The 72,089-nt window shown below is 42.4% G+C and overlaps 1 protein-coding gene across 2 annotated transcripts; it reads right to left on the minus strand.

Annotated features, from left to right (window-relative positions):
* Window positions 1-256: 256 nt before the first annotated feature.
* Window positions 257-35,865, minus strand: RAB11FIP1 (RAB11 family interacting protein 1). Of its 2 annotated transcripts, XM_037831369.1 has the most exons (6): window positions 35,442-35,865; window positions 22,245-22,687; window positions 19,919-20,705; window positions 17,110-18,924; window positions 15,916-16,024; window positions 257-3,692 (listed from the first exon to the last, which is right to left on the minus strand). In XM_037831369.1, exons 1-6 carry the CDS (start codon window positions 35,810-35,812, stop codon window positions 3,474-3,476), a joined length of 3,744 nt encoding a protein of 1,247 aa, XP_037687297.1. In that variant the 5' UTR covers window positions 35,813-35,865; the 3' UTR covers window positions 257-3,473. The 2 variants fall into 2 exon arrangements, with proteins under 2 accessions (XP_037687297.1, XP_037687298.1); XM_037831370.1 differs by lacking the exon at window positions 17,110-18,924.
* Between the last annotated feature and the right edge of the window lie 36,224 nt (window positions 35,866-72,089).

Raw genomic sequence — 72,089 nt, forward strand, 5'->3', positions numbered from 1 at the left:
ATGATGTTCAGCTGGCAAATGTCACAGTCCCTCCAGGCCAAGAAGACAGGTGGAGGGAGGGGGGTCAGAGATGTCCTGTGTCCTCTGGATGAGAAAGGGGACTGGGACCCTGGGCACCAGGAAAGATGGTGACAGGAATCAACGTGAGAGACTCTCCCGGGGTGAGGAAACGCTGATTCTCCCCCAAGAGAGGCCCATTTTCCAGGAAGACAGACAGAATTTATACTGCACCCAAACTCGACTACAGACACAAATCTTTGAAAGGTAGTCTTTTATTTAGTGTTCTAGGAAATTTTAAGTTATTCCTTAAAAACAAAACCAAAGAAATTCAAAGTTCCCAAAGTAACAGAGCAGGAAATAGTAATTTTATAATCCAGAAACGCTGGGTGACCCCTCAATGGGGGATGGGGGGTGGGGAAAAGGTGTCAATTTAGCAGCTTGCTCAGCAGATACCAGGAAACCAGTGTTGGGGTTGGTGTGGATACCAGGAGGTGAAGTTTGCCACCTAAGGCAATTAAGGTAATTAATCTTTCTGCCTCACGGGATCGTTAGTTAATAGTTCTGAAAAAGAAAAAAAGGTTGATTGGAAGAGGGGGCCAAGGGAGAGAAGATCCCACAGAATTTAACATTAAGCTGCCTCTGGCCTTTGATGCAGCATGTGGCTGTTGTGGACTTTCCTCTCTCTATGCCCTTTTGAGCTTCACCGTCAGCAAAGCTGGAAATCACACACCTTTACCCTATTCACGCACACACCTCCACCAGGTGTCAAAAGCTGTTTAGCCTGGCAAAGGGTGGACTTTCCTTCTCCCTCATTCTGCATCCCTGATGAGGCTGACATACTGGAATAAAAGAGGAGGGAAAAACACCTGTCAAAGTCCAAGAAATGAGATGCTATAAAACAATCGAGGCAAAGGACTGACTTTGTTTCCAGAAGCTGACCTTGAGTGGAACTTCTCTATAATGTGTTTGGCATTTAACCTGATGTTTCCCCTACAGTACCGACTGCTCTTTCTGGAATTCTCCAGGCAAGGCCAAGGGAAAAAGCTGCCCCTGCTTCTACAGAGCATGAGCTTCCCAGGGCCCATCAGTTAGGCTGGTATTTGAAGCAGCTGGAGGCAGGTCCTAGCTCTCCTTGTGCAGATGGATTTGGGTCCTTAGACAAAAGCCAGCCAGAGATGCTCCAGTGTTCCCAACCCCCAACTTCTGCTCATGTCTCAGAGCAGACTACAGCTTTTCCTGGATAAATTCTTTCCCAAAGTCAAGTCCTGAAGGATAGTTATTAACTGAGTGACCTCCAGGTTTTCTACTTAAGGAGGTGCAGGAAGGCTATAAACTGAAGTTTTCCCCAGTAGTAGTAGGAGCCAAAGACACTGGAAGTAAATTGTCCTTCATTCTCCAGAGTTCCCAAGTGGCATTTCAGAGGACAAGGATCCTCTCCTCCACCCAGAGATGTCCCTCTCAGACACCGATCAGGTTACACACCTGAGGCCCTAGCAGAGAGGGCTCCAAACCAATCACCTCTCACAAACAACGCAGGTCCCCACACCAGCTCTTCAAGGCCCAGAACCCTTCCGAGTACACCTGCCCCCTAGCACACTTGGGTTATCACAGTAAGAATGCATTTATATCAAGTATAAAATATAATAGGGAACAAATATATACATGTACATTTTCAGAGTTCAAGTGAATATACAGTTTTCTTTATAAGTGTGCAAATATATTTCATAGCACTACAAAAATACCAGTCATCTGAGAAGTTTACAATGGTCCCAGTATTGTAGGAGAGAATTAAATAAAATAGCTGTAGATAATTAAAGGCTAATTAGATAAATCAAGTTACAATACTATCCTTCAGATTAAAGTGCTCTGACATAATCAACGTTGTAGCAAAAGTGATGCTGAAAAGAGATTTCACTGCCAATCGTCTTGCCTCTTAACCTCAACATAACCATAACCATAACTAGAAAAGACTTCCCAATTTAATAACCATCTCAGCCCCTGCCCAACCCATTGGTCTGTGACATTCTTCTCCCAGGAGAGATGACAAGATCTGATGAGATTCTATCATAAACAGGAGAAAATATGAGCAAGACTAAAACACGCTCATTCCAAGATTAGGTCACTAACAACGAAGTTACCTAAGACCCTGGACCAAAGCTGAACTTAAGAAGGGGGCAAGTGTCCTAGTTTTAAAAATATGGGTACTGATTTTGTTTTAAAACAAATACAGCAATTTGGAAAGAAGTATCATCTTCTTGTCACAATTTTACAACAAGGGATTAAGATGCCTGTGAGTCTGTTCATGAAGAAAAATGAAAAAGTAGCAACGGTTTACCTGCCAAGGCATTTGTTTTTACCAGCTTTTCAATTTTATTAGCCAGAGTAAGCCCCTCACTAGAACTTCTGGGTTTCCTTTGGGGCAAGGGCTGGAATATTCAGAGGACAGTCAGAGGGCCCTAGATCAGCCCTTCAGGGTCCGGCCCTGGGATTCCCCATGGCGTATACAACCAAGGGGCTTCTTCGTGTGGGAGGAGCTGGTGGGCCCTGCCCCCCTTCAGGAAACACTGCCAAGGAACCCAGGGAAACAAGCAAAGGCACAGGGGACGTGGCCAAAGAATCCTGCCAGAATGATTCCACACTTGGTGGAACCGTTTTGCCCAAGTGCCCAGATGACCCAACCCCTTATCAAGGCACTTGAACAGGCCATTCTGGTCAGCAGGAATCCTGTTACCATGAAAAGAGGGACTTTGGCCAACTTCTCCAGTGAGTGAAAAGCAATTATCTATTCACCAATTCGACTTTTCATTATCTCCACTAGAAGGGCCCTTTTGGACCTATACAGAGCATATTTTAAGGCTGGGGAGTAGTGAAAAAAGCTGATTTTTAGAAAACGCAGCTGGTTCAAAATCTAAAAGGCACACTCAGAGGCTTTCCCTAAGCTCTCCTGCTACAATAAAAAAAACAAAAATAAAAACAAAAACCAAGAGCCAAGTAGATTTACATGATATCAAAACTGAGTATCTGCAGCCAAGAAGCCACACATGAACTTCACAAAGGCCAAGAAAGGATGTGTCACTCAGCACCAAGTGCACAGTTCTTCTTGTTTCATGTACTGTAAAATCTCAACATCACAGAAAGAAAACCCTGGAGTTAAAATACGTTAAAACCTCCTGTGCCACCTGACTCTCTGGCCCAGGATCAGATCTTATGACCATGTCTCTGGTGGGCATAAAACATTTACAACATAGTTAAAGGCACAGTGGCATTTAAAAACAAAACCCTGGGAACGGACAGTACAAGATTCATTGTATTAACCTGGCAGCAACTGGTAGAACCGACCCTTGCCAGATGAACAGGAGAGGGAGATGGTGATTTGGAGGCTATTTGCTGGTTATCAGGTACACCAGGTCCTCGACCTCATGAGCAGGAGGAAACAAACTCACAAAACAGCGTCAGTGTTCAGCTCTGGCGAGTCACATCTTCCCTGCCTTTTTGCCGACCTGAGCCGAAATGCGGAGGATGTTGGGGGTTTCTTCCATGACCCTGACGAGCAGATTGTCAATGTAGTCTTCCAGCTCTCGAACCTGGAACTCCTTCTTGCTTATCGTTTCCTTCTGCTTGAGGACAAGCTGGATAAGCTCGTCATGGGTCAGCTGTGCATAAGCAAAAGCAGGGTCTGAGGGGCTGTATTTCTGTGGAGAGCAGAGAAGGGAAAAAAAGTTACAAAGTTGGCATAGGAATCAAGTCTCGAAAAGAAACACAAAAATGGAAGATGCTACTAGTGATGTGGGTCTCCTGGGAATCTGTTTTCAATTTAGGTTGAAACACAGGTTGTTGAACTATGAAGTTTAAAGCCTAGACCAGAGGGCAGAAAACTTCTCTGTAAAGGAGCATAGAGTAAATATTTCAGGCCTTGTGGGCCAAATGGATATAGCCTTTGTTGCATATTCTTCTTTGCCTTTTGTTTTGTTGTGCTGTGTTCTGGCTTTACAACCCATTAAAAATGTAAAAAACATATTTAGCTCACAGGCCGCAGACCACTGGATAAGTACTCTGGGTTTGGGGTATGTGGTGGTCTGGAGTTATGTACCCCAGAAAAACATGTTTTTGATCTTAATCCATTCCTGTGGGTGTGAACCCATTGAAGAGGCTAATTCAGTTAAGGTGGGCCCAACTGAGTAAGAATGGCTCTTAATCCTATTACTGGAAGCCTTATAGAGAAGGACACAGAGGAAAATGCCACAGGCAGCAGCCGGAAGCTGGAAATCAATGAAACCAGAAGAGAAAGAAGATGCTGCCATGTGCATTGCCATGTTACAGAAAAGTCAAAGAACTCCAGAAATTTCTGGCCAGACAGAAGATACCAACCACAAGAGGAAACAAGACTTTTAGCTTCTGAAACCCTGAGCCTATAAATTCCAGTTGTTAAGCCAGCCCATTGAATGGTATTTGTTTCAGCAGCCAGAACACTAAAACAGGGGATTAAAAAAATGTAACCAATGGAGACTCAACCCTCCAATTGAGTGTTCACGCCTTTGTGAACATGGCGCTTGCACAACCAAGTATCAATGCACAGCTGAGAGATGAGGCCCAAGCCTGGGGGGGGGGGGGCATGAAGAAACACTAGTGATAGAAGACACAAGAGGTGGCTGCTGTCCTTCCCACACAACAGGTGGCTGTCGATTCCAGGCTGTGTGCTATACCTAAGACACAACAAGAAGGATCAGCGATGAGACCAAGGCAGTGGCCACTCAGAGACCCACTTTAAGTCACTTTGTACTCATGAAAAATTAGTGGAGTCAAAGCCGGATGCCACCACATTGCAGCCTCCACTCTCAGGCTCCCTTGGCACAGCCTCTGGGCACTCGGCAACCTGTACTGGAGCTGAACGTTTCCACTCCCGATGCAAGAGCAGGTGCCCTGAAGAGTTACTGTCCTTGGTAATCTCGGACACCTGGAGTTTAACTGCAACCTGAAAAGGCTCAAACCATGAGGAAACACAGATAAGGATTAAATAATAAGTATCAGGTTGTACCAAGCCTCCAGTAAGGGGGAGATAAAACCAAACTTTTTCTGAAATCAGAGGCTCAGGAGATGGCAAGTTTAAAGAAACAAAGTCCTGGAATAACCCCAAACATTCTTGCCTGCAGAGTGTGAGGCTGCTCCAAGGATATAACGGTTTCACTGTCTAACATGACAACCTCCTGTTGTCCTGAGAAGAAGCTCAGTCGAGAGCAGAATCAACACTCACTCTTCCCTGTTGGGTCTAGTGAAGCAAACTGCCCAACACAGGCCAGAATTCAGAGGACAAATCCCTCTCCTTGTATCCTGACCAGGAAGAAAAGTATGATGATTGTAACAGTTTGCTCAGCAACACATGCAGACTGTTTCATCTACGGGGTGAGTTTTACTCTAACACAGGTGGTACATAAATAGGAGATGTTTTACTACTTTTCAAAAACTCCTTCTCCCTTAAATCTTTTTTTTTTTTTTAAATTAACTTTTTGAAAGCATACATTCACAGGGTACTTCTGGACCTCAATCACTCTATTGATGACTTCCACATTATTAATATGGAAGGGAGTAATTTAGAGACCAGAGAAGTAAAATGAACTTTAAGAGCTTCGACAAGCAAGAGAAATGATATCTGAGCAAGACCTTAAAGCATCAATTAAAATGAAGTTTTCCCCAAAACAGATTTTTTTTAATATTATAAAAGGAATATTTGCTCACCATGGAATATCTTAAATACAGAAGGGTGAAAAAAACAATTATCTGCAATTCTAACCCATAATATTTATTGCCCTGAATGCTTACATTTAAAAAGAAGAGCTAAAATAAAAGACTTAACTGCACACCTGGGGGAACTAGAAAACTAAAGAAGAACAGCAAACTAATCCCAAAGCAAGTAGAAGGAAAGAAATAACAAAGATCAGAACAGAAATAAAGAAACTGAGAATTAAAAAAAATATACAGAATTAACAAAACCAAAAGTTGGTTCTTTGAGAAGAGCAATAAAACTTACAAACTCATAGCTAGACTGACAAAGAAAAAAGAGAGAAGATGCAAATAAATAAAATCAGAAATTAGAAGGGGAGGCATTACTACTGACCCCACAGAAATAAAAAGGCTCATAAGAAAAGACTATGAACAACTGTATGCTAACAAATTAGATGACCTAGATGAAATGGACAAATTCCTAGAAACATACAAACAACCTACACTGACTCTAGAAGAAACAGATCTCGACAGACCAGTCGCAAGTAAAGAGATTAAATCAGCCATCAAAAACCTCCCAACAAAGAAAAGCCCAGGACCAGATGGCTTCACAGATGAATTCTACCAATTATTCCAAGAAAAATTAATACCAATCTGCTCAAACTCTTCCAAAAAAATTGAAGAGGAGGGAACACTACCTAACTCATTCTATGAGGCCAACATTAATATCAAAGTCAAATAAAGATACCCAAGAAAAGAAAATTATAAACCAATTTCTCGAATGAATATAGGATGCAAAAATCCTCAACAAAATACTTGCAGATCAAATCCAACAACACAGTAAAAGAATCACGTGAATTTTATCCAGGCAGGCAAGGATGGTTCAACACAAGTAAATCAATCATTGTAATACAGCATGTCAACAAATCAAAGGGGAAAAACCACATGATCTTCTCTATTGGCACAGAAAAGGCATTTGACAAAATCCAGCATCTTTTCTTGATAAAAGCACTTTGAATGATAGGACTGGAAGAAAACTTCCTCAACATGATAAAGGGCATATATGAAAAACCCACAACTAACATCATACTCAATGGGAAAGACTGAAAGCTTTCCCTGTAAGATCTGGAACAATACAAGGATGCCCACTGTTACCATTGCTATTCAACAATGTGCTAGAAGTTTTAGCTAGAGCAACTAGGCAAGAAAAAGAAATAAAAGGCGTCTAAATTAGAAAGGAAGAAGTAAAACTTGCACTATTTGCAGATGACATGATCGTATATATAGAAAGTCCCAAAAAATCTACAGCAAAGCTACTAGAGCTATTAACAAGTTCAGCAAGGTGGCAGGATAGATCAACATGCAAAACTCAGTAGTGTTTCCATACAATAATGGGCAATCTAAAGAGGAAATCAAGAAAAAAATTACACTTAAAATAGCAATTAAAAGAATCAAATATCTAGGAATAAGTTTAACCAAGGATATAAAGGACTTGTACACAGAAAACTACAAAACATTGCTAAAGGAAATTTTAAAAAGACCAAAATAAATAGAAGGACATACCATGTTCATGGATTGGAAGTTTGAATGTCATTAAGATGTCAATTCTACCCAAACTGATTTACAAATCCAATGCAATCTCAATCAAAATTCGAAGAACCTACTTTGCAGAAAAAGAAAAGCCAAATATCAAATTTCTTTGGAAGGGTAAGGGGTCTCGAATAGCCAAAAACATTTTGGAAAAGAATAACAAAGTTGGAGGACTTCCTGACTTTAAAGCATATTACAAAACTACAGTGGTCAAAGCAGCATGGTACTGGCATAAAGAAAGATATATTGATCAATGGACTCGAGTTCAGAAATACACCCTCGTATCTACAGCCAACTGATATCTGATAAGACTGCCAAATCTACTCAACTGGGACAGAACAGTCTCTTCAACAAATGGTACTGGGAGAACTGCATATCTATATTCAAAAGAATGAAAAAGGACCCCTACCTCATACCATACACAAAAATTCAGTTAAAATGGATCAAAGACCTAAATATAAGAGCCAAGACCACAAAACTCTTAGAAAAAAATGTAGGGAAGCATCTTCAAGATCTTAAGGTAGGCAATGGTTTCTTAGACTTTAAACCCACAGCAAAAACAATGAAAGAAAGGATAGACAGATGGGGCCTCCTCAAAATTAAAACTTTTGTGCATCAAAGGACTTTGTCAAGAAACTGAAAAGACAACCTACCCAATGGGAGAAAATATTTGGAAACCACATACATGATAAGGGTTTAATATCCAGAATATATAAAGAAATCCTACAACTCAACAATAAAAAGACAACTCAATTTAAAAATGGGCAAAAAAAATAACCTGAATAGACATTCCTCCAAAGAGGAATTACAAATGACCAAAAAACACATGAAAAGATGCTCAACATTACCTGCTACTAGGGAAATGCAAATCAAAACCACAATGAGATATCATTTCATACCCACCAGAATGGCCACTATTAAAAAACAGAAAATTACAAGTGTTGGAGAGGATGTGGAGAAATAGGAACACTCATGCGTTGCTGGTGGGAATGTAAAATGTTACAGCCACCGTGGAAGACAGTTTGGTGGTTCCTCAGAAGCTAAGCATGGAATTGCCGCATAACCCAGCAATCCTGCTACTAGATATATACCCAGAAGAACTGCAAGCAGGGCTGTGAACAGACATTTGCACACTGATGTTCACAGTAGTAGTATTCACAACTGCCAAAAGAATGAAACAACCCAAGTGTCCATCAACCGATAAATGGATAAACAAAATGTGGTATATACATACAATGGAATGTTATTCAGCATTACAAAGGAATGAAGTCCTGATGCATCTGAAAACTTTGAGGATAGTATGCTGAGTGAAATAAACTACACACCAAAGGACAAATGTTGTATGATCTTTGTGGTTTGGATGTATTATGTCCCCCAAAATGCCATTATCTTTGATGCAGTCTTGTGTGGGCAGGAAACGTATTGGCGTTGATTGGGTTGGAGGCTTTTCATTGGATGTTTCCGTGGAGATGTAATCACTCAACTGTGGGCGAGACCTTTCACTGGATAATTTCCAAGGGGTATGGCCCTGCCCAGTCATCATGGGCCTTGATTAGTTTATTGGAGCACTATATAAGCTCAGACAGAAGGAATGAGCTTGCTATAGCCAAGAGGGACACTTTGAAGAATGCACAGGAGCTGAGAGACAAGCTGCAGATAAGAGACAGTTTGAAGACGACCATTGAAAGCAAACTTTTGCTCCAGAGAAGCTAAAAGAGGAAAAACGCCCCAAGAGCAACTAAGGGTGATATTTTTGAGGAACTGTAGCCTAGAGAGGAATGTCCTGGGAGAAAGCCATTTTTAACCAGAATTCTGGAGCAGATGCCAGCCACGTGCCTTCCCAGCTAACAGAGATTTTCCAGACGCCATTGGCCATCCTCCAGTGAAGGTATCCAATTGTTGATGCCTTACCTTGGACACTTCATGGCCTTAAGACTGTTAACTTGTATAACCAAATAAACCCCCTTTATGAAAGCCAATCCATTTCTGGTGTTTTACACTCCAGCAGCATTAGCAAACTAGAACAATCTCACTGATAAGCAAACTCATCAAGTTAGAATCTAGAAGGGGATACACAATGGGAAGCTGAAGCTTAATTTGTACAGAATTTCTATTTAGGATGTAAAGGTTTGGAATTGGATGGTGGTAATGGTAGCACATTATTGTGAGTGTAATTAACAGCTCTGAATTATGTATATGAATGTTGTTGAAAGGGGGAAGTTTTGGGTCATGAATGTTACTAGAATGAAAGTTAGAAGATAAAACATGGGACTATATTACACAGTGAACCCTGCTGTGGACCAAGGGCTGGGCTTAATAGCGCAAGTATAAGAATGTTCTTTCATGAATTAGAAAAAATGTATGCTAATGCAAGGTGTTAATAGGATGGTACATGGGGGAAACACACCTAATGTAAACTATGGACTATAGTTAATAGCACTATTTTAATATTCTTTCATCAGTTGTAACAAAGGTACCACATTAATACAAAGTGTCAACAATAGGAGGGTGTGCTGGTTTGAAGTGTTATGTACCCCAGAAAAGACCATTTTCTTTTGATCCATTCCTGTGGGTGCAGATCTATTGGAGGTGGGACCTTTTGATTAGGTTGCTTCAATTGAGATGTGACCCACTCCATTCAAGGTGGGTCTTAACCTTTTACTCAAGTCCTTTATGTGAGGAAAAAGGGCAGAAAAAATCCAGAGCGCTCAGAGAGAAAAATCCAGAGAGCTCTCTCACGACCCAGAGAGAGCTAAAGGAGAATAGCCCTGGAGATGCTGAGAGAGGTCCCACAGACTCTCAGAGGAAGCCAATGGAACGAGAAGCTGAAAGCAACGGAACCCAGGACAGACGGACCAGCAGATGGTAGCCATGTACCTTTCCATGTGACAGAGGAATCCCGGATGCCAGCAGCCTGTTTTCAGAGAAAGTATCATCCTGTTGATATCTTAAATGGGACATTTTCATGATCTTGGAACTGTAAATTTTTAAACTAATAAATCCCCATTGTAAAGCCAACCCATTTCTGGTATAATGCATTCCGGCAGCTTTAGCAAACCGAAGCAGAGGGTATATGGGAATATTGTGGGTTTTACATGTCTTTTCTGTAAACTTACAACTTATCTAATTAAAAAATAATAATTTTTAGAAGGCATTATGCTAAGTGAAAGAAACCAGACCCAAAGTATTTCATATTGTATATATGTAATTTATATAAAATGTAAGTATAAATAAATGTATACAGACAGAAATAGATTAGTAGTTACGCAGGGCTGGGGAAGAATAGCAGGACTGACTGAGAGGTGACTGCTAAGGAGTATGTAGTTTTTCTTTTTAGAGTAATGAAAGTGTTCTCAAATTGACTGTGGCGATGAATGCACAACTCTATAAATATACTAAAAGCCACTGATTGTACACTTTTGATGGATAGTATGGCATGTGAATATATCTCAGTAACACTGCTTTTTAAAAATTCTGTTATACTTTAACCATTTCTTTATCACTGGATATTCAAGTTGTTTTCAATTTTTCCTATTTTTTATATATAACATTTTTATTAAAACACATGAATTGAGATATCTTTGGTCATATCTCTGAGTATTTCCTTAGAATAAATGCCTAGAATTGAAAAGGCATGTACACATTTACAGTACTTCATACAAACTGTCAAAGAGCTATTTGGTTTGGAGTCTGTTCTCCAAAGAAAAATTTTAAAAACAGAACACTGAAATCAGAAAACCCTAGTTATCTGATGACTAAAAGAAAGTATAAATCAATCCAGCATGAGAGAAAGACAACAATGGTGGTAGAAAGAAAAGATACAGAAAATGCCTGCTCATATGAGAAATTACAGAGCCCGTTAACACAGAGTTACTTCTAGGATTTTTTCACTGGAATTTTTAAAATATAATTTATAACAGTAATGATATATGTAGAAATGTTTTTCTATATTATATGACAGATGACTTTTGGATCTAGTTGGCTTTACTGTTTTAAAATACAAGTCTTAAAAGTGCGTGGATAAATAAAACACTCCTAGTTATAGATCACCTATAAAGGATGGAGGCCCTAAAACAATAAATAACTAAGAAAAAAGGCCATTGTAGTAATGATGTAACTGCCTTTCATAACTACTTCAGCTATGCTGTTTCTTTACCTAGCCTCCTTCTTACTTTGCAATAGTCCAAAAAGTGGGTTTTTTGTTTGTTTGTTTGTTTTTGGTCTGTTTGTTTTATAATAACCATTGTCTTATGCCTTTTTGTTTTTTGTTTTTCTTTTAAAGGCAAGTTATTCTCTCAAACAGGGCCAGGAATTAAGTCCCTGATTAAGTGAGCCTTGCAGAGCAGATAAAACAGGAGCCAAGGGTCTTGCTAACTTCCTGAAAAGCTAGGTGTTTGTTTCTCTTTGGAGCCAAGCTGCATTCCACACTAAAAGGAAGAGGGGATGGGACGCTGCTAAATCAATCTCATTTCCATTATTGTCTCCTTTATGCTATACTTTGTTCAATTTCCTGGTAAGAACTGTTAGCTCCAGGGAGACTGGTGCTGCCTCTTGTCCCTGCATCGATCATACAGAAGCTAGCCACGCTGAGCTGATCATTTTACAGGCTGGGCCTAGCACACAGTAGGCACGCAGTTCTAGCTGGGGCTGGTAATTTTGAGAATGATGCTTACCATCTGCCCTGGCAGCAAGTGCTACAGAGAGGGCAACAGGGCTAGAAGATGCTAACCTGTTTTCAGGAGTAATTAGTTATTACTCAGCCTTTTAACCTAAGCTCAATCTCTGGTTTTCAGCAAAATTTAGCCCAGCTCCTAGGGGCATAGGTGCAATGAAGCCAGGGCAATCAACTGCCCAGCACTTAAAAGATGCTTTCAGAAACAAAGGAGGTACAAGTGAAAGTTTTTATTTAAAAAAGAAGAAGAAAAGGAACTCTTTGCTGTGTTAGAGTCCATGGGACTCTAAAATGTCAGATGGGATGAAGTTTTTAGATGCCATGAACTAATATTAAAATATAATATATTTCCACAAACTGCAGTCCCGGTAGTCAGTTAGAAGTTCCTCTCCACATATTTGAAATATAACACATCATTGTTCACTCAGGGTCATCAATTCCTTAGCAAGCCATTTCTCTCCCACTCCATGTGATAATGAGTCAGAGAAGATAGGGATTTGCAAGAAGGCAGGCTTCTAAATCCTTCTGACTTTAGAACCCCAAAGGGTAGGATGATGATATCATAAAGCAGATGTCATAAAGGGATGTAATCCGAGGGTTTGTTTTGTTTTGTTTGGAGTGGGGGGACATATTAGCCCATACTTTTTATTATTTTTATATTTTTTATTTTTAGCCTATGCTTTTTTTTTTTTAAATTCACATACCATACAATCATCCATGGTATACAATCAACTGTTCACAGTACAATCATATAGTTATGCATTCATTACCACAATCTATTTGAACATTTTCCTTACATCAGAAAGAATCAGAAAAATAAAAAATAAAAGTAAAAAAAGAACATCCAAATCTTCCCCCCCATCCCACCCTATTTGTCATTTAGTTTTTGTCCCCCTTTTTGTACTCATCCATCCATACACTAGATAAAGGGAGTGTGATCCACAAGGTTTTCACAATCACACTGTCATCCCTTGTAATCTACATTGTTATACAATCCTCTTCAGGAGTCCAGACTACTGGGTTGGAGTTTGATAGTTTCAGGTATTTACTTCTAGCTATTCCAATACATTAAAACCTAAGAGGTGTTATCTGTATAGTGCATAAAAATGTCCACCAGAGTGACCTCTCGACTCCATCTGAAATCCCTCAGCCACTGAAACTATTTCGTCTCATTTGCATCACCCTTTTGGTCAAGAAGATATTCTCAATTCCACGATGCCGGGTCCAGATTCATCCCTGGGACTCATATCCTGCATTGCCAGGAAAATTTACACCCCTGGGAGTCGGGTCCCACATAGGGGGGAGGGCAGTGAGTTCACCTGCTGAGGTGGCTCAGTTAGAGAGAGAGAGGGCCACATCTAAGCAACAAAGAGGAACTCAGGGGGAGACTCTTAGGCACAATTATATGCAAGTTTAGCCTCTCCTTTGCAGTAACGAGCTTCATAAGGGCAAGTCCCATGATAGATGGCTCAGCACACCAAACCACCAGTCCCAATGTTTGTGACAACATCAACACCGGTCAGGTGAGGAAGTCCAACACTTCTGCACCTTCCCCCAGCTCCTTGGGGCAGGGGGCTGTAAATATAGTTTTTATTGTCCGCCCAAATTACTTTGGGATGTGTCACTATTTCACTCTAACCTTTATTAACCTACCGTATCTCACTTCCTATTCAAAGTTCCATGTAATTGTGGTGTTTGAACAAACTGACTGTAGAGTTATACTGTTTAGAAAATATAGATCCTGCACCAAATGGACATCTCTTCCCTTGGTCTCACATGGAAGCTGAAGTTTTAAAACACAGTCAGTTTCGACCCTTACCCTTTGGCCCGGTTTGCCCTAGTCTTAACCAGATCTGCTTCATTCATATCACTAATTGAAGTCTGTAGCCCATGCTTTTTAAAGAGACAAGACCCTCTAATTCAGTAATTCTCTCCCTGGAAATTTAGCTTAAGGAAATAATCTAAAAGACAAAAAAAGTTCTATGTAAGAAATTTACTACAGTGTAAAAAAAAAAAAACAAACAAAACCACCTAAATATTCAATAGGGGAATAGTTAAGTAAATATTGGTACAACTATTTCAAAGTATAATTAAGTAGCAATATGCAAAAGTGAATATGATATACTGTTAAGTGAAAAAGAGAACAAGAGTGTTTTGATGTGTGTGATGAAGTTGGAAAATCATCATTTAAAAACCATCATATTCATCAACATAAAAAGCCTGCACGTGAAAGCATGATAAGGTGCAGGAAATTTACATAGTCTCAAAATTATTTCCCCACAAATTTCTTATGAACTGTAAAGGGGAAAAAACCTCAGCTTTACAGTGGGGAGCCTCGCAGACACCTCCTTAATTAAGTCCTCACAGTTAATACCCCCACTGATGGAACAAACCCCTATCATGCACCACCTAAGATCATGTTATCTGCATAGTTAATTCCCTCCAAGAATGTAATACCTCAACCAAATAATGAGAAAACATCAGACAAACCCAAACTGAGTAAAATTCTACAGAACAACCCGTCTAAATTCTTTAAAAATGTCAGTGTCTAGAAAGACAAAGAAAGGCTGAAGAACTACTCGAGAATAAAGGAGACTAGGTAGACAAGATAACTAAATGCAATGAGTGATTCCGGATGGGACCCCAGAAAAATAAAACAAAAAAATCAAAAACAAACCCTAAAGCTAAAAGGAACATGGTAGTTTGAAGCTGTATGTACCCCAGAAAAACATGTTCTTAAATCTAATCCGTTCCTGAGGGTGTGAATCCATTGTACGTAGGACCTTTTGATGAGGTCACTTCAGTTAAGGTGTGTCCCACCTCATTCAGGATAGGTGTTAATTCTGTAACTGGAGTCCTTTATAAGTGGAATGCAATATAGACAGAGAAAAAGCCATAGGAAGCAAGAAGCTGAAATTCAACAGAACCCAGAGAGAAGGGAGAGGCCAGGAGAGACCGCCATGTGCATTGCCGTGTGACATGGAGTCAAGGACCAAGGATCGCCAGCAGCCAGCCCCAGAGCACCAGTCTTTGGGAAGAAAGCATCACCTTGATGACTCCTTAATTTGGACTTTCTTTTAGCCTCAAAATTGTGAGCGAATAAATTCCCACTGGTTCACCAGATCCATTTCAAGGTATTTGCTTGAACAGCCTAAGAAACTAAAACAAGGACACTATAGGGACAACTGGTGAAACTGAAATATGGATTATAGATGAGAAAACAGTATTGCATTGATGTTACATTTCCTGATTTTTGATAAATTTATTCTTAGGAATTACATATTTACATATTTAGGGGTAAAGGGGTATGATACATGCAACTTATTCTCAAATGGTTCAGAGAAACACTACGCATATAAATGTGTTTTAGAAGGAAGAAGAGAGAGGGAGGGAGAGGGTGGGAAGGAGAGAGAAGGAGAGAGTGTGAGAATGATAAAGCAAATCTGGTAAAATGTTAACAATTGGTGAACTGGGCTGAAGGCTATACAGGAGTTCTTTGTACCAGTCTTGTGACTTTTTTTGTAAGTTTGAAATTATTTCAAAATAAAGTTACAAAAACAGTACACTCACACAATGTTTACAATGACTAGAATTATACATTTTTACCTAAAGATAAGAAAGGAAACAAGGAAAAATTAAAACATCTGATTTGAATGGGCCAGACTGTAAATCCCTTTATCTTTTTAAAATGTGCTGATGTCAGTTATGTTGCTTGAGACACAAACTATTACACAGTAAATAATGATAAGGAAAAAAGTAATTAGCTGGTGGAAAATCTGGGGGTTCCCAAAGGTTATCCAAAAACACCAGAAGTGGGATTAAGCTAGTCCTGGTATAACCTGCTGCCCAAGGAGATGTATATAATGATGAACCAAGAATTTTTTTTTTTTCTTTTTGTAAATTCCTAACATGCTGACTTCTTAGAGAAGACATACCTTCATTATGGCTTCACTGATCAAGTTCTCGCTGATGATGGTGGCAGTTCCCAAACTGGAGTTAGCAACCTTGGTGGCTGTGGTGTTCATCGGCTTCACAGGATGAGGTCTAGAGAGGAGAGGAAAAGAGACCCTTTCTGTAATGGCCAAACTAAGAAACCACCCATCTCGAAGACGGCGGCCAGCAAGCTAGACACAAAGGGGAAGAGAGAGGTGACATGCGCTGAGCACATCTCCCATCCAACACTTTCCAGTGTTCAGTTCCTGTGGAAATGGAAGAAGACAGGACTGGGCAGACATAGGCAGTCGGCAAAGCACACCTGTGGCCAGGTGTCCTGAGGGCCTCACAAAACCCTCTGTCCCATTACGAATATCAGGAGAACACTCAAGATAATCTCTTACTTTAGCAGGCAACTGTAGCCTATACAGTTCCACTATACCATGGAAATCCCTGAAGGGTCTCCTTTTCTTCCAAAGTCAAGAAAGAGTTCAGAAAAGCCTCATTTCAGGCGGTGCCCAAGGGGACTTTCAACACTGCCAGATTCTACCACTCAATCTCAGAATCTGAAACTATTAAGATTCTGATCACAGTAAACATTTCTGCAATTTTACAGCCCCCAATCTGACTGTGCAGAACATTCCTAAGCTACCTCTGAAGACTATTACTGTGTTCTTGCTACAAACACAAAGCTGTCTGGAGGTATTCCCACCACAGGGGACAGCCCTTTTAAAAGAGGCCCTAGTGTGACTGTGATTGTGAAAGCCTTGTGGATCACACTCTCTTTATCCAGTGTATGGATGGATGAGTAGAAAAATGGGGACAAAAACTAAATGAAAAATAGGGTGGGATGGGAGGATGAATTGGTTGTTCTTTTTTACTTTTACTTTTTATTCTTACTCTGATTCTTTCTGGTTCAAAAATAGATTGGGGTGATGAACGCACAACTATATGATGGTACAGTGAACAGTTGATTGTACACCATGGATGATTGTATGGTATGTGAATTTATCTCAATAAAACTGAATTTAATTAAAAAAAAAAAAAAAAAAAAAAAAGAGGCCCTAGCAGCAAAGCAGACCTGTTGCAGCATCAGAACTTGAGTGCTTAGAAAGCCATAAAAATAACCCCTGCAGGTAGAAAGTGAAGGGGAACCATGGCTCACACTTAAGAAGACAAGCCTCCCCATCTCTCACCTGTGCTTGGCTGACCCACTTCCAGCGCTCGGCTGAGCTGACACTGGATGTGTCTCTGAGGGTGCGACCCAGGCCTGAAGAAGCGGCTTCCTCTTGCCAGAATTTCCAACTTTACCAGCAGAGCCCTCTTCTGTTGCTTTTTTTTGAGATTCTGCTCTACTTGTCTGGTGAGTGTCAGAATGTGGACAACTAGGGAAAGAGCATGTGGCAGGAAAGGACTCAGAAAGGAAGGAGCTGGGTTCAGGAGGGTCTAAGGACATGTCAGAAGGCTGCCGTGGCCTCCCACCTCCCTGTAGTTTTTCTCCCTCGCTGCCTCCAGGGCTTGGCAACTGTTCATCCAAGCCCAAGCTCTTGCCAAGATGCGGTTTATGAATTCCTGGAGCTGCAGCCGGCTCTGCAGAAACTGTAGCAGATGCTTCGGGTGCTTTCAATCTGAAGTCATGCAGGCTGCCTGCAGGAGCTGCAGAACCATGTGCCATGCCCCTCGGTGCCTTTTCCTTCTCTGCACAGGGAGGTAACATGCTCAAGGACAAAGCTCCTGCTTCCAGAATTGCCTTTGCCGCCTCTCTGACATCTTCCACCTGCTCTACTCTCTCGTCATCTGACGTGACCTCCGGAATGGAAGGAAGGGTTAAGCTCAGATCAGCCAGGACTGGAGATTTAACATCCGGAGCGGACTGAAGGTCACACAGGGGATCAGACAATAAACCTTCGTGATCGCTGGCTTTGCTCTGATATTGCTCCATAAGGGAGTCGTCATCCTCGGTCTTAAAGAGTGGAGTGTCTCTCCCTGAGCTTATTTCCTTCACGGGGCCTTCTGGGAAAAGGGGCTCCTCGTGAGACGGCCCAGGTTCAGTCGCGGCTTCCCTAGCCGGGGCCTGTGTGTGAGATGACTCTGGAGGCTCACTCGGCTCCTGGGGATTCCTTTTGTCCTCTTCTACCAATCCAGTGGACTCTTCCACCTCTTCTTCTGTAAAGAGCTGCTCAGAAAATGATACTCGCTTCTTGACTTTCTCCCGGCCTTCACCAATGTTCAGAGCCGGCTCTTCATGTTGCTGCGTCATGGACTCAAGAGGGAGCAGCGGGTCTCCTGTTTTAGGAGGGGGCACCGCTTCTTCAACTGCAGATGTCACTCCACCATCCCTAAGTTTGTTCTTCTCAAAAGATCTAGACTGAGCCTCAAAGCCTGCACTCTCCTCCTTACAAGGCTTCCCAGCTGCACTTTCAATTCCACCACTTCTGACAGAAAGGGCCAGTGGTATCTCTTGGGCCTCTTCAGATGAAGGGATGTCATCTTGCTGTTTTGTTTGGGAAAACCTCAAAAGCTCCTCTCCTTGTTGCTCCATTTCAGATTTTTCCAGGAGAGATTTTTCTGAGTCCTTAAGGCCGATATTCTCTATGTCTACCTCACTGACCTTCCCCCTTGGAGAATCTTCCATTCCTTTATACACTGGGATGGATGGCTCTTTGGAAAGTGATCCTGAGGCAGAGGAAACTGTATCTGGAACTTGTGTTAAACTCTCCTTTTGTGACTCTGCCTTAAGAAGCATAGACAGCTCTTCAGAACCGGCCCGGCCCTTGTCTGTGGAGGGCCAGTTTTCAATAGGAGTAGACGTGGAAATGGGAGCCACTATGGGAGAAGACAGAGAGCAGAAGACAGAAGGGCTCTCAGAGGACTGTGTCTCTGAATCATGCCCTGATTCAGAAGGAAGAGGTGTCTGACCAGGACTGGAAGGGACAGCAGGAAAAAAGAGCAGGGAGTCTGGGGAAGAAGGAAGCCTGGCTTTGGGTTGAGCCTCTGGAGACACTTCCAGTCTGCAAAAAGGACAAAAATAAAACCTGCGGGTCAGTTGCAGATGCATCATGAGAGACAAAGAAAAAAAAAACACATGTAAAAATAAAGTTGTTCAAAAGAGGAGAATTTATATATATATATACGGGGTGGTAGCTTAAGGAAAGAAGGGACACCAATACTTGACATACAAGAGGGACACTGTTATCACCAAGCACATCTGCCACACCAAGGTCTGTTGCAATAGAAATGGAGAGATCCAGGTAAGGCAACAACCTGCAGTTCCTTTTGGTGATAAACACGAAGCCCTGGCATTTGATTACTGCGGGGCCAAAAGCATCCAAAGAGTTCAGAGCAGCGGAAGATGTACCTTAAGGCAATAGGTACAGATTCTGAAGAGGAAGAGTCTGTGTGTGTTGTATCAGATCAAAGTAAGCAGAATCTCCAAAAAAAGGCCACTCGCACACCAGACCACCGAAATATTGTTAGTGTGAATGTGAGTCATGCCGAAAAGCAGCAATCCCCCAAGGCTCAGTCAAACTCTTGCGACAAGGTGCGGAGCAAACAAAGAAAAATGTCACAGTCGCACTCCAGAGTGGACCAAGGGTCTCTCGTGCCAGCAAATCTATGCCAAAGTGCAAGGAGGAAAAGATAACATTTGCCTCAAAGGGAAATGTGCAAAAAAGAACTTTCTAAACAAAGTTCCACACATACCACAACCAAAAGCCTAGTGTTCCCAAGTGGCAACACTCATAATCTGCTAAAAACCATGGCAGAAATGTCCGCTGGAGTCAATCCTATTGAGATGGACAAACCATATCTGCTGACACTGGCCCTGAGCTGGGAAACATTATTTCAATCTGTACACACCCGGCAGGCAGAGGGGACTTAGACTCGTCAACCCTGGGCACATATGTGTAGCACCACAGAATATCAGCAAGACTGCTCTAACAAATGCGCTGCTGAACACCACACATGATGAGACGGGAAAGCCTCATTAGAAGAGGCAAGACTCACCGAGGTTTGACGGCTTTGGTCTGGGGAGCCCATGCAGAGGTCACGGGGGGTTTAGGTTCAGACTTGGATTCTGGGTCAGCTTCCGGTTCTGCCATCTGCCCTTCCTCAAAGGGGTTCAGGGATTTACCCCGTCCAGAGGCAATGGCCCTAGCATCTTTCTCAGATGGTTTCATAAGATCTTCAGTAGGCCTTGACCCATCCTCCTTTGACTTGATGCCCGTGAGTATGCCTGCCTTCACCTTCCCCGGGATGGTAGGGAGGCTTTCTCCTTCGCCGCCCTTAGCCACATCCTTCTTTCCCGTCACCAGAGAAAGCAGAGAGGACTTCTTGTTCTCTGGCTTCTTGCTCTCTTTGGTTTCTTTGGCAGCCTCCGAATTTGCCGGCGCTGTGCTCTCCCTTATGTCCCCGCTGCCTGGTGGCCGGTATGATGGCAGAGACATGGTTTTCACGGAGTCTTTTGTGGAAGACGCAGAGAGCTGCCTGTCAGCTTCCCCGGGCTCCTTCCAAGACCGCGGGGCCAGGTTTTCGGTGGAAGAGAACAAATGCTTCTTCCTGAAGCCCTGGGGGGAAGGGGAGGATGAGGGGGTACTGTCTTTGGTCTCACTTTTGGCTTCTGACTGTTCCAGGTAAACATGGTTCCCGTTGATGCAGACGTTTGAGTGGGAAACTATGTCATTCTTGGAACGAAGGCCGCCGAGAAAGGAGAGTCCTTCCTTCTTGGGAGGGCTGACGTTGATCTGGGTCAGCTGCTTGGGATCTGCACTTGCTGTTCTTTTGTGAGACATGACTGTGGGGAGGAAGACAAAGAACAGAAAGGGGATAAGTTAAAGGAGTGATTTGCTTAACCAGCTGGATACATTTTAGGTTGCCACAACTTGGGGGAAGAGGGCCAGTGCTACTGGCAGCTAGTGGGTAGAAGCCAGGGATGCTGCTAAACATCCTACAATGCACGGGACAGCCTCCCACAGTAAAGAATTATCTGGGCCAACCTGTCATTTAGTGCCAAGATTGAGAAACCTGGCTCTAAAACAATGCAAAAGGGCAGCATTCTTGGCAGAGGAGTAGAATGTGCCAATAGTAGGTAGGGATTTAGTCATTGAAATCAGAGTTAAAAATACACAATTAATTCAAAATAAAGGGAACTTGATTCCTTAGCTTCTGTGCCAGTTTGGATGTATTATGTCCCCACAAACGCCATGTTTTTAATGCTATTTTGTGGGGGCAGACATATTAGTGTTAATTAGGTTGGAATCCTTTGATTGAGTGTTTCCATGGAGATGTCACTCAATCAACTGTGGGCAAGACCTTTGATTGGATAATTGCCATGGAGGTGTTACCCCCCCATTCAGGGTGGGTCTGAATTAAATCACTGGAGCCATATAAAAAAGCTGACAAACAGAAGGAATTCAGTGCTGCTGCAGCTAAGAGACACATTTTGAAGACAGCCATTGGAAGCTGACATTGACATTTTGGAGAACACCATTTTGAAACTCAATCTGGGAGCAAGCAGATGCCAGCCACATGCCTTCCCGGCTAACAAAGGTTTTTAGACACCATCGGCCATCCTTCAGTGAAGGTACCCTGTTGTTGATGCCTTACCTTGGACGCTTTATGGCCTTAAGACTGTAACTTTGTAACCAAATAAACCCCACTTATAAAAGCCAATCCATTTCTGGTGTTTTGCAAAATGGCAGCATTAGCAAACCAGAACAGATTTCATTAGGATTCATCTTCCAAGGGTTAAGCACATAAAAGGAACTCAATAAATATCTGATGAATTAATGAAATGTCAGAATTACTATACACTTCCTTAGTTTTACTCTTGAAAAAAAAAAAACTTGGATGCATTCATTCTGTTAGCTTCAAAAATCTGTATTAATGCACAGCAGTTATAAAGCCAGACAATTTTGAAGTTATATTTTACATAGTGTAAGAAACCAGAGGACTTAGTACAGAGGACCTCCTAACCAAGATTACCCCATCACCACCATCACCATCACCACCACCACCACACCACCACAGTTATCATCACTAATGCCACCACCACCATCGCCATCACCACCATCCCCACTGCCACATCATCACTAATGCCACCATCACCACCACTACAACCATCACCGCCACCACCACTGCCATCACCACCACCACCACCACCACCATCACCACCATCACTACCACCACCTCTATCATCATCATCACCACATCATCATTTTAGTAACTGAAAAGTCAAATTAAAATTTTTCTCTTACACTTGGTTTCTTCCCTCTCAAAGCAAACTAGGCTTAATTGAGGAAGAGAAGCCTGGTGGGAAAAGGAAGGAACTCACCATCGGAGGCAGAAGACGACTCGTCCTCATTGTCATCATCTCCCCACCGGGACTGAAAGTCACCAGGACGAAGCAGCACTTTGTCTGACTTTGAAGTAGGCAGGACAAACATGGACTGGGAAAGTGGAGTTTTCTGCAAATTAGACTTGGAAAACAAGGTCTTGATCTTCGATTTCTTTTTCTTGTCTTTTGAGGAAGACTCGTCGTCACTGTCGGCTGAGGGTGTCATGCTGGGGACGATGGCTGACGCAGAATCGGAGACGCTATCCTTGTTCTTCCCCTTGATCTTGTTCTTCAGTTTTCCAAATGGATTCTGTGGCTTGTCTTTCATGGAAAGGTCGAACATGCTGGCAGTTAAGTTGTTTCTCATAAACTGGATGTCAACCTCGATTTCGCCTCGTTCTTTTTCCTTCTTTCCCAGTTTGGACTTCAAGGTATACCACCTACAAGGAGAAAGGCCAAGGGTTACCTTTGAACTAAAGAATCTAAAACAATTTTCACCAATAATCTCTAACCCCATTAACTGGCCGCTTATCTCTGTTACTACCGATCTCTTATACAAACACATTATTATGCTCTCTCTCTTTGGAGGTAGCAGGTAAGAGATGAGGGCAGAATTGTGGTTTTATATTTAAGAACACACCCATTAGACAAAGATCGGGTCTGACTCTGTACTTACTATGTAATCACCTGATATCCTAAGATTCAATAAACAGCTATTCTTTATAATTTAAGAAAAAACAAAATAAGCATTCCATCAAATCATTTCCTATGACTGGTGTTTTCCTTCAGTAGGGTAAATGCAAAGATCATCCCCAAACAGCTAAGAAGAAAGTGCAAATCTATGTGTACATCTCAGAAGAAAAAAAAAAGTTTGTGAGGGACAGTCTCTAGCAAGAAGTAATGGAAAATGTAAGACAGAGTAAAGGAAAAAAAGAGAGAGAAACTGGAAAGGAGGCATTCCTCCCTCACATGATAATCAGAAAAAGGACATTTCAAACATTATTCAAATGTTTCACTTGGTCACTTGCAAACTACTTCAAGATAATGGCAAATGATACTGTATCAACCCAACACCATTGAAATAAAAACTTTAGAAAAAGGAAATCTCTCCTTGGTATTTATTTCTCTTCTGGGGACCTGATATCTTTTGTGAAAGTGAAGCCAGATGTGTAGCATATCCACCATGGGGCAAACAACTCCAAACAGAGGTCTACTGAAAGCAGTCCATGAGGCCACCCTCGCCCACTGAGAACCCATATTCTAATGCTCTGTTCAGTGACCTACTTAAGAGCCGAGGGCAGTGGCCTTTTAAGGAGATGATGGTTTTGCCCAAATCAGCACAACTTCCTTTTTCACCTTCAGCCATGTCTTGCTAAAGGGCCCCTCAGCATCCCCATGATCTGAGCTCATTCTGCACTTAAAGGAGCAGAGGGAAGTGGGAAACAGTGTCCCTGGCACCCTACGTACATAGAAACATCCTCATTTTAAGTCTCATGAGAATGACACGAAGGGTATATTATACCCATTTCACAGACGAAGAATCAAAGCCCAGAAGTTAGGTAATTTGTGCAAGATCCACGCAACTGTTAAATAGCCAGGATGCTGAACCAGCTCTGCTTCTCTCCAAAACTCAAGTCTGTTCTCCTACACCAAGATTCCCACTTTGCATTCTCCCTCCTATCTTATCTTCCATGGACTACTTTTTCCAACATACAGAGAGGAAGGCTAAAATTTAGATTTTTTTCCGAGGCAAATTTATGCTTCTAATGTAAATATCACAAGGTAAAAGGAGAAAGGGGGACATCTGTAGCTTGCCAACAATCAATCAATCATGATCGCATAAAGTCCAGCATACAAACTCATCAAGAACTTATGATGGATTAACAAAACAAATCCTAGATCTCATGAAATTTTGTGCGCTAAAATATCAGACCCTTAGGAGAAACTGTTGTGGATTTTAAAACCACAGTCCACGGCTGGAGGGGGGTAGGGTGGGGAAGCACTGGGTGCCGGAAGAGGCGAGGTCTTTAGACACAACTTCAGCCCTGCCAGCCTAGTGTCTTTCCAGTACATGTTCCGGGGCCTGGCTGGGCATAGTTTGCATATTTGTCAGTTGGATGTTGAGAGAATTATTTGTATTTTCCTCCTCTGACAGTCATGTGCTAAATGGTAGCCTTGGTGATGAAGGGTGGTTAACTTGTGTAAATACCAACTGTAGGCACCTGAAATGGGGAAGTTGCTGAAAGCTGAGTGCAGAGGTTCAGACGACCACAGAAGCTGACCAGGCAGGGTTTTACCTCTCCGTCCAGGGAGAGAAGGGCCAGTCAGGGCACTCTGCTGAAAGCAGGCAAGGCTGCTACATGCCTTCCAAGAAGGCCGCTGGACACTTCCCGCGACCAGGCCCACCTGCCAAGAGTATCGGTGCCAAAGCCCGTTTATTCTGAGGGAAGCTACGGCCTGCACCAGAAACCTCCCGAGGAGCCTATTACACTAGATGCTCAAATCCCCAGGCACCAAAGTGGGATTTGTTCTGAAAACTTCCACCACCACCAGGAGGCATAACTAGAAACTCCACCAACCGCGCAACCTTAAAACCAGATACCCCCCCAATATGTCCCAGAATAGTTAGGGCAGAAAATAAAAAAGTATTTGCAAAGTCCCCTTGAGGGACTGGGAAAAATGTGGAACTATTAAACTTCCCCACCTGGGGAATTCCTGATATTCTCTTAAACAATCAGGTCTTCCAATTTGGTAGGCCAAGAACTCCATGTGGAGCCTTGCCCTTTTGAAATTTTTCTCTCCAATGGTGAAACTAAGCCTGCTTATAACCATGCCTAAGAGTCACCCCCAGAAAACCTCTTTTGTTGCTCAGATGTGGCCTGTATCTCTAAGCCAACTCTGCAGACTAACTCGGTGCCCTCCCCAGAATGTGAGAACGTGACTCCCAGGGCTGTAAATCTTCTTGGCAACGTGGGACATGACTCCCGGGATGAGCATGGACCCAGCATCGAGGGATTGAGAAAGCCTTCTGAACCAAAAGGGGGAAAAGAAATGAAACAAAATAAAGTGCCAGTGACTAGGAGATTTCAAATGGAGTTGAGAGGTCATTCTAGAGATTATTCTTATGCATTATGCAGACATTTCTTTTTAATTTCTAGTGTGTTAGAATAGCTAGAAGGAAATACCTGATCTGTTGAACTGTAATCCAGTAGACCGGATTCTTGAAGATGATTATGTAACTATATAGCTTTTATTGTGTGACTCTGTGATTGTGAAAACCTTGTGATTGACACTCCCTTTGTCCTGTGCATGGGCAGATGAGTAATAAAATAAAGTCAAAAGATATAAATAATAGAGGGGTTGTGAGGGGTGTGGGATGTTTTGGGTGCTCCTTTTTAATTTTTATTTATTTTTTTATTTTTTGGGGAGTGATGGAAATGTTCTGAAATTGTGGCAATGAATACACAACTATATGATGACACTGTAAGCCATTGATTATATATTTTGGGGGGATTATATAGTGTGTGACTATATCTCAATAAAATTGCATTAAAAAAAAAAAAACAAACAGATACCAGGTAGCCACAGATAGCCGCAGGGCCACTTTGGGATGCGAAAAGCAGCCAGGCTCGCAGGTAGGTGCACATTCCATACAAACATTCAAAATTTAAAAAAGAAAAAACCTGTGCTGGTTTATTAAAGCCGGAAAGGAGGACCAGAATTGCTTCTTGGATTACCCACGTTATCCTCATCACCAAATTCAAAAACCATTCAAGCAAAGGATAGCTGACACTGGCACACTTTGGACAGAACAGTGAAAGTCGAGGGTCCCTGAAAGTCTCACCCCAAGAAATCGCAAACCGGAACCCTTCTGTGGCTTTTCACCTGCAATTTCAAGGGTGTCTGCCCGTTTGGGTTTCAGTTCACTTAATTCCTGCCCCTCCCGGAAGTAGTTCATGAATAATAAAAGTCCCTGCAGAGCATCACAGTGTGGGATGGCACCTGGGCGGGGGCTAGAATTACCTTTCTGGAGGCCCAGAGAGCTTGAGCTAGCTCAGAAACCAGGGTCGTCCCTTTCCCTAGTCCAAAAGGCAGGATATACAAAGAAAGCACGATCCTAACATAGCAAGTTGGCTGGTTTTTTTTAAGCCCATATTCTGACCTATCAAAAATTTAAATGACTATATGGTATGTGAATATATCTCAATAAAATCGAATTATTAAATTTTTTTTTAAATTTAAATGATCTCTTAAATATGCAAATAATTATTTTTACTTATCATTAAAATTCAGTCCTTATGGTATATGAATATATTTCAACAAAATTGCAATAAAAAAAAAAGAAAATTCAGTTCTCCAAAAAAGTAAACAGATATTTCTTTGAATATCTAGAAAGGGACAGGAGACATACAGAAGCTATATTTTTAAGTAATAATTGAGGCACAGGGTAAAAATTCAAACCACGCAACATGATATAGAATGAAAAGTTATGTCTTCCTTCTAACTCCTGATCCTGGGCCCCTCCGTCCTCCTCCCCCGGAGAGAACCCACTTGCACCAGTTTCTTACACACCCTTCCAGAAATGGTCAAGGCAAACCCAAGCGAAAATGCGTATTATCCAAACAAGCTACCTTACTGCTCTTTTTTTTTTTTTTCTTTCTTTTGGTCAAAACCAAGGCAACGACTAAAAATATCCAAAAAGTCATTTAACTCTTCTACACTTTCAAAAAGTTGTCTTATTAAGGGAAATATAAGGACATGCAGACATCCAGGATTATACTTGTAAAGGACTGAATGGTATGTCTCAAAAATAATCTTCTAGAGCTGAAACAAACAGGGCTTTCCCTTAAAACATTCCAGAGGGCAGATACATACCGAGAAATGATGGCCTCAAAGATACAAATCAAACTCTCTCTCTTTTTTTTTTTTTTTGAGCCTCTATTGCAAGCTATGGACTGGAAATACAAAGATAGAGAGGCCACCTCCCCCCCAAAAAAAAGCTCACCCCCAAAGGAAATAAGAGAGCACATTCACCAAACATCACAAAGTGCTTTTTACATTGGGACAACAGTTGCCTTTTCTTTCTTTTTTTGAAGCATGAGAAAATAAAGGTCTACGGAAAAGAAACTCCTGCTACAGTATGCAATTTCTTCACAAATAAGGTTCATTCAAACCCCAAGGGGTGATAAGAACCACCTAATTAGGGGCTCTCCAGCAAAATGAGAAAAACCACATCCTTGAATCCAGCAAGGGAGGCTCCAGGCAAGGCATGGCAGGAAAGACCACCAGCTCTACGTGTTACGCAAATGCTTCAGGTGTTTTAGGGTTGATGTCAAGGGACAGTCTGAAATCCAGTGTCCCCAGTGGATAACCTACTTCCCGTTCAAAATCTCAACCCTGCTTTGTAGCACTCGCCACCTCCATGGCAACCAAGCATCGGGACACAGGGGATTAGGCCTCAGATGAGGAAAGAAGCAGGAAGAACCCCCATCATCATGTTTGGGACGGACGATGCACTCGCTGTTTCTCCGACGAAGACATTTTAGAAAGCAATTCATCAATCGTTTCCCTCAGAGATTTAAAAACAAGGCTGAAAATCATGTGGTTAGCAGTTGAGAACATCTAAAAGGGCTCTGAAAAAGTCATTCCACATGGGCAAGATGACCCAACTCTCCTCTTGGTGGCCTAGAAAAGAAGCCTAACAAACACAGATGTTTACGGCCTATAAAACGCCTGGAGAATGTACCCTACAGAGACTATGTAGTTTAGCAGGTTTTATTACTGAGGAAGGCAGCTGGTCAAAATGATCTAAAACTGAATACAGAAAACAACCGACCAACCTGTCCTCCCTAGACATTCCGGAACTTCTCCTGTGGCCCTCGTCAACTACTTGGAAGATCTCCTTACAAATCACAAGAGTGGCGAGTGGCTCTTTTTTTAAAATTGTTACCCTAATCCCTATGAACAGCCATTCTAGCAGCAACGAAAGGACATTTATAGCCATCAAACGTGATCCTTGGAACTGGTAAAAGACATGGTAGAAGAGACACGACAGACAAAAGCAGTTAAAAATGCTTTTGATCCTTCCTATATTATTTGCTCTACAGAAATCTCTTGGAACGTAATCAAAACATGTTACTGGAGAATTTGAATAATATTTTAGAAATGAACTCAATTTCATGCATACTTTTTACCAATTTAACAACTACTGGCTAAGAGACTGGGCAAGCTACCAAACCTCTCCGAAACAAGGGTTAGAGCACCCACCTCTCAAGGATGCTATGGAGATTAAATGGCTTAATACATGGAAAGACCTTACCATAGTGTAACCAAGGTATATGTACAATTTTATTTTTCCACAGTATACATCATTGCCTTACAATCTTCATACCCATCTTCCTTAATGGCTATGTGATATTTTGGGAAGTGCATACATAACACATAATTTACCCATTCAGATGGTTCTCAAAGGGAATTTAGGATATCAACCATTCCTATGTACCCAAAATGTATCCATGCAAATACAAAATACAACAATTTGCATTTGAAGGGACTTTTGTATTTGGTTTATATCATGCAATTTCCAAAATTAAAAAAAAATAATAAGTTTTTAAATACCATGATCAGTGTATCTTTTTCTATAACTTGTGGAAAGATTTAATGATCCTTACAAGAGGGGTTCTACATAGGAAGGAGAGACAAAAAAGAGGGCTCCCAAAATATCTCAGACATACCCAAGATGGCCTATTTTACTTATGTCTATCAATCAAGACATGTTTTCGAAACTGACAGCCATACGAAACTTCCTAATAAGCTAAGACTAAAGGAAACAGTAGGTGTCAGCATTTAAGATTCTCTGAGAATAGTAAGTTCATCTATTTATCATTCTTTACAAACGTTAAGATTCTACCACCAGATTAACCCAAATGTATGCCAGTGATGTACTGTATTTCTTCAGACAAGAGACCTTCAGAATGGAAAAAACAGAATGCAATAGTTTGGTTTGCCATCCCTTGGCCAGGACAAAAGAAAACAAGCATGCAAACTTCAGACAACAGATAACCTTCTCATACCCCCCAGAAACAGACGCATGCACTCCCTTCTATGAGTTCCTGACACAGGAACAGAGTATTGACGATTTATCTTGTCATCAAAATTAAGTCCAAACAAGGGAAAAAACCAGAGGACTTAGAAAGGCATTTCTAAGCCACCAAAAGGCATTTTTAAGTCTTAAATTGGAAAACAGCAGAAATGAAATGGCCCATTTTAGAGAATCCTATGTCACAATTCACGGGCTCTAGGAGCTCACACCCTTAGAGAAACATCCCAGAACCCAGCCACCACCCTTTGCACAGGACACCCATTCTTTACCATAACAAGAGCCCTTTTCAGACAAGGCTTCCTAACTGCTCTACTTTGGCCTTGTCAATAAAAGAGAATTTAAAAAGTGAAGGACGTGGCAGCCACACCCCCAGAAATATTCTTCTGGAATTGCATACAAAAGCTTTCCCCCTACCCCACTCAAATGCCTGCACTCAGGAAAAGACACTTAATTACAGCTGCTTTTTTTTTTTCCCCTCTCCGCAGGCACATTCCTAAATGTGTCCCCCAGGGATGCCCTAAAGACTAAAGCCCTGGATTTTTCTCTAACAGATTATCTACTGACTTCTCCCTGCAGGAAAGGAATTTCTCCACTCATTAGTGGCTGAAACTGGCTCCTTTGCCAAAGGCATCATTAGCCTCCCAGCTCAGAAGGTAACTAGCCCCTTTGATGTTAAGAAAAGGCACTGATAAGGAAGCCACACCCAGAACTGAAAAGCTGGGGGAAGGAATTTTGACCTCAAACTTTGGACACCTCTAGTCCTTAATTCGTGGAGCTCCACGTAAGCTTGCACGGTCCATTCTGGGCCTACAGGAACCCCCACCCACTCCCTCCCTCCCTCACAAAGACACAGCTGGGTCACACAGCACAGAACAAGGCAGAAGTCGTCCCTGCCCAAGGGAGAAGCAAGTGAAAGTCAAGTTTGAGCTTCCAGATTCAGCTGGATCCCATGGCCAAGTGTTTTCCAAGATAGATTATCCTTTGGCAGCTGGTTTTCTTCACAGGCCCATTCTGAGGTCTGAGTGTTGATTTGGGGGGATCTCATAGGGCCTGAGATTCAGAGGCATGTTCCAGGCCCAGAACCAAAGGCCAGGGAGTTGCTCTAAGATGAAGAAAAGGCGTAAAATGACCTATCACTCTTTCCATCCGGGGCTAGGGCTCTGACCCCTTCGGGAGCTAAGCCAGAGCTAGCTGTCTCTCCAGAAGCACACGGTGGGAAGCATGATTTTCCAGAACACGCAGCAATTAAAATGAGAGTATTTTAAAAGACATCTGAGGTTACAGAAGGAGTAAGGGTGAGATCAGCAAATATGTGTTGGAGTTGATAACATTTTTAATAAGCTCATGTATTGTTTTTAAAGTAATTAAAATATTTTTAATTTAATAATTATAATTAAAATCACATATCAGATACTTTTTTCTAAAAATTGACCTCTGATGGTAGTTATAGAAATACAGTAAGAGTCTGTTACCATTGTTTGAAATGTGCTATGTAACTACTTGTTAAATCATACTTTGAAAATTATCACCTTTCTGTATATATGTCATATTTCACAATAAGGAAATAACTGAAATGGTGGAACTGTAACCCATAACATTCTTCAAAATTTGCTATTTGTTAAGTTGTACTTTGAAAGTTATCACTTTTCTATATATATATTATATTTTACAATTTAAAAAATGTTAAAAGAAAGTCTGTTACCAAAAGGAAGTTTAAGCAAAATGAAAAAGGCGTAAGATTCTTTTCTACACTTACATTCCCTCTTGTGAAAAATATATAAATGGTTCACTTACTTGCCTCATAGTTTTATTTTTCATTAGTAGGTTTATCTTTCCTTATGTTATATATTATTTTTTCCTTCTCTTAGTCCTATGTTCCTTGAAGCACCGACTTCATCAGCTATGCTGGAGCACAGCAGTCAGATTAAGCCACCTCCAGTATTTCAAAAAAAGACCTAGCCTGTATTAAAGCTATTTAAGTAGTTGAGGCCACACATGTATACACCCTGGTTTCAATGGTATCTCCTACTAATTCACTCCAACAAGACGCAACTCACGGGTGTCACTGCCCAAAGTTGTCTTGCTAATGGTGACCTCACCCTCGTATCACAGAAACTGTTGGGCAAAGAAAGCAGCCACCACTTCCTGGTTCACTTTCAACTGCGTAAGTCTCCTTATTTTATTTGTTCATTTCTTATCATCTCCTCTTACTCCTCTTACATCCAATCCATCTCAAGTCCGGTCAACTGAATCTCCAAAAATATGTCGCTCCAGCTTCCCAGGTGTTCCCGCTGCAGGGCCTTTGCACAGGCTGCTTCCCTAGAAAAATCCTTCATTTTTCAGGTCTCAAGCTTTGAAAAGCTCCTCAGTCTCCTTTAAATCACGTCTTTCCTGCTCTTTTCTCTAGCAATATCCTGTCCTCTTTCTCCACAATACTTACCACAATACATGATTATTTACGAGTTCATTTGTTTAAATGTCTGTCCCCGACTCCCACAAAAGGCTGAGCATCATGACGGAAGGGATCACACCTGTTTTGTTCACCACTGTTTACAATGCCAACCCAGTGTGTGGCACCCAGTAGGCATTAAAAACTATTTACTAAGAGAACGGATGAACTTTAAAGAGAACGGATGAACTTTAAAGATGGGAAGGAAAAGCTGCAGTTAGAATTTTTCCCATGCTAACTGCATGTTTTAAAATGAAATCATAATCAAAGAACACCATAAAAAGAAACATCAAGGAACAACTTTTACATCAGTCAAAAACTCTGAGGTACCCTCCCCCTTCTTAGTCATTTCATTCCTTTGCTATAAGCAGGTTAGGACTGTTTATCCCAGGACTTACAGAGAAAACAGTCTTGAGCACTGAGCAATCAGTTTTCTAAACTAGGGTGGGAGGGAACTGTGACTGGTGAGAGGAAGGTGAGTTTCCAGTAAGGCCCACTGTTTTCTATCAGGGGAATCCCAAGAAGGAAAAGACTTAACCAGTGCACAACCTTGCTCAGATTTTCCAATCTGTTATGAAACTCTAAATGTACTTACAAAGCCCAAAGGCATAATAAGCACAGATATTGATTTCTCATAATTTGTAAATTATAGATCTTTGTGGTCATCTTTGAAGTGATTTCTATATATTCAGTTCTCCCAGAAAAAACAACTGCCTAGCCCTTTTTTCTTTTTAATAATCCAAATTTCTCTTGGCAACTATCTCAGCATCTCACTGTATACTTAATAGTGCTTCAAAACATCTAACTTTTATAATACCGAAATGCTTTCATATGTAACTGAATTCCCTCTCCAATTTTCAATAGAAATAAAACTACCCTCCATCATTCAAACTATCTGGAAGACTGTTAACACTATTAAGTTTCATGGTATTTAATTACACAATGGCCTTCCATTCACTAGGCTAATCTGTCCTTAGAGACTACTTCCCCAAAGTTTCTTGCTCTTAGCATGCTAAAAGGGTTTCTCAAACTACATGAGACTAGAACTGACCAGAGATTCCTACATGTGGTCATCTGACTATGCCTCCCAGATTCAGATTTGTGGTATGACTATGGATTCAAGTGATTTCCATTTACTCCTTTATTTACCTTGGTCCACTGAGATCTCACATCTCTAGCAGATGTTTAAATGTAAAAATCAATTCATTCTGATTTCTTATTAACTAAAAGGGCATGCTCTCTTCCCTTTCATATGTATCCTATCTATATGTCTGTCTCTGATTGGTGTTTTAATGTAGTATTATCACACTAAACTTGAGGTCTGCAAATTCTGAGACATGATACAAAGCAGTCTCTTGATTCCAAATAAATATGACAGATAGGGGCTTATAAGGAGAGCAAACAGAAATATTAGCGTGGTTAGTTCTTCAAGCCTTAAGTTTCAGCTTCTGTATCCAAGACAAAAGTCAATCTCTGTAGCAGCAACTCTTTTTTTGCTAGAAATTAAATCAGACACACATACTTATAGACCAAGGTCTGAGTTTTCGTCTTGTTTCTAGTTTTTAATGTCTAAGGTGGAGTCAACCGTTAATAACTAGTTTAAGTGACTTTCCTGGCCCAACCAGTTTCTGTTAAACTTCTGCATCTCCTGGGCTACTGTGAGTGAAAGCGTGCGATCCCATTCTCCAAAGCTCAGCCATCTAGGGCAGCCATTATGTTTTACCAGGGCAGCAGACAGGCTTAGTTCAATGGGGTTGCCCCAGCCCCTTGGAAAGTTCCAGAAGTGGTGAATGGAAAGCTTGCAATTTTGCCTACTGGTAGAGAAGAAAAGCCTTCTTTCGCAGTTTTAAAAACCCATCAACTAAACACCACCTTTCTGCCAGTCGATACTGTAACTGAGTGTAATCAGCTCACATGATAGAAAAGGAGTAACTAACCATCTAGGTTTAGGATTACCTCGTAGAGGATCTGAAAAACGAAGCTTAAGGGGGGTTTTCATCTCTCACAATGTAGTTACAGAACCTTTTGTTTCTACACAATAGCCCTTTTAATCTGGGAACCCAGAACCATCTTGAGCTACCCATTAAATCTGGCAACAAGCTCCATTTATAAATAGGGAAATTGGGGGGTTCAGAGACCAAGCAGCGTGAAGCACAACAATGAGTCAGGACCAAAGCAGGCACCAGACCCAGGAACCTGGAATCTCCATCTCCAGCAGGGAGATGCGCTATATCTTTCAAAGGGATAAAATGCTCCATGGAAACCAATGGCAGAGATGGAAGTTAATATCTACACATCCTGGGATGGGGCTCGACAAAGGATGGCCAGCAGCACCAGGTGAAGCAGGAAAGGAAGCCAACCCAAAGTCCCAAGTGTCATTTAATCAGGTGGAAAACTCTCATTGCTTCAGCTCCTGGACACTGCTCTCCTTAAGGCTGGTAACTTGATGCCAGGAGATCCCCCAATCCATACCCACTTAGAGGCTCTCTTTTTTTTTTTTTTTTTTTTTAATCGGATTTGAGCCCAGAAAAGCATCTTTGGCCAGATAAGTGAATCGGGTATAACCTCTGCAAGCAAGCATGCTGAAACCAGACCCACCATCCAAACACGGGACCCTGCTAAGTTCAAACCCTCCCAAGAGAAAGTTAAAATATTGTGTGTTAGTCTAAAATGCACAAGGTGACTCAGTGTGCTTCACAAACGGTAGGGTTTAGATGGTAAAACGGCTGGTTTACATACTGAAGGTCCAGCAAAGTAACCCAAGTAAGCTAAACAAGGCTAACTTCTGGTATACCAGAGAAGCACAGCTATCAATTGTTGCACCGGGTTAAGCATTGCCCATTCCGAGCACCTGTGAAAGAGAACAAAGAAGTCACCTTGGGGTGAACTGATTTTTGCTTCCTTCCCCGAGGAAGGGAGAGATCCGACGTGGAACCCTTGACTGGGGAGGAACAGGTGAGCAGTCACCCCCCAGGAGCCCGCCGGAGTGAGGAGCTGGCAAACTCCAAAGGGAAACCTCGCCTACTTCCCAGCTGGCTGGGCCAAGGCTGAACCAGGCTCCCGCCATTACCGGGAAATCCTCGCTTATCTGGTGCCCAGGGCAAGCCGCTAATATTTTCAGCTAGAAAGGAAAGACCAAGTTGTTCACCAACTTCTTGGCGGGTGGGTATAATTAACATAGGGGTAGCCAGATCCCCCCAACCCCCAACCGCCCACTGTAATGTTCCCACTGCGTCCCAGGGTTAGCTGCCGGCGGGTATCACTCTTGTTAACCCTTGCTGTGGCCTGGCCCATTCAATCCCAGCTCCAGGTGTCCAGTCCAGCGGAACCACTTTCCACGTACTGCGTGTAGTAAACACACACACACACACAAGCACGCACACACACACGCACGCACACAGAAGTAAGAGGAATTTCCCTGCCCACATACATTTTCAATTCATCAAAAATCCAGCAAATGCTTACTATGTGCCGGGCACGAAGTGGCGTCCTACAGATTACAAAACGCCCCGGGTGCCGCCCCTGATTTCCAAGAGCTCAATGCTGCTCCTCAACCAAACCCACAAGGCCCGACCCCCCCCCCACACACACACACAGGACCCGGGCCTTCCCCCGCCGGCCCCCTCCCTCTGCGCGTACTCACTGCGTCTTCCTGCGGCCCTGGTCGCGGTGCAGCTCCCGCAGGTCCACCTCTGCGCGGCCGAGGAACTTGTCGAGGCCGAGCAGCGCGCGGTGCAGCACGGTGAGCTGCAGGGTGGCGGCGGCCGCGGGCCCGGCGGACATCAGCGGCGGCAGCTCGAAGGTGGCCTCCTCGCGCCACACGGGCGCGCCCAGGCTGCGCTCCGACACCGACGTGGCGTACTTCTCCTTGCCCACCTGGATCACCGCGTACGCGTCGCTCGTGCCCCCCGGCCCCTTGGCCCGCAGACCCCGCGCCTGCAGCACCGTCACCTGCACATGGGTTGGGGACCACACGGCCCCCGGGCCCCGGCCCGCCGAGGACACCAGGGACATGGTGACCGAGCCGCAGACCGCTCCGGAATGAAGAGAAGATCGCCGCCCGCAGACTCCCTGGCCAACCCCGCCGCAACCCCCAGCCACTTTAAAGCTTCCGGCCACGCCCCCTCCCGGGCCCGCCCCTCCCGGCCCCGGCCACGCCCCACCTGCCCGCGCCCCCACCCGGCCTCCCGCGCGCAGGCAGCCCGGGTACACCCAGAACGCCCCGGGAGCGGCAGGAGCAGGCAGGGCGCGTGGGAAGGGGCTGGGGCTTCCAAGATTCAGATCTGGGAGGTAGAGGGGGAGGGATGGGGTGCCGGGATGCCAAGGGTCGCACGGTCGAACAGGGTCTCGCCAAAGCCCTGACGCAGGAGTCCGACCTAATTTCTAATCACTGCTTCGCCATCTGGTAGGCGTGTGACCTGGTGCAGATCAGAGTCATCTCATAAAATTGCTGTTTTAAAAATGCATCGGCGTTTTTAGCACAGTGCCCGGTAACCATGAAGATGAGAAGGAAGGTGAGGAAGCGGGAGCAGAAACGGTGCCAGGTGCGTGGGAAAGGAGGAGGAGTGCTGAGAGCCTAAGAGGAGAAGGTGCAGGGGGAGGGGCTGTGAAGCCGGGTGGGCGTGGCCTATTTTGCCCTGCCCTCACCAAATAAGGCGAGGCTAAGCTGGGGAACCTGAAGAAAGGAGGAACTGAAAATGGGATTGCCAAAGCAGAGGACCCGAGGCCCTTCCCCGGGTTCCCCATTTCTCCTGGAGGGGCACTCTTCGCTCCCTCCCTCCTCTTTATCTCTGGGCGCCCCCACTCAGCCACTTCCTTCTTCCAAAAGTCCATTAGCGAGGCAGCTTCCCTTCATTTCCAATATCCTAGTTCACGGGGTCAACTGTCCTTGTCAGATTGTGAAGGTCACTTCTAAAGAAAGGCCCAGATAGAGAAGGGACTTGGTCAAGCTCCCGTAGCAGATCCAGGACTGGAACCCAGGTCTCCTAACTCCCAGTCTGATGTTTTGACTGCGCCCTGTGCTTCTTCAGATCCTCAGAACCCCCAGTCTTGGACTACTGCTAGTTGCCCAGCTGGTGTCCAGGCGCTTGTCCCTCAAAGCCACACTGCACATTGCTTCACTCACCCTCTGTTAATCCTGCAGTGGTGCTTCACCCCTGTGGTGGATTGAATTGTTTACCCCAGTGTGGACATATTCTTGGTTGGCATTCTGGTGGGTGTGGACCCATTGTAAATAGGCTGTCTTGAAGTTTCCTTCAGTTAAGGTGTGGCCCCACTGAATCAGGCTGACTGGAGTCCTTTATAAGCAGAAAGAAAGTCAGATGGAAAGAAGTGAGAAGAAGCTGAAAGTCAAAGAAACTCATAGGAGAAAGAAGACAGTGCCATGTGCATTGCCGTGTGACAAAAAAGCCAAGGACCAAGGGTCACCTGGCAGCCAGCCCCAGACCAGAACCCCACAGTCTTCAAGGAGAAAGCATCACCTTGTTGACGCCTGTGTTTTGAAATTCTCCTAGCCTTCAGTCCTTGAGCCAATAAATTCCTGTTGTTTAAACCAACCCATTGTGTGGTATTTGCTTTAGTAACAAGGAAACTAAAGCAACCTCCAGTTGCATTAACCTCAGACAGAGATTTCAAGAATTTCCTATTTTGGCTCCACCCTAACGCCAGCTCTTTTATCTCATGAACAAAAAAATCTGGAGCCAGATAATCTTCCTACCTCCAGACCTGTACTGGTTTTGTTGTCTCCTTGGCTGCCCTCACTGTCCTCTCTGCCTATCCAAGTTCTACCCATTGCCAGGCTTCACTCAGAGTTCTCCAAGGTTTGACTTCCCATAGCCCATTTAAGGGCAGGGACCAGGGTGGCTTAGTTTTCTTCTCTCTTCCACAGGCCGTAGGAGAAGCTGGGTACACAGTACGTACTAGGAGGTACCATTGAATTGAAGAGTTTGCAGATTATTCCAGCAACTCTGAGTACATGGCATTTCCTTTTACAATGTAGAACATTGGGAAGGCATCTGTATTCCTCAGATTTGCGGCCGGGGGTGATCATTGTGTGGGAAAGTCCTAGTTAGTATGTAATAAATATTTAACGTTGACAGGGAGAAGGGAAGGAGACACCAGCTACTTAAGCGGCAGGAAAGCCTACCAAGACTCTATTGTTTGGATACCATTGCCCCTTTTTGAGGATCCATGAACCTTATTTAACCTCCTGGCTCATTTCATTGCATAAAGATTTATTGAGAACTTCCTCCATGCCATGTATGTGCTAGAACTTACTCTATGTCCATGTATATGCCTGAGGGCACAGAGCTCAAATGAGGTCCATTTCCAAGGCACACGGTGATAAATGCACTAAAGGAAGTCCTGTGTGAATAGATATGCTTTGGATGTTTTCAGGAGAGCGATTTTGCTACATAGGTAGGTTTTTCTGAGGGGGGGGGCATTGAGTTGGGCCTGAAGAATATAACATTTGACTGGCAGAGAAGGGGACATATGGGAAGAGCATATTAGGAGGAAAGAACAGGAAAAAAGCCTAAGCAAAGCCATGGAGGCCAGAGAGTTCATGGAATGTTCAGTGGTTAAAGGCTCCCCATGTGGCTGGAATGTAGGATACTTTGGAAGGACACTGGAGGGACGGGTCCTGGGGATAAGACAGCTGAGGTAGGTGAGCCCAGATCACAGATATTGTCGAGGAGATTGTCCCATCGTGTTAGACTGGGGTGAGCCAGACTTCAGAGGATTTTGAGCAGTGACGTGATCAGGCTGCACTTCAAGCTGTGAGGCAGTTATGAGCAGAAGTAGCCCAGTGGCCACCAGGATGGCAGGCCACAGCCAGGTACTGTTCACTCATTTCACCTGGGGACTCTAGTCCCAATCTGCCCACCTCTTACCTGTGGTTGGGGTCTTTGATGGTTAGGTTCATGTGTCAACTTGACCAGGTGATGGTGCCCAGGTGTGTCTGGTCAAGCAAGCACTGGCCTAACCGTTACTGCAAGGACATTTGTGGCTGGTTTTTAAATCATCAGTCAATTGGCTGCAGCTGTGACTGATTACATCAATGAAGGGGGTGTCTTCCACAATGAGAGAATGCCATCAACTGGATTTAATCCAATCAGTTGAAGAATTTTAAGCGAGGCAGAAGATGACTTCAGCTAACCAGTGAAGTGTTTCCTGAGGAGTTCATCAAAGTTGCCAGTTTGTTCCTGAGGACTTCATTCAACATCTTCATTGGAGATGCCAGTCTGCTGCCTGCCCTACGGAATTTGGACTCATGCATACCCACAGTTGTGAGAGACACTTTTATAAAATCTTATATTTATAGATATCTCTTGTCGATTCTGTTTCCCTAGAGAACCCTAACTAATACAGGGTCTATTCTAAATTGACACTGAATTCCAAGTTGATTGGTCTACTGCTACACTAAGTCACAGCTGGACAAAGTCATAGATCTGGGGTCAAACTCACTCTGGGAATAAGTTTTTCAGTTCTGGCCTCACCCCCTCCTCCAACACACACCCACACCCACACTCACATTTTTAGTGCTGCTCCCACAATAAGGAAGACAAGGCATGAGACCTAGTGGACAGCCTCGCTGGCTGAGTATGAAACAAAGCATCTCTTCCACTCATGGAAAGGGTTAGAGAGGGACAGGGAGCAGGAGAGGAAGGAAAAATTATTAGCACCTTATGACCTCATGTGTTTGGGTTTCTGTCAGACCCAAATAGACTCCGTGGTTAAAGCAGAGGTGGTAGGTCAGGGGAGGGCAGGGGTGCCTCACTCCCCAGGAGAAATCAAGATCCTTCTCGCCCAGATCCTGGACACAGGCAGGGGCTAACATCTACAAGTGGGGCTCACGAGGTAGCAACTGGAAATTCATGCGGAAGAGAGAAGCTGGGAGCTTTGCACAGAATGTGCCCCAGGGCTGGCTTACTGCCCTCTAGAGAGCTTGGTGGGGGTTTCTGTCCACCTGCAGTCCAGAGCACATTGTCCCTCAAGGCTCGCTTACTGTCCACCCAGTAGTAAGAGGCTATCTTCTCCCAATTTTACAAACCCACAGTCTAGGCTGGGGCGTGTACAGCTACAGGAGAGGCTGATTGACACCTGGGGGCCCTCCCTCCATTTCTGTTTCATACTGGGCCAGGCTGTCCTGGGGCTGCTGACCCCTCCCAGGTTTGGTGAATTTCCTGAGTCTTTGTAAACACCTGCCACAGTCTAGGTGCGGTGAGGTGATGGCTCTCTCTCCCCAATCTGCCCGCCTCCAGCTCTGACTGAAAGAAGAAAAGAGTTTCAGGCAGCAGTGAGCACACGGACAAGGTGTCTGGCAGGTTCGACAGGAAAACCTGACCTCCTACAAAAGCAGCTGAGCAGAGAGCCCTGATGCCAGCTACTGAAACCATTTCTGGGCCTTTCTACGGGCTGCAGATAGGAAGAGGCAAGGCTGCCAAGCTGAGTGCTTAGATTTGTGTTCAGGCACAGCTGGGAAGACTTTTCCTCACTAAGAGATCTGGTAGGGCCCTGTGGAGGGTGGGGAGGAAGCGGGGTACAGAGAGGGAGCGTCACTGCCCTGCTAGCTGCCAACCACCCCTCCCCACAGCTCTTCATTATCTCCAATTGCAGAAATAATAGCTCAGAAATCATTTCTGGGAGCTAGAGACCACTGGCTGGCTAACGCGTCATCCCTAGGGAGGAGCTGCTAATAATGGCTGGTCGTCTCTCTCCTTTGCTTCAGACTCTGGGGTGTGGTGACAAATGTCCAACACAGTGACTCACACGCTGGGGTGCTTGGTAAATAGCACCCTGGCTTCTCCCGGCCCAGCTCCAGCTGCCTCAGCCTCCTGCCCACTTGGTTGAGAAAGATGAGTTCCAGGTGTGGGCTAAAGCAGCACGGGCTTCCTGCTTTGTGGGGTCTGGCATTAGGATCTCTTTCCACTGCCCCAGTGACTGGCCATGTGCAGATAAAAACCATAGTTATGCAAATCGAGACCAAAATGAGGTACCATCTCATACCAATAAGAATAGCTGCCATTAAACGAACAGGAAACTACAAATGCTAGAGAGGATGTGGAGGAATTGGAACTCTTATTCATTGCTGGTGGGACTGTATAACGGTTCAGCAACTCTGGAAGACAGTTCGGCAGTTCCTCAGAAAACCAGGTATTGAATCGCCCTATGATCCAGCAATTTCACTTCTCGGTATTTACCCAGAGGACCTGAAAGCAGTGACACAAACAGATATTTGCAAGCCGATGTGCATAGCAGCATTGCTCACAATTGTCAAGAGATGGAAACAACCTAAATGTTCTACATCAGATGAGTGGATAAACAAAATGTAGTACATACATACAATGGAATACCATGCAGCAGTGAGAAGGAGCGAGGTCGTGAAGCATATGACAACATGGATGAAACTTGAGGACATAATGTTTACTGAAATAAGTCAGATACAAAAGGAGAGACATTGTATGTTACCACTAACGTGCTCTCTGTGAAAAATGTAAAACAAGTGTCTTATGTTGTAGAATATAGGGGACCTAGAGATAAACAGCAGCTAGTGAAGGGGGGACAATAATCTAATAAGAACAGATAAGATATTGAGGGTAATCTTAATGATATGGGAATGCTCAGGAATGACTATGGTTCATTAATTTTCTAGTGGTATCATAGGAGCATATTGGAAGCAATGAAGCTATTTCAGGATATTTGTTTTTCCTATTCCTTTGTTTTGTTTTGTTTGGAAATGTTTTGTTTTGTTTTTTGATAAATAAAGTTAATTAAAAAAAACAAAAAAACCATAGTCAACAGGTACCGGGCTAACCAGTTCCCCTACCATCTTGTGAATTGCATTACCTTGTTTTAACAAAAGCTTGCATCAGACCTGATGCAAAGGATTTTCTTTGCAGTTTGTTGAGACCCTTCAGAGAAGACCTAACAAAAAGGCTATAGAAAAGTTTTACTCCTTAGCTTCCCACTTTCGGCACACTGCCTTCCCTTATGCCTCTCCCATTCGGAATTGCTTCTCGCTTCCTAGCTTAGTTCTTTTTGTTGTTGTTGTTCAAGTATTTTATTTTTAACGTTAAATTATATTTTAAAAATATTTTTATAAAGAAATGAAAAATGCCACAAAGTGGTTTTCCACAAAGTCATACACCATAAAGTAAAATACAAGCAACTGAACTTATCCATGTTTCCCCCTAATTGATGTGACTTTTGATGTTTTTCTATTTACTTTATTCTAACTCATTTATACAGATTAGGGAAAACTGATTTATGATGAGTTGTTATTCATCTTTAAAATGTTCTATAAACTGCCCCTTCTTTCCAGCAAATCAGTGCTAAAGAGAACAATGATGCAATGACTGTTTTATTCAGGGGACCAAAGCAATCTGTAACATTAATTTCCCAAATTTCAATTTCAAATTTTTGCTTACATAAACAAAAAGAACTCAAATAGTCAGAAATCACATAGTTAGCAGGAAGGAAAATGTATGAGATGAAGATTATTTAACTAGAATTTTATTATTTATGCTTTTCCCCCAAGCTGCAGGCAGTCCTTAGACTGGCACTGAACATACACAACTACAGAGTTAAGATTTTTCTCAGGCACGTTAATTACATGAAAAATAAATAACTTTCAAGCTCTTTCCTAGTTGCACTGGCTCTTAAATATTTTCAGGGGAGGGGAATCCCAAGGATTTTTATGTTCTTTAAGAAACTGGCATACATTATATGCTCAATTAAATCTTGAAACCTAAAGAAGTTTTTTTTTCTCCTAAAAGTGCATTGCAGATATGCATGGCCATCACTGTCCATATAGTGAAAGAATGGAATGGTAAAGATAGATTCAATCTCTTGTAAGTGTACAGCTGTAAGCTAATCTAAATGGAAAAAACAAAATGAAAAACTCGACACTGACAATTGTTTAAAAGAAAAAACTACCACTCAAGAAAAATGTTGAATAACAAGACTATCTCCTCTTAAAAAGGAGAAAAGTATCTGACACAAAAATGAGGATTACAGATTTGAAAAACATTCATTTGTCTTTGTCTTAAAATACAAACAAAAAAAGTAGTGGAAGGAGGAAGTCAAGAAAATTCAGAATTGAGGCAGGTCTATGTAAAAATGGAACAGAGTACAATAATTCCACCTCATGAAGGAAATAACTGAAACGGAATTTCACAAGTCTTCATGTCTATAATACAATATATTAATGTGAAAAAAAAATCAATGCACAATTATCAAAAATACAGAGTCTGGATTTTTCCTCTTAGGTTTATAATAGACTATCAAACCTGTTTAATGCATTTACTTCTACAAGCCTGCTCTGTTTAGCAGCACATGCTATATACAAGTACATACAAACATACTGATATTTTACCACAAGAAATCATATGTCTCATCTCAAACTAGTGATTTGCCCTTCACCCTCACTTACCCACACTTTATATTCATAAGAAACCTAAGACCTTTCTAAGTGGTACATTTTAGAAAGCTTTGAAAGAGTTTTTAATGAACATATAACATAAAAAAGAATCTTGATTTTTAAATGAAATCTTTTTAGTACTGTGGCATGATGGGTTTAACAGCTGAAGCATAAATATAGCAATTGCATTGCACTGTTTAAACTAAAAATTCACAGCTACAGGAAAATGATTGAATTTTAAAATATAGCCAATATGAGACTGAGTAGTTGTGAGCAGTGAAATACAAATACTAGAAAACAGTGAATGAATAAATAAGATGATTTATCAGCAGTGGCCATTCATTATTTTGCTTTTAGGAACCTGGAAGAAATTGTCTTCTTTAAGTTTCAAATGTTCCAGTATTTCCTGTTGTTTCTTGGCTTCCTCAATATCACCTTGAATTGCTGAAATAAGTGACTCTAAAGAATCAAAATTCTTTTCTGGTCTGATGTAGCCAACAGTGGCCACATCGAGCATTTCCCCATAGAAGTCCTCTTTGAAGGTATGCATAATGTGAGTTTCCATGGACTTTTTCATATTCTTGTAGGATGGGTTCCATCCTATGCTCACCACCATCTTACCAACGTCTCCACTTCCAACACTGGCCCAACCATAATGCCGGTGGATATATCAGCTGGAAGATTATCTACTACTTGCTCAGGAAAGTTAGCTAAATAACATAAGTTTGTTTAAAGAATTTTATATTAAATATTCATAAAAATCACAAGCAATCCTAGTCTAAATCATTAAGCTCAAAAGATTCTGCCTGTTTACCTATCGTATCCTTCCACACCCCGGGTTGGATTTCTTCTCCTCTTCATACTCCCTAGATTAGTCCTTGTACCTTGGTTCAGCACTTACTTTATTTGCTTTTAAGCATCTCAAGGCAAGAAATGTGTTCCTCACCTTTGCATTACAGTTTCTAGTCCCCCCAATTCCTTGCAAATAGAGAGCAGCTCAAGTTGAGTGGAACAGACACGGATGACTTTTACACCATTGGTCAGTCCATTTCATCCCTGCCACTGCCTCCGTTAGCACTAACCCCATATTACAAACTTTCTAAAATATAATGTTTGTTTATTTGATCTAATTATAAAAGAAATATGTGTTCATTGTAGAGGTGAATCCACTCCACCTGTCCAGAGTTAGGGGCAAAGCAGAAGTTTTGAGTATTTATCGCCCCTTGGGTCGTCCCCTTGGAAGCTAACCCTCGGGGTCTTGTTCCCTTCCCAGCTTCTCCCCTATCAGCCACGGGCCTCCACTCTCTCAACAGCTGGGGCCCCTGGGCACAGACCCCTCCACGGCAGATGTGAGCAGCACCCCCCCAACTCCTCTACCCTTTTGATATTGCAACATGGCACAAGGCCAATGGGTACATTGGCTTTTGACCCCAAGGGATTACAGAGTAGGTCTGGGAGCTTAAAGCTGAACCCAAGTTACTACTTTTTACAGCATCCAAGGGGGAGCAACCCAGAATAAATCTCTTTATCTAGGGGTCCCCTCTAAGCAGCAGTATCAGGCTAACCAGATTCTCTCCGAAGTGCCCACTTCTTACCTGCCTTGATACTCCTTTCTATGGGTCTCCACCCATCTTCAGGAAAACCCACTCCTCACCCTTCCCAAGAGACTTAACACCCTGCCTAAGTCTGAATTCACCCTGAAGTAACACCTCCCACCACTATCACAACCACTCATACTCAGAGTGGGGAGGGTGCCTTCACCAAGGAAAGCCAATGACACCAAGGCCACCAGAAAAATTGGATGGACAAGTTATAAAACAACCCCTTCCATGGCACTGCTGGGTCATGTTTTCTTCCAGCAGCTCCAGTTTTGCAAGTATGCTTATTTATACTCCCCAAATTTCTAATGATATCTGCTAGACCTATTAGACTAAAAGTACATGCAATGTGTCAAAAATTAATTTGGGGGATGAATGCACAACTATATAATGGTACTGTAAACAAGTGAATGTACGCTTTGTTTTGTATGACTGCATGGTATGTGAATATATCTCAATAAAAATGAATTAAAAAAAAAAAAAGTACATGCAATGTCCCAAGAACAAATACTTCTGAGAGATGGTACTGCTTAAACCCCTAATGAGAAAGAAAATATCATTCTAATAGTCATACTTTTTAATTAACATATGCATTGAAATCTAATGTGTGAATATATATATATACACACAAAAATAGAAGAAAAATGTATAAGATAGGTGCAGATTTTTTTAAACAAACTTCCTTATTAAAATGTAGCACACCGTTAATAAAGGAAAGAAAAAAGAAAAATTTATTATAAACATATATGCAGAAAAGTGCACAAAAATGTTCAGCTTGGTGAATTTTCATCACCTGGATCAAGAAATAGAGCAATATCAGCAATTCCAGAAGTCTCCCTTGCTCTCCAAATCGAAGAAAACCACTACCCTAACTTTTATTTCCATAGATTAGTTCTGCTATTTTTCAACATTATATAAATGGAACCATACATTAGTTATTATTTTGGGTATGGCTCCTTTCATTTATGATATTCATCTTTATTTTATAGTGTTCCATGTCTGGATGTACCACAATTTCCTCTTCATTCCACGGTTTAAGGACACTTAGGTTGTCACTAGTTGGGACCTCTGTAGATGGCCCCTAAGAGATATGTCCACGTCCTGATCCCCAGACCAAAGCGTCTCTGCAGGTATAATTAAATTAAGAACATTGAGATGAGGAGCTCATCCTGGATTATCTGGGTGGGCCCTACATCCAATGACAAGTGTCTTTATGAGAGTGAAGAGGGCATGTCTACACAAACAGAAGAGTTAAGGGCATGTGAAGGAGGCAGAGATTGAAGCAAAGAAACCACAGCTAAGGAGGCCTGCAGCAGCTAGGAGCTCAAAGAGGCATGGAACAGAACCTTTCCTGGAAATGCAGCCCTGCCGACACCTTGATTCAGACTTCTGACCTCCAGAACTGTTAGAGAAAACAATTCTGTTGTTTTAAACCACTCGGTTTGTGGTAATTTGTGATGGCAGCCACACAAAACCAATAGAGGCTAGTAGGGATAAAATTGCTCTAAACATTCTCATATGATTTCTTGGTACATATACATACATACACATACACAGCTGAAAATGGAATTGCTAGATCATAGAATGGGTATATATGTGCTTCACTAAGAGGTATTGCCAAAGAATTTTCTACAATTGTTATACCAATTTATACACCCACCAGCAATGTTTAAGACATCCAATTTCTCCAATTCCTTTTCAACCATGACGTCGATCTTTTCATTTTGCCCTTCTGGTGGTGTGCAGTGGTTTTAATTTGTATTTCTTGAAGACTAATAAGACTGTGCATTTTTTCTTAGGTTTATTGGCTATTTGGCTATATTTTTTTGTAATGATCCTCTTCATGTCTTTTGCTCATTTTTCTTTTTGGATGTCTTCTTATTCATTTGTAGGAGATTATATATACAACTTTGTCAAAAAACATAATGCAAATATCTTCTCCCACTCTGTAGCTTGCCTTTTTACTCTCCTAGTGATTTTTTTTATGAAAAATTCTTAATTTTAATGAAGTCTGCTTTATCAGTCTTTTATGGTTATTGCTTGTGTGTTCAATGTTAGAAATCTTTGCTGCCTCAAAATCAAGAATATATTCTCCTTTATAATATCCTAAAACCTTTGTTGCTTTACCTTTAACATTTAGATTAGCAATCCATCTGGAATTAATTTTTGTACATTGTTAAAAGATAATTTTCCCAAAAAGGTCATATTATGACTATCATGAGGATATAAAAATGATTACATGTTAAAGAATTTATTTAACTCATTAATGAGGAAACTGGTAAAGTGTACAACCAATTCAAAGGAGAATCCAAAAGACAGACACAGTTATAGATCAGGAATATTGAAATCAATGTGCAAATGAAGGCAAAACTGGTTTTTCCATGTGTGGTGGGGGAGGGTTGGCCCTCCCCAGCGGAATTTATTTTCATGAATTTTGCATTGCTATCAGATATCTACAAGTTACAGAGTTGTAAAATAGTTGCCATAGAATCAAAGTCAGATAACTCAGAGAGTGTGCTATGGATAATGCATAGTTTTCCACTGAAGCACAAAATGTTCCCTACCCATATATCAGATAGAGCTCAAGATTCATTTTTTTTCTATGTGGATATCTCACAGACACAGCCCTTCAATATCACCACTGTGTGTGGATTCATTTCTGAACCCTATTTTGCTCCATTAGTTTATTGTCTAATAACTAATATCTGTTCTTGAGCCAATGCCACACTGTCTGAATTATCATAAATGTACACGTCTTGATCTCTAATGGTATAAGACCTTCAGCTTTGTGCGTCGAGATTTTTTGACTATTCTTGCATTTTCACATACATTTTAGAATCAACTTGTCAATTTCTAAAAGAACCTGCTGGAATTTCTATTGGGGTTGCACTGAATTTCTAAATCAATTTGGGGAACGTTGACATCTTACAATACTGACTCTTCCAAACAATGAGCAGGGTCTATCTCTTCATTTATTTAATTTCTCTCAATGTTTTCTGTGTAGCAGTTTCATACATCTTTTGTTAGATTTATTCCTACATATATGATTTTTTATGCTGTTATAAATAGTGTCGTTTTTAGATTTTAGTTTTTTATTTGTCATTCATAATGAAAACATCTCTGAGTCAAGCTGTGTTTGTTCTCTCTCCTTTCTCTCTCTTCCTCTTCCCTTCCCTGACACACTTTCCACACATGAGGTCCCTCAGACCTGCCAGGAATAAGAAACGGATATCCTGGATCTTTTAATGGCTGCTTTCTTGAGAACACAGAAAAAGTTTCCCATTTGAAAATGGACTCAATCTTAACCAAAGGCCATAATTCACCTCAGGGGTTGTTGATTTTTTGTTTTGTTTTGTTTTGTTTTTGTTAGTTTGCTTAGTTTCATCTCTTAAGTCTTTTTTTTTTTTTTTTAGTTTATTAGGGAAGTTGTGGGTTTACGGAACAATCCTGCTTCCCATATACCACTCTATTATTAATCCTTGCATTGGTGTGGAACATTTGTTACAATTGATGAAAGCACATTTTTATAATTGTACTATTAACTATAGTCCATGGTTTAACATAGGGTTCACTGTTTGTGTATGCAGTTCCATGTATTTCTTTTTTAATTTTTATTCCATTACCATATTTACAACCTAACATTTTCTCCTTTTTAAGCACATTCAGATATATATTTCAGTGCTGTTAATTACATTCACAATGCAGTACTACCATCACCACCATCCATTATCAAAACACTTCCATCATTCCAAATAGGAACACTGTACATTTTAAGCCTTAATTTCCCATTTCCTATTCCTACCTCATCCCCTAGTAACCTATGTTCTAGATTCTGACTCTATGAGCTCATTTATTCTAATTATTTTATATCAGTAAGACCGTACAATATTTGTTCTTTTGTGCCTGGTTTATTTCACTCAACATAATGTCTTCAACATTCATCCATGTAGTCTCATGTATTAGAACTTCATTCGTTTTCATAGCTGACTTATATTCCATTGTATGTATATACCACATTATGTTTATCCATTCATCGGTTAAGGGATACATGGGCTGCTTCCATCTTTGGACAATTGAGAACAATGCTGCTATGAACATTGGTGTGCAAATATCTGTTTGAGTCCCTGCTTTCCATCCTTTGGGATATAGACATAGAAGTGGGATTGTCAGATCATATGGTAGTTGTTCACTTGCTCTCTGAGAAACTTCCAAACTGTCATCCACAGCGGCTGCCCCATTTTACATTGCCACCGTCAGTGAATAAGTGTTCCTATTTCTCCACATCTTCTCCAACACTTGCTATTTTCTGTTTGTTTGTTTGTTTTGTTTTTTGTTTTTAAATAGCAACCATTCAAATGAGTGTGAAATGGTATCTCATTGTGGTTTTGATTTGTACTTTCCTGATGGCTAATGATGTTGAGAATCTTTTCATGTGCTTTCTGGCTATTTCTTTATCTTCTTTGGAGAAATGTCTGTTCAAGTCTTTGGTCCATTTTAAAAATTGGGTTGTTTGTCTTTTTGTTGCTAAGTTGTAGGAGTTCTTTATATATTCTGGATATTTTTTATTTTTTTTGAGATACAATTGATATAACATAAAATTCACCATTTAAAAGTGTACAACTCGGTGGTTTTTAGTGGATTCACTAGATATGCAACCATCACCATCTATTTCCAGAACATTTCCATCACCCCAAAAAGAAACCCCATGTGTATTAACAGTCAGTCCCAAATTTCCCCTTCCTGGCCCCATCTCAACTCAAACTGTGCAAGACAGTTTGGAAGTTTCTCAGAGAGCAAGTAAACAACTACCATATGACCTGACAATCTACTATATAGGTTTGCTATTCTAGACATTTCATATAAATGGAATCATAGAATATGTGGCCTTTTATGTTGGGCTTCTTTCACACCTGACATGAGTTCAAGGTTCATCCACACTGTAGCACGTATCGGCACTTCATTTCTTTTTAAGGCATTGCCTCAGTTTTCATCAAGGAAAAGAGTGAGGATTGGTTCAGAGAAAATCTGGAAAACAAAGAAAATTAGAAGAAAATGTTAAAAAATTCACATATTCCACCTTGGAAAAATAACAACTATGACCATTTCAGTGTATTTTTTCCAGCCTTTTTTCTATGCACTTTTTTCTTGAAATACAGTTGACATTTTACTGTATATACAATTTTGGATCCTGCTTTTTCAACTTTTTCTCATTAGAAAATTTCACTTGCTTAATTTCCAACATTTGCCTAATTCAATCATGTGAATTAACACTAATTTTTTAACCATCTCTCTGTAAATTAACATAGTACTATAAATAACACATGGAAATCTTTGTGTATATAACAATGCCCATATGCAAATATATATTTAGATATATTTCCCTGGGACAGATTCTGGGAAATGGATCAAAAGCTTTAAACCCCAACCCCCAACTCTCCAACCTTCACCAATATTGAGTACTATAAAACTTTTTTATTTTTGCTAATTTGATAGATTAAAATGGTAACTTTGTATTTATGCAAATAAAGATAGTATAATTTGCATTTCTTTGGTTTCTAGCAAGGTTGAATATTTTTCCATGTTTTTTAATCAATTATTTCATATTATGTGAACTATGTATTCCTATCTGTTCCAGTTTGCTAATGCTGCCTTTTTGTAAAACACCAGAAATGGATCGGCTTTTATAAAGGGGGTTTATTTGGTTACACAGTTACAGTCTTAAGGCCATACAGCATCTAAGATAAGGGGGTACCTTCACTTAGGGATGGCCATCGGCATTTGGAAAACCTCTGTTAGCTGGGAAGTCACGTGGCTGGCGTCCACTTGCTCCCAGGTTACGTTTCAAAATGGCATTCTCCAAAATGTTGCTCTTGGGCGTTTTGTCCTCTCTTAGCTGCAGCTCCTGTTCAAAATGTCACAGCTCTCTGTGTGTTCTTCCAAGTGTCCTCGTGGCTGTAGCAAGCTCGCTCCTTCTGTCTGAGCTTTTACAGGGCTCCAGTGAACTAATCAAGGCCCATGGTGAATGGGCGGGGCCACACCTCCATGGAAATGATCTAATCAGAGTTATTACCTACAGTTGGGTGGGTCACATTTCCATGGAAACACTCAATGAAAGAATTACAATCTAATCAACAGCAATACATCTGCCCACACAAGATTGCATCAAAGATAACGGATTTTGGGGAGCCATAATACATTCAAACCAGCACATTCCATCCCCTGGACCCCAAAATGACATGATCTTTCCACATACAAAATACATTCATCCCATCACAATATTACAAAAACTTAAATCATTTTAGTAACAACAGGTAGGTACAAGATCCCAGTTACAAGCATGGTCTGTGCAAAAGCAAAATTCCCCTCTGGCTCTGTACCTGTGAAGCTTAGAACAAGTTATCTGCTTCCAATATACAAGGGAGGAACATTCATAGGATAAACATTCCCATTGCCATAAGTAGAAACTTAAAGGAAAACAGGGTTTAAGGGACCAAAACAATTCCTAAAATCTGCAGGGCAAACTCCATTAGCTTTCAGAGTCTGAGAGTCATTAACACAACCACGTTGTATCCTTGGGGCTTGAGAGAGTGGGAGTCTAACCCTTCCTAAGGGCCTTTTGCAGTAGGCCTTTCCTCTCCAAACGCTGGGGTGAGTTCTCCAACATATCCACACAATGGGGAAACCACCTTCTCAGCCCCACCCTCCTCAAACATCCTGGCGGCACCTGGATTCTCTTGCATCTCCAGGGCACATGCTCAACCCCTTCAAAACAATGGGGTGGCATCCGGGCTCTCCCCAATCCCCTGGGAATGAGCTCCACCTCTCTGAGGCCTGAGGTGGCAACACTCTTCCTGAACATGGAGGTGGAAGGCCCACCCTCCACCTCCAGGGCAAACTCACCCTTTCCGTGCCTGTGGGCCACTCTGCTCTCCCAGACCAAGACCTCTTGACTCCAGACCTCAACTTCCATGGCCCTGTCTTGAAGAAATTTTTCCTTCAATTTGTTCCTCGTCTATCTCCTCCTGTCCAGATCAGCAGCAGCTCCATCTATAAAGAGCTTGCAAAAATTCTGTTGGCTTCCCATGAAGCACACAGGGGTCAAAGCCATCAGACAATATGACTTTCCACAAATCCTTTCTGGATAACTCCATCTCCAATCTTGGCTTGTACTGAAATGGTGGCTGGGTTCCATGTTTGGTTAAATCCTCATGTGGGGCTGTAGCTTCTGGGGTTCCACCCACTGGAAGTCCAGAATTTTCCAAACCATCAGTTTCTAGTTTCCTTGAACCCAAGAATTCAGTTCTAAGTTTCTCTCTCTCCACTCACATTTTACTATAAGCTGCAAGGAGAAGCCATGCTATATCCACAACTTTTAGTTTTGAAATCTTATCAGCCAAGTATCCCAGCTCGTTGCTCTCAAATTCTTCCTTCCATCCGACACCAGGACTCAATTTTGTCAAATTCTCTGCCACTTTAAAACAAGGATTGCCTTTCTTCCAGTTTGCAACAACACATTCATTATTTCTGCTCAAAGCCTCATCAAAAGTGTCTTTAGAGTCCATATTTCCACGAACAGTCTCTTCAAAGCAGTTTAGGCCTTTTCTGTCAAGCTCCTCACAATTCTTCCAGAATCTTCCCCTTATCCATTTAAAAAGCCATTCCAAATGTTTGGTATCTACAATCTCAGCAGCACCAGCACCCCACTTCTCTGGTACCAAAATCCCATCCTTCCTCTAATTTTTCTATCAAGGTATAGTGCTTTTTTACTCATTTCTAAGTATCTTTACATAATATAGATATTAACCCTTTGTCATAGTTTCTCATAATCTTTATTTTTCCATTCTTTTTCCTTTCTTTCCTCTTCTCCATTTTTTGTTTGTTTGTTTGTCTTTGTTTTTGGTAATGTTTGCATTCCTTTTAAGCCTAGAAGGTTTCTCTCCCTCTGAATATCAGATATATATTCACCTATGTTTTCATATGGGCTTATTTTGGTTTGAATGTTCACTCCTTACATGTTAATCTTTATGATATTTATACTGGTACATGGTATGGTATGAAGATAGAATTTACTTTTTTCCCTGAAGTACTAATTAATTATTAAGCCACAACCCTTCCCCTATTGGGTTTATGATCTTTCTTTATTATATAATAAATTCTTATATTTGTGGGGTCTACTTGGAACATCTGGTCTACCTGAGGGATTCTCCCTTAAGTAAGATTCCATCTATTTACCTGTTTCTCTGTACCTTCAAGTAAAGAGAAGACATATATGGCACAAGTTGACCTGGAAAGGCCCCTCTTTGCTCGATTTCACTGAAATCGATGTGACAAGGTAACACAAGACTTTGGAAGGAAGCTGAACTACACTTAAACTGTTAGTATTCATTTCCTGGGGCTGCCGTGACAAATGACCACAAACTTGGTGGCTTAAAACCACAGAAAGTTATTGTCTCACAGTTCTGGAGACCAGAAGTCTGAAACCAAGTGTCAGCAGGGCCACACTCCCTCCTCATGTCGACCAGCTTCTGATGTCTCCAGGCCTTCTTGGGCATGCAGCTGCCTTGCTCCACTCCCTGGCTCTGTCTTTGCAAAGCCTCTCCCCTGTATCTTCTCCTCTTCTGTGTCTTACAGAGACATGTCATTGAGCTCAGGGCCCACTGCAGTAATCTAGCATGCTTTCCTCATCTCAAGAGGCTTAACTTAATTATGTCTGCAAAAGCTCTTTCAAAACAAGGTCACATTGACAGCTTCCAGGGGTTGGCATGTAGGGGTGTCTCTTGGAGAGGGGACCATCACTCAACCCACTCTACCATCCCACGAGACGGTCACGGACCGAGGAGGGCCTCATGCTGTAGCATCATGTGATAGCTTTATGAAAGGTCATAAAACATGAGAATTGTCCTGGGGAAGGCTCTCTATAAACGTTCATCTAAAAGCAAAGTAGGCTCTATCTTCTGAGGATTTATGTCCAGTAGGAAAAAAAAAATACAGGTAAATATATTTGGGGGAACTTTTCAAAAATATATGAAGAGAGAGAGAAGTGATAAGTTAAAACAGATTGGAAATGGATAGAGATGAAAGTAGCACATTATAGTGAGTATAATTAACAGTGCTGGATTGTGACTGAAAGTGGTTGAAAGGCGAAGCTTAGAATCATGTATGGCATCAGAAGGAAAACCAGAGGTTAAAAAAAACATGGGACTGCATAACTCAGTGAATCTTGTGGTTGACGATGACTGTGATTGACAGCAAAAATATAGAAAATCTCCTCCATGAACTACAACAAGGAATTAATAATAGAGTGGTATATGGGGAAAAAATGCACCTATTGCAAACTATGGACTAGACCATAGTTAACAGTAATATCTCAATATTCTTTCATCAACAGTAACAAATGCTGGAGAGTCAATGTTGAGATGTGGGGGTAAGGGATATGGGATGTTTGGGGTTTTCTCCCCTCACCCCCCCCCCTTTTTTTTGCTTCCTGGAGTAATGAAAATGTTCAAACATTGATTGTGGTGATGAATGCACAGCTATGTGATGATACTGTGAGCCACTGATAGTATACTTTGGATGGATTGTATTGTGTGTGAATGTATCTCAATAAAATTGCATTAATGGAAAAAAAATAGATAAGGTCCTTGACTTCTTACAGGGAAACGGACAAAAACTTCTTAGAAGTTGTATGAAGTGTCATACAGAAATTAATTTTACAACAAATGAAAAATGAAACCATGATGAGTGCCAGGAAACTATGTCTTGTCAGTGTTTTTCAAATTGTTTTGATTATGAGCTCCCAGGAAAATGCATTTTACATCAGGACCTAACACACACAAACACATATATAACTCATATATTTATAACTGAAATAAACATCTTATGAAATGGTATTTACCTTTACCATGTGTGATTCACTCTAGTGTGTATTCTGTTTCACTTGGAAAAAAAGGGGGGGCTGGTTGCAACCCACTCAAATAATGTCACTCCCCTTCAAATGGCTGCATCCTGCACTTTTTAAGCACTGCCTTCCATGGTGATGCAAGAATCTATAATAGGGGGCTTTGACCTATTTAAAGGCTGAGGAAGCTTCTCCAAGAGTGACACTTAAGCTGACATCTGGAAAATGAGTAGAAGTTAAGTGAGTGAATAGGGAGAAGAGTAGTTCAGGCAAAGAAACCAAAATGGGCAAAGGGCAAGTGATGGAAGGGATTGGAAAAAGCTACCCTGTTTCCACTGAGATTGCATTCAATCTACAGATCATTTTGGGGGATATGATTTTCTACCATTTCTTTAGCAGTGTTTTGTAGTTTTAAGTGTATAGGTTTTGCGGTATTTTGCTAAATTTATCCCTAATTATTTTATATCCCTAATTATTTCAATAATTATGAAATTTATTATTAAATGTAGTTATTTAAATTTATCCCTATTTGTTTTTGATGCAATAGTATATGGTATTGCTATATTAATTTTATTATACAAATGTTTATTTCAATTATGCAGAAAAGAAATTGATTTTTGCATAGTGACCATGTATCCTGCAATCTTGCTGAATTTACTTATTAGTTCTAGTTTGGTAGTTTTAGAATTCTTAGGATTTTCTATATATATAATCATATCATCAGTGAATAAAGACATTTTTATTCCTTCCTTTAAAAAATAAAAAAGGCCATACTGAACTATGTTTCAGTTCACTAAGCTGCCGCAATGCAATATACTGGAAATGGGTTGGCTTTTACAATGGGAATTTATTAGTTTACAAATTTACAGTTCTAAGACCATGAAAATATCCCAATTAAGGCATCAACACATTGACATTTTCTCTAAAGAAAGGTTGCTTGCATCCCGGTTTCCTCTGTCAAATGAGAAGGCGTATGGTGAAGCCTGCTGCTCCTTCTCTCCCAGATCTCATTGCTTTTGGTTTCTGGTTCCAGCAACCTCCTCTCTGAGCTTCTGTGGGTCCTCTCTTAGCTTCTCTAGGGATTTTCTCTTCAAGCTCTCTGGTTGCTTCTCTCTCTGAGCTCTCTTGGCTTTTTCTGTCTTTTATCCTCATAAAGGACTCCAGTAAGGGATTAAGACCCACCTTGAATTGGGTGAGACCCAGCTCAATTAAAACAACCTAATCAAAAGGTCCCACCCACAAACAGGTCTGTGTCCACAGGAATGGATCAAAAGAACATGGCCTTTTCTGGGGATACATAACAGCTTCAAACAGCACAAACTGCTTGCACATGTTTTGAAAGATAACGTTTTGTTTAATCTGTGTCTCTAACAGAAATTAAAAGTCTCTGCAGTTTCAGGGGGTGAAAAACTCTCCTAGCTGGATCTAGAGAGCAAGAGGGATCCTGGAATGAGGTGAAGCTGGAAGGGTGGTAGGATAGAGACCATGCGAGGCCTTTGGAGGCCATGACAAAAAACTTTGTCTTATGATCACATATATGCTTTGGAAAGACAGGTTATGGCAGCTTGGACTGGATGGTAATGGTGGAAAGAGAGGGAGATGGATATTGTCGAGAGAGTTTTCAGGAGATAAATCCACAGGACTTATTAAGCACCCGCTCTGTGCCAGGCACTGTTCTAGGTCTTGAAGCAACAACAGAAAACAAGACAGACCAGATCCCTGTTCTTAGGGAGATTATGTTCTCAGGTAATGGCCCCAGGTTTCTGGCTTGCAAAACTGGGTGGATGGCAATGCATTTGCTGAGATGGGAACTCTTGAAAAGGATCAAGTTCCATTTTGGACACGCTGAGCTTTGGGTAGTTTAGTGATGCCTAAGAGGAGATGTGAAACAGACTGTTGAATATATGGGTCTGGAGCTCAGAGGAAGGTGTGGACTGAACCATGGGACCAAACCAAAAGATAAGGGAGGTGCCATTAAGTATCTTTGTGTCTCTAAAGCAGAGTTGGAAGTTGTACAAGAATTAATCCCAAATAACACCATCCTTGTTTGCAAGATACTTACCATACAGTGAAAAAATAATGTGTATGTGAACTTGCTTGCACTTATGATGTTCCCTTGTTTGTGTTACCTTTTTTTTTTTCACATATAGTGATCCTGAACTCCTTATGAAATTGTGATACTTCTGATCAAAGTCTGATTTACATTGGAATTAGTTAAGTATGTGTCTACCCTTCATGAACTTCTAAAGGGTAAGGGCCATGCCTAAATTTCTTTATTTCTCCTAGTGCTCTGCATTCAGTGGACAGAATTAAATGTTCTGCTCCTATTTTCTTCCTTGGTAAATCCTCAATATTTCTAGCAGATTCATTCATTCCATGTATTACGAGTCCAGATTTTCTTATGTGTATATATTAAGACACCCATCACAAATAGCTAAAATTGTATATTTATTACAAATAATATGTTATTTATGAAATAATATAATTATAATATATAATAAAATAATATATTACTCTAATACCCATTTCTAATATCTTGCATGTGTATATATGTCTATATGTGTGTCTATATATCTACCTATATATATCACCTACCACTGTAAAGAAAGTGCCAGTCACAATTACACTTGTATTCAGAAGTAATACCTACAAAAGAGGCCAATGTGGAAAGTGTAGTGGGAAAAGGAGTGGTCTGGGAATCTTAATCTCAACTTTTTAGCTCTGAAACCTTCAGCAAGTCAGTTAATCATTTCCGGCCTCAGCACTCTGAAAGAACAGCATTAAACAATTTCTATCATCGCTTACAGCTCTAAAATACTTTGAAATCCAATTTGATGGTAAAAATGACTTTTTTTTTTTTTGAAGAGGAAAAGAATTTCTTCACGATGTTGCAAGAACGGGCATGCAATCAAAATGTGGGGGGGTGGCGCCCCAAACAATGGACCCAGCACTGTTTATTCCCTACGCCTAACCTTCAAGTCCCTCCACTGTTTCTCCAGGGGCTGGATGCTTCAGAGGTTACATTCTATTTGACAGACCTAACTAGCCCGAGCAAATTTGAAACATTCAGAAAAAGTCTCCTGCGCGACCTTGAAACATAAAAATGACTTTTTAACACTTAGATACCTCTGACCATGTTCGAAGCACCTCAAACGGGGCAGGAAGATATTGCTAAGTGTTTGGTCTAGCCATGTTCATCTTTTAAAGAAGGAAACCCAAGCCTGGTGCTGGAGGTTACAGAGCATTATTTGGTTTGAAAGTGAACCTGGAAAGAGGGATTAGAAGGACCACTGTGTTGAGGAAGGGGTGAGATGCTGCAGAGTGAGAATTGCTTTGGTTTGTAACTAGTATAATAAAAGTATACTCTAAAATTTGTATTATACTCTATGTATGTATACATACTACATGTATGTACTATGTGTATGTATGCATTACACGTGTGTATGTATTATCAAATTTGCATTATACTATAAAATTATACAAATGATGACTGCTGCTCATCTGCTTCTGTGTGAATGTTCAGGTCACCATGTGGTGCATTATTCTACACAGACAACCCCGAAAGTTTAATTATATGGAGAAAATCAGGTCATCAGATAGAAAATACAACCCAGAAGGGGGGCTTTGGGAGAGCTGGCAGACAAGGGCATCCCCTTTTTGTATCTAGGCCTTGCTCCCTTAGGTCTCGATTTGAAGGAGGTATATGAGTGACTTCCAAGAACTAGGGGAAAAAGCCTCACCCATGAAAACAAACAAAACAAAACCAAAGCTTTGAGATAAATGACCTAGTTTCCTGCTAGTTTTCTGTTTACTTTTTGTTTATCTCATAGTCTTTCTCTTAAAAAGTCATCTTAAGTGTTCCAGCTTTGTAAGTTCAGAGCTTTAGAAGCTCAGCCAGGGGCCACTAAGGGAAAGGTCAAGCATCCACACTGTCAAAACGGTTAAACAGCCAGAGCATCCTCAAAGCTCTACGCCAAAGCTCGGAGGTCAGTGCATTGACTCTGAAGAGGTGCCGAGGGAGAGGTGAGGAGCTTGGAGGTCGAGGGTCAAGGAGGCTCCTGCCTTCTTCCACAAGGAGAGCCTCTCTTCACTGTCAGTCTTGGAGGATTCTGGATGTTATGGTCACCAAGGGGCGCGGTGACCTCCACACATCAGCACAAGGTTCAGCCAATATCAAAACATCTAACCTTTCAGGGCCATGTTTTTCTTTCTATTTATTTTTACCCTCTCCTCTTTCAAAAAGATTTAAAGCTGTTTACAAGCCCTCATCACTGGAATTGAACAACATAAATTCAAACACCATGAGAAAGGCGAGGCAGAGGGAAAACAAGGGTAGGGACGTAAAAGTATGCTAAGAGTAAGATCAGTGTGCCCTGAAGTTCTCAACGCTTTGGAGTGCCGGGCTTTTAAAAACTTTCTGAAGCTGTCAAACCAGTGTTGTGTTTTCATTCCTCAGAATCCTACCGTTGTAGGGGGCAAAGCCCAGTGACACGATCAAATCCTGAGTCACAGGGTGGGAGAAGACCCACTTAATCCCGTGCTCTAATCCATACAGAAAGCACCGCAGATCACCAAGGGTTCCCCACATATGCCTTCTGGAGCCTGAGTTCACTGGACAAAAGTCTGAAATTTTAAAAAATGCTTAAGGAGATTGTGCCAGTTTGGATATATTATGTCCCCCCCAAAAATGCCGTGATCTTTTAATCCAATCTCGTGGGACACTGGAATTAGGTTGTTTCCATGGAGATGTGACCCACCCAACTGTGAGTGACACCTTTGGTTAGGGTGTGACCTCTGGTTGAATGTTTCCATGGAGGTGTGGCCCCACCATTCAGCGTGGGTCTTGGTTAGTTCACTGGAGTCTTATAAACGAGCTCACAAACAGAAGGACCTCAGAGCTGCAGCTTAGAGAAACATTTTGGAGACCACTGTTGAAAGCAGACTTTTGCTGACGCTTTGGTGATACTAGCCCAGAGTTTGCCCCAAGAAGCTAAGCCTGGAGACATTTTGGAGAATGCCATTTTGAAACGCAACCTGGGAGCAAGCACCAGCCACGTGCCTTCCCAGCTAACAGAGGTTTTCCGGATGCCAATGGCCTTTCTCCAGTGAAGGTACCCGATTGTTGGTGCCTTACCTTGAACACTTTATGGCCTTAAGACTGTATCTTTGTTACCAAATAAACCCCCTTTATAAAAGCCAATCCATTTTTGGTATTTTGCAAACAGCAGCATTAGCAAACTGGAACAGAGATGTTTTTTAATTGTTTGGCTTGTTTTTACTGTGGAGTCCCAGGATTCCTCAGAGCAGCTTTAAAGCAGCTTTCCAAGGAAAGTGGGGCAATCCTAGGTCCAAGAGGTACAGGCTAAGACAGTGAAGCCACCCTGAGCTGGGCAGAGGCTGAGTCACCTGGTGGCTGAGGGCTGTGTGGGAATGCCTCTGAATTGCTTCACCCCTCCCTGGCAAGTACAGGTGACCCACTGTGGCCACCACCCAGGACTTCACCTGAGCCGCATTCCAAAGACACTTGGGATACCAGCATACCTGGGAAACACACATGACAGCAGATCCCAGCCCTCCTTCCTCTCCGGGGCCAGCTGGGGAGCTCTAAAGAGCTGGAGGAGGAAGATGATTTGCATCTCCCACCCCCTTGAGTTTGGCAGATGTTAGGGAGACAGTTACCAGGCCAGGGTGCCCGGCTTCTCAAGTTAAAAGTTCAGGTTTCTTCTTAGCGTTGGTGCCCAAGTTTGCTAAACAGCACCCCCTGCTGTCTCAAAAGCCAGGAAACCGGGGAGAGGGGATGTTTCTCAATGTGCTCAGAGAGGCAGAGTGGGGAGGCTGGCTGGGGGTCCTCTCTTTCTTAGCCCCTGCTGACCTCCTCCCCAACTCCAACAAAACCCCTCAACTTCCCACAGCTCTGTGCAAACTCCACCCACCTCTGTCACCACCCCAGGGCTGAACCTCAAAACAACCTCCCTCAATCACCAACCTACCATTGATAAAACAGGTCCTACATTCTGGAGATTATTCCTATGCATTACATAGATATCACTTTTTTAGTTTTTAGTGTATGGGAATAGCTAGAAGGAAATACCTGAAACTGTTAAACCCAGTAGCCTTGATTCTTGAAGACAACTGTATAACTATGTAGCTTACATCGTGTGACTGTGTGACTGTGAAAATCTCGTAGCTCACACTCCCGTTATCCAGTGTATGGACAGATGGGTAGAAAAATGAGGACAAAAAGTAAATGAATAATAGGGAAGGATGGGGGGGTAGGATGTTTTGGGTGTTCTTTTTTACTTTAATTTTTATTCTTATTATTTTTCTGTGGTAATGAAAATGTTCAAAAATTGATTGTGGTGATGAATGCACAACTATATAATGGTGCTGTGAACAACTGATTGTACACTGTGGATGATTGTAGGATATGTGAATATATCTCAATAAAATTGAATTAAAAAGAAAAAAAAACCAGATCCTAGACCCCAATTCTGTCAGCAAGAGTCTGTACTTCCTGGGAGGAAGGGGTGGTAAACTGTTCCATGCCTGGGAGAGTAGACACCTAGAGGTTCTCATGAAGGACACATCACCCAGTAACATTTTCAACACTTCTCCCCCAGTCCTCACCCTCCATTACCTGAAGTTCTTCTTGGATTGTCATCCATTTCTTTGTTGATGCTGTAAACCCTCATGGAGCTCACAGAGTGTGCTCCTATCAGCTCAGCCCTTTCTCAATGTAGCACTGGTTTATTTCATTTTTGTTCCCCCCATCCTGTCCCCCTCCTTAGAGTAAGCATTCCCTTGTATTGGCACCTCCTGCAAAAGGAAGGCAGGAAATGGGAAGAATGTGGGTTTTTTTTAAATGCAATTTTACTGAGATATATTCACATGCCATACAATCATCTAAAGCATACAATCAGTTGTTCACAGTATCATCATATAGTTGTGCATTCATCACCACGATCAATCTTTGAACATTTTCATTACTCCAAAAAAATAAGAACAAAAATTAAAGTAAAAAAGAACATCCAAAACATCCCACACCCCTCCTCACCCCTTATTGTTCATTTACTTTTTAAAATAGTTTTATTGAGATATATTCACACACCCTACAATCATCCACAGTGTACAATCATTCACAACACCATCATACAGTTGTGCTTTCATCACCAGAATCAATTTCTGAAACTTTTCCTTACTCCAAAAAAAATAAAAATAAAAGCAAAAAAGAATACCCAAAACCTTCCATCTCCTCCATCCCACCCTATTCTTCATCTAATTTTTGTCCCTATTTTTCCACTCGTCTGTCCATACACTGGATAAAAACAGTGCGAGCCACAAGGTTTTCACAATCACACAGTCACGCTGTGCGAGCTACATGGTTATACAATCATCTTCAAGAATCAAGGTCACTGGGTTGCAGTTTGACAGCTTCAGGTATTTCCCTCTAGCCATTCCAACACACCAAAAACTAAAAAGTGCTGTCTATGTAGCACATAAGAATAGCCTCCAGAGTAACCCTTCAACTCCATTTGAAATCTCCCAGCCACTGAAACTTCATTTTATTTCATTTCACTTCCCCCATTTTGTCAAGGCTTTCTCAAACCCATGATGCTGGGTGCAGGCTCATCCCCAGGAGCAATGTCTCACATAGAGGGGAGGACAGTGAGTTCACCTGCAGAGTGGGCTTAGAAGGGGAGGGGGCACATCTGAGCAACAAAAGAGGTTCTCTGGGGGTGACTCAAGCACAATTACAAAAGGCTTAGCCTCTCCTCTGCAGCAACAAGCTTCACAAGGGAAAGCCCCCAGATTGAGGGCTTGGCCCACCAAACACGCAGTCCTCAATGTTTGCAGGAAAATCAGCAATAACCCAGGTGGGGACATGTAACATTTCAAGCATGGGGTTTTGCTCATTTTTCTGTTGCTGCCCAGCAAGGCCCTGAGGATCTGTCCTCTGGGCTGCTGGTGTCCCCAGGACACTTAGGGGGCTCTGGGTGGGCTTCCCTGAGCCCAAGAGCCCCTGAAACCATATGCAGATTTCATGTGCATGTGTGAATATGCATTTTTGTAGGGAGATAATCCCTACCATTTTTCAGATTCTCACAGGGGTCCCTGACCCAGCAAAGGTTAAGAGCAATCGGAGCTTTCATTCATCCAGCTCCTTCCTTGAACCTTATGGTGACTAAGAGGACCCCTGCCAATTGTTTGGCCATAGCTGTGGTCTGAGTGAGGACATCAAACAGCAGCAAAGATACCACAAAGGGAAATTCAAGCAAAGAGTTAAGAAAAATTGAAGTGGATGAATGAGGGAAGGGGTATAACCTGCAGTCATTTCGGGAAGCCAGAGAAATGAGGAGAAGGTGGCTACACACTCTGGCTTGGGTGGCTCCATTTTAGTTGGGAGAAGACCAGATAAGATAACCAGACGTGTGCAGAGGAGGTGATAACCCAGGGGGTGTGCTTCAGTAGCAAGAGGTATTCTCCAAACTGCCTTCCAAAGGCAGAATTGGGCCAACTGGAGGGTTTGAGCTTGGAGTTGGAACTGAATTTCTCAGGGCTATTAAGGGAGGCTGAGCAAAGGCAAAAGGGCAGGAGGGAAATGAGGAGCTGGTAGCCAGGGTCATTGGGGCAAAAACAGATCTAATGGAGAGTTTGCTAAGTTTTTTTTTTTCCTTTAATCATATTTTTATTGTAGAATATAACATACATACATAGAAGTAATAACTTTCCAACTGCAATTTAACAAGTAATTAGCAAATTTCAACAAAGATTATGGGTTATAGTTCCACAGTTTCGGTGGAACAGAGATCTAATGGAGAATTTGCTAGTTTTTTCCACAGGGAGTAAATTCACTTCTTCATGTCCCTACGACCGCTTCAGCTTTGGGGAGTGGGATCAGTTTGGAGAGGTTTTGCAATGTGCTGAGTTTGCCTCAAAGTGGGGAATGGGGAACACTCAAGGCCGTCTGTAGGAGGCCCAACCCCCTCAGAGTTCTCAATTTAGTGAGCTCCTGAGTGCCATTTTGAGGGGAATACTGCCTGTATTAGTTAGGGTTCTCTAGGGAAACAGAATCAACATGAGATATCTAAATAAAAGATTTTACAAAAGTGTCTCACACAACTGTGGGGATGCACAGGTCCAAATTCTGTAGGGCAGGCAGCAGACTGGCAACTCCAATGAACTCCTCAGGAAATGCTTTGCTGGCTAGCCAAAGAAGAAGTGAATGTCCTCTATCTGTCTTGCTTAAAAGTCTTCAATTGATTGGATTAAATACCACTGATTGCAGTCTCTCATTGTGGAAGACACGCCCTTTGTTGAGGTAATCAGTCACAGCTGCAGCCAATTGACTGATGATTTAATAAACCAGCCTTCTGGTTTACTAACCAGCCACAAATGTCCTTGCAATAATGGTTAGGCCAGTGCTTGCTTGACCAGACACCTGGGTACCATCACCTGGCCAAGTTGACACATGAACCTACCCATCACAGTCCACCCCTTGTCAACTTGGCAGTTATACACATTACCTTAAACTATACTTTATCTCTAAGTAGAGAACAATAACAGGCATATATTTCACCTAACAATACTCCGCTGTCTTGCATACAACTGGAAATGCACTAAGTCTCACCAGAATAGGGTGCAAGTCCTTGGATGACATTGACTCTTAAACTTGATTTCCTTTAACTTAAATACTGGGAAATGAACAATACAGCTTATGTCATATGATAAGGGGATAACACAGAGAAGAAAAAAAGATATTTGCTTTATGGACAAATAAAAACATACTCATATCAAAACAAGGAGTAAATATTCATGCCATCGTAGTTCTCCTTTCTGTAACTGGTCACATGGTCATGGTTCATATTTATCACGACCTTCTTCCACTACCCATTCCATGTTCCCTTTACCCTCAGCAAGCACTTCAGCTGGCCATGGTTCTTTACCTGGTGGGGTGATCCAAACCTTCATTCCTGAAGTTTCTTGGCCATTGGTGGTCCTGCCTGGATTGGGTTGCTTCAGTTTTCTGATTACTTTAATCACAGGGCATCGTAGTACTAACAGATGCCCTAGGGGATCTCCTGTATTCCAGGAAAACTCTTCTTTACCTCCATTGTGTAGTTGCAGTGCTATTTCCCCTTGATAGTCAGGATCAATCACCCCAGCCAGTACAGTAATCTCCTTCCTTGCCTGTTATTCAGAGGCATAAGAAGACCAAAGTGGCCAGGTGGCAGTCCTAACTTCCAGTTCAATGGGATTATTATTGTGTTTCCTGGTGGAAGGACTCCTCTTTTTTGGAACAAAGACTTGTAGACCAGCAGTGCTTAAGCTTGCAGGGACAGGAAGCAAAAATTTACCTAGTGGATCACTAGGAGTGATAGTGAGTGGTGCCACTTCTATTTCCACCCCTTGATTCCTGGACCCATAAATCCAGGCTATGGGAGAAATAGCACCATAGAGTGGATGCTGATTCAGAGCATACATAGCCTCCTGGAGAACACTGCCCCAACCCTGCAAGGTATTGCCACCTAGTTGGTGCCATAATTGAGTCTTCAACAGGCCATTCTACCATTCTATCAACCCAGCTGCCTCTGGATGATGGGGAACATGGTAAGACCAGAGAATTCCATGAGCATATGCCCGGATATGCTGTGAAGTGGGTTCCTTTGTCAGAAGCAATGCTATGTGGAATACCATGATTGTGGATGAGGCATTCTGTAAGTACATGAGTGGCAGTTTTGGCAGAAGCATGTCATGCAGGGAAGGCAAACCCATATCCAGAGTATGTGTCTATTCCAGTAAGAACAAATCTCTGCCCCTTTCATGATAGAAATGGTCCAATGTAATCAACCTGCCACCAGGTAGCAGGCTGATCACTTCAGGGATTGGTGCCATATCGGGGACTGAGTGTGGGTCTCTGCTGCTGGCAGATTGGACACTCAGCAGTGGCTGTGGCCAGGTCAGCCTTGGTGAGTGGAAGTCCATGTTGCTGAGCCCATGCATAACCTCCATCCCCGCCACCATGACCACTTTGTTCATGAGCCCATTGGGCAATGACAGGAGTGGCTGAGGAAAGAGGCTGATTGGTATCCACCAAATGGGTTATTTTATCCTCCTGGTTATTAAAATCTTCTGCTGAAGTCACCCTCTGGTGAGCATTCACATGGGACACAAATATCTTCATGTTGTTTGCCCACTCAGAAAGGTCTATCCACATACCTTTTCCCCAGATTTCTTTGTCACCAATCTTTCAATCATGTTCCTTCCAAGTCCCTGACCATCCAGCCAAACCAACAGCAACAGCCCATGAATCACTATACAAACACACCTCAGGCCAGTTCTCCTTCCAAGCAAAGTGAGCAACCAGGTACACTGCTCAAAGTTCTGCCCACTGGGAGGATTTCCCCTCACCACTGTCCTTCAGGGACATCCCAGAAATGGGCAGCAGTGCAGCAGCTGTCCACTGTTGGGTGCTGCCTGCATATTGTGTAGAACCATCTGTAAACCAGGCCTGAGCTTTCTCTTCCTCAGCCGGCTGAATGTAAGGAACTCCCCAAGATGCCATAGCTGTGGGCTGGGAAAGAGAAGGTAATGTGGCAGGAGTGAGGGCCATAGGCATTTGGTCCACTTCCTCAGGTAACTTACTTGTGCCTTCAGGACCCATTCGAGCTCTATCTTGTATATACCACTTCTATTTTATGATGGAGTGCTGCTGTGCATGGCCAACTTCATGCCTTGGCATGTCAGACAACACCCAGCTCATAATAGGTAACTCAGGTCTCATGGTAACTTGGTGGCCCATGGTTAAGCGTTCTGTCTCTACTAAGGCCCAATAGCAGGCCAAAAGCTGTTTCTCAAATGGAGAGTAGTTATCTGCAGAGGATGGTAAAGCTTTACTCCAAAATTCTAAGGACCTGTATTGTGATTCTCCTATAGGAGCCCGCTGAAGACTCCAAACAGCACCTCTATTTGCCACTGACACTTCCAGTGCTATTGGGTCATCTGGATCATATGATCCAAGTGGCAGAGCAGCTTGCACAGCAGCCTGGACCTGTCACAGAGCCTCATCTTGTGCCAATCCCCACTCAAAACTAGAAGCTTTTCTGGTCATTTGGTAAATGGGCCAGAGTAGCACACCCAAATAAGGAATATGTTGTCTCCAAAATCCAAAGAGGGCAACTAAGCATTGTGCCTCTTTTTTGGTCATAGGAGGGACCAGATGCAACAGCTTATCCTTCACCTTAGAAGGAATATCTCGACAGGCCCCACACCCTTGAACACTTAGAAATTTTACTGAGATAGAAGGCCCCTGTATTTTTTTGTTGGATTTATCTCCCATCCTCTGACATGCAAATACCTTACCAACAAATCTATAGCAGTTGCTACTTCTTGCTCACTAGGTCCAATCAACAAGATATCATCAATATAATGGACCAGTGTGATGTCTTGTGGGAGGGAGAAATGATCAAGATTCCTGTGGACAATGTTATGACATAGGGCTGGAGAGTTGATATAACCCTGAGGTAGCACAGTGAATGTATACTGCTGCCCTTGCCAGCTGAATACAAACTGTTTCTGGTGGTCCTTACTAATAGCTATTGAGAAAAAAGCACTTGCCAGATCAATAGCTGCATATCAGGTACCATGGGATGTGCTGATTTGCTCAAACAATGATACCACATCTGGAACAGCAGCTGCAATTGGAGTCACTACCTGGTTAAGCTTACGATAATCCACTCTCATCCTCCACGACCATCTGTTTTGTGTACAGGCCAAATAAGAGAGTTGAATGGGGATGTGGTGGGAATCACTACCCCTGCATCCTTCAAGACCTTAAGTGTGGCATTAATCTCTGCAATCCCTTCAGGATTCCAGTATTGCTTCTGGTTTACTATTTTGCTGGACAGGGGCAGTTTTAGTGGCTTCCACTGGCCTTTCCCACTATAATAGCCCTCATTCCACAAGTCAGGGAACCAATGTGAGGATTTTGCCAGTTGCTGAGTATGTCTATTCCAATTATGCGTTCTGGAACTGGGGAAATAACCACAGAATGGGTCCAGAGACCCACTGGACCCACTGAGATGGACCTTGGCTAAAACTCCATCAATCACCTGACCTCCATAAGCCCCAACTCTGACTGGTAGACCAGAGTGATGTTTTGGGTCTCCTGGAATTAATGTCACTTCTGAACCTGTGCCTAATAATCCCTGAAATATCTGATCATTTTCTTTTCCCCAATGCACAGTTACCCTGGTAAAAGGCCGTAGATCCCCCCCTGGGGAAGGCTGGGATGAAGATTAACAGTATAAATTTTTGGCAGTATAACAAGGTCCTTCCCCAAGGGTACCCAGCCTTCCTCTCATTTAAGGGGTTCTGGATCTGTAAACTGTCTCAAGTCTGGGAATTGATTAAGGGACCATGACTCTGTGTTTTTGTAATTTAAGGTAGATTTTGTTCACTTGACTTAGAATTCTTCCGCTTATACAGCTCAAACAAGAATTTAGTAGACTGCCCATCTATTTTACTGCTACATACTTCATGATCTACTAGCCAACACCATAAGTCTCTGCAAGTCTGATTATTTTGACTGCTGTTTTGAGCCTGTTTTCCATTATAGTAGACATGCCCACCTTTTCTTTGGCAGTTAACTGTTGCCACGTGGCTTCTGCTGGCTCGGGACCTGATTATCCCCATTGTGTTTAAGGATTCCAGCTCAGTGACAGCAGTTCCCACAGTAATATCTGACCTACAGAGAAGGGCAGCTACAGAGCTCTTGAGCAATGATGGAGCTAGTCTCACAAATTTATTCCTCACAGTTCCGGTAAAACATGTGTCCTCTGGACATTCCAGGGGTGTGTGAGCAGGTCTTCCATGATAAATCCACTCTAACATTCCAGTGTCTCTAAGCCTTTGAATCCCCTCCTCTGCGTTATACCAGGGCAGTTCTGGCATTTTGACCTCAGATAATGTAGGCCACCTTTTGATCCACATTTCAGTCAACCGTCCAAACAAACTGTTACTGCCCTTTCTAACCCCTTGAGCTACAACATTGAATGTAGAATCTCTGTTTAGTGGGCCCATATCAATAAATTCAGCCTGATCCAACTTTATATTCCTTCCACCATTATCCCACACCCTTAATACCCATTCCCAAGCATATTCTCCTGATTTCTGTCTGTATAAATTGGAAAACTCACACAGTTCTTTTGGAGTATAGCTTACTTCCTCATGGGTCACACTTCGTACCTCATCCTTCGGGGTCTGTTGGGACTTTAGTTATAGGTCTTGAAGCAAAGACTGGTGATGGGGGTGGGTAATGAAAATAATTAGAAGTATCCCTCAAGCCATTTACCTCAGGACATTCCATGGCAGTTTCATCTCAAGAAACAGGATTAATCTCTCCAGACAGAGGAGTGAGGGCTGCTTCCTCAGGGGAGGTGATTATAGGTTTAGCAGGCACTGAAGGGTTAATCTCTTTAGGCTCCTCAGGGCAGATGGGAGGTCTGGAAGCTGTTTCCTCAAAGCAGAGTGGAGATTGGGTAGCTGTCTCCTCACAACAGACTGGTGTGGGGTGGGGGTGGGGGGCTGTTTTCTCAAGACAGACCACTACAGGTATATCTAATAAAGATTCAGCAGTATCCAGAGTTCCAATGTCCTCACTGCCATTATTATCAATCCATATGTCCCCATCCCACATTTCAGGATCCCATTCTTTTCCAATCAATGCCTTTTCTTTAACAGCAAACACCCTGTGAGGTTGAGATTTTAGTTTAAGTTGTAAATCTGCTAATCGCACAATGAGATTCTGGGTCTGGTTTTCAGAAATCTCAAGTCTGCGGCCACAGGAAATAAGATTTTCTTTCATGGCACACAGAAACCTTTGGCACTTAAGTTTCAAATCTGGCGCCTAAGTTTCAAATTAAGTTTTAAATTTGAAGACTTTAGCTCATCCCTTTCTCTTATAACTTTATCCAGTGTATCTAAGAGCAAACAGCCAGCATCGTCGCACCTCTTAACTCTGCAAAACTCTGTTATGGTGTCAAAAACACTGTCACCAGAGCCTTGCTTTGTACAAGAGTATGTGATATTTTGCATATTTCCTTTGCCAACACATGCCATGGACTGTCAGTGCCATCTTGATTATTGGAAATGAAGTCATTAGTGCCTTTGAATCTAATCAAAGTAGAAAACCAATTGTAAAAGCCCATTTTAAGATTCTGTTTCTCAAGGACCACTCCTGGTACCAAGTTGTATTAGTTTGGGTTCTCTAGGGAAACAGAATCAACAAGAGATATCTAAATAAAAGATTTTAGAAAAGCGTCTCACACAACCGTGGGGATGCACGAGTCCAAATTCCGTAGGGCAGGCAGCAAACCGGCAACTCCAATGACGGTGTTTGATGAACTCCTCAGGCAGCGAACTGGAAATTCCGATGGACTCCTCAAGAAACGCTTCGCTGGCTAGCCAAAGAAGAAGTGAAGGTCCTCTATCTGTCTCGCTTAATAGTCTTCAACTGACTGGATTAAATCCAGCTGATTGAATTCTCTCATTGTGGAAGATATGCCCTTCATTGATGTAACCAGTCACAGCTGCAGCCAATTGAATGATGATTTAATAAACCACCTTCTGGTTTATTAACCAGCCACAAATGTGCTTGCAGTATGGTTAGGTCAGTGATTGCTTGACCAGACACACCTGGGTACCATCACCTGGCCAAGTTGACACATAAACCTAACCATCACACTGCCCCACAGAGGTAACCGACTTAGGTCTCTATGGGAGGGTTCAGCAATTGACAGTTGCATTTACATGCCAATTTTACGCAGCTTCGGGTCTCTGAATATAGCGCAGATTTCTGTAGTGCTGGGCCCACCACCCCTATACCAGGGGCACTTTCTAGCTCTAATGTCCTATAAAGTAACCCCCAAGCAAGGAGTCAAGTTAATTAATAAAAGTGCTATCACAAATATTTGGGTATTTGCTATGCTCCACTCATAGGTTAGGCAAGACAAAACATGTCCCGTGCCCTATTTTACATGTAATTGCAAAAACAAAAATAAAATAAAAATAAATACAAAGTGTGGCAAGAGGTACAAAAGAAACAAAGAAGGAGCAGAAATAAATGTTTGCAGAGGGGGAGACCTTACTTTGTAGAAGGGTTAGATGGAAGTCTTTCTTATGGGGGAGACATTTAAGATGACAGCATGAGACACCTAGAAGGAGAAAGAGCCGAGCTTACAAAAAGCAGATAAATTGTTACCAGAAAGCAGGTGCAAAGGCCCTTATGTTCCAGGGACTGAAAGGAAAACGGTGTGGCTGGTGTGTGGTGAGCCAATACCAGAGGTGCACAAATCCTAAACCATCACCAGAGTGGGGTGATGGTCCTGGTTATGGGTCCATGGGAGTGTGGTAGGGGAGCACACCAATTCAGCTGGAGCCAGGAGATGGAAACCATGAGCGAAGGTGAAGGTAGCCCGAGGGTACCTAAGAGCGGATCCAAGAGGACAGTTTTCTCCCCTACCCCTACCCTCTGCGCGTCATCATGGGGCTTCCTCCACATTTACTTTTGGATAGCCGTTGCGGATCAGGACCCCACTGGTGTGACCCCCGCCCTCACCCAGGGCCCCAGACCACTGCAAAGTTAAAAAAAAAAACGCCTTTCTTCCACTTCCGGGCTCCCACCTCGGGGCAGATTGGCTGCTCAGGCCTCACCACCCCGGCGCCCCTGGTCGGAAGCGCGACCGCGTGGAGCGCCCCAAGTCTCCTCCGCGCGCCCCTGACGGGGAGGCCGCGCGCTCACAGAGCCCCATCCTCGTCTTCACTCGGTCCAAGCCGGAGCTCTCTCCCGATCCTGGCTGCTTCCCCGCCCCCAATTCGGGGCGGAGCCGGGAGCCGTCTGTGTCAGCTGAGAACTGTCGTTTCAGACCAGGAAGAAGCGCTCGGGAGCCCTGGAGTCACCGGGCTTCCTCCTGCTCTGTTTGCAGCCACTTAGCGACTGGGAGCCCGGGCCTGGGCCTCAATTACGCCTCTCCCCACCCCACCTTTTTTAAACCTTTTTAACTCTCCTTGTTCGGATTCACAGCCGATGGAAAAGGCAGGAGAAGGCAGCCCTATACAGCTTGGTAGAGCCCAGTGAGTGCACCCACAAAGCCTCCGGGCGCGCGTAACGGGAACGCAGGTCCCTGGGACTCTCTGGAACCCTCTGGAACCCCCGCATCCTCTCCGCGGGGACAGCCTTGGAGTTGCCAGGCCCCTACCTAGCCAGATTCGCTTGAACACCAGCCTCCCCCGGGCAGGTCACGGGGCGTCCTCCCCGGCGCCCCGCGCCCCAACGCACCGACTCTCACGCACCCGATTCTTGGAGGAGCCAGGGCCAGC

Source organism: Choloepus didactylus, chromosome 3 (genome assembly GCF_015220235.1).
Source record: "Choloepus didactylus isolate mChoDid1 chromosome 3, mChoDid1.pri, whole genome shotgun sequence".
Taxonomy (NCBI): domain Eukaryota; kingdom Metazoa; phylum Chordata; class Mammalia; order Pilosa; family Megalonychidae; genus Choloepus; species Choloepus didactylus.

Bases quoted from the DNA above. Each gene is read 5' to 3' on its own strand.
- RAB11FIP1 (XM_037831369.1), bottom strand. From the start codon at position 35,812: ATGTCCCTGGTGTCCTCGGCGGGCCGGGGCCCGGGGGCCGTGTGGTCC. The intron at 22,688-35,441 runs GTGAGTACGCGC...TTCTCCTTGTAG, and splicing joins CAGGGCCGCAGGAAGACGCA to GTGGTATACCTTGAAGTCCA. The intron at 16,025-17,109 runs GTGAGAGATGGG...TCTCCTCTCTAG, and splicing joins AGTGGGTCAGCCAAGCACAG to ACCTCATCCTGTGAAGCCGA.